The sequence below is a fragment of the Python bivittatus genome, unplaced genomic scaffold, assembly GCF_059951505.1.
Source record: "Python bivittatus isolate LINGU-HERP-01145 unplaced genomic scaffold, Pbiv_v1 ctg000410_np1212, whole genome shotgun sequence".
In the NCBI taxonomy this organism is placed as follows: domain Eukaryota; kingdom Metazoa; phylum Chordata; class Lepidosauria; order Squamata; family Pythonidae; genus Python; species Python bivittatus.
Genome location: NW_028277067.1, coordinates 15,651,317 through 15,723,405, shown reverse-complemented (window position 1 = coordinate 15,723,405; position 72,089 = coordinate 15,651,317). Strand labels below are relative to the sequence as shown.

At 42.6% G+C, this 72,089-nt stretch overlaps 2 protein-coding genes across 6 annotated transcripts; one reads left to right on the top strand and one right to left on the bottom strand.

Moving 5' to 3' along the window:
• Window positions 1–3,016: 3,016 nt before the first annotated feature.
• On the bottom strand, window positions 3,017–16,226 carry ZBTB45 (zinc finger and BTB domain containing 45). Of its 5 annotated transcripts, none has more exons than XM_088143586.1 (3): window positions 16,149–16,226; window positions 12,416–14,041; window positions 3,017–11,168 (listed from the first exon to the last, which is right to left on the bottom strand). In XM_088143586.1, exons 2-3 carry the CDS (start codon window positions 13,935–13,937, stop codon window positions 10,606–10,608), a joined length of 2,085 nt encoding a protein of 694 aa, XP_087999712.1. In that variant the 5' UTR covers window positions 13,938–14,041; window positions 16,149–16,226; the 3' UTR covers window positions 3,017–10,605. The 5 variants fall into 5 exon arrangements, with proteins under 5 accessions (XP_087999712.1, XP_087999714.1, XP_087999710.1 ...); XM_088143588.1 differs by lacking the exon at window positions 16,149–16,226 and adding an exon at window positions 16,046–16,092; XM_088143584.1 differs by lacking the exon at window positions 16,149–16,226 and adding an exon at window positions 15,553–16,039.
• Window positions 16,227–36,426: 20,200 nt separating this feature from the next.
• Window positions 36,427–67,179, top strand: LOC103067724 (long-chain fatty acid transport protein 2-like). The gene is made up of 10 exons (XM_007440176.4): window positions 36,427–36,982; window positions 45,024–45,233; window positions 46,056–46,214; window positions 48,048–48,172; window positions 49,260–49,454; window positions 55,720–55,810; window positions 60,318–60,516; window positions 61,534–61,631; window positions 65,037–65,167; window positions 66,258–67,179. Exons 1-10 carry the CDS (start codon window positions 36,505–36,507, stop codon window positions 66,432–66,434), a joined length of 1,863 nt encoding a protein of 620 aa, XP_007440238.1. The 5' UTR covers window positions 36,427–36,504; the 3' UTR covers window positions 66,435–67,179.
• Window positions 67,180–72,089: the final 4,910 nt, after the last annotated feature.

The window sequence follows — 72,089 nt, the reverse complement described above, 5'->3', positions numbered from 1 at the left end:
GTTCTCTCTCTTCATACTGTACTGTACTGTACTTTGTTTCATATTTTTGTGGTTTAAAAAAAATGCATATGGTTCAGAACGGATTAACTGTATTTACATTGAACCTTATGGGAAAATTTGATTCGGTTCGCGACCAATTCGGTTCGCAACCAGAGTCGTGGAACGAATTAAGTTCGTGAACTGAGGTACCACTGTATTAGCTAACCCATGACTTTTATTTTCCCACAGTGGTTGTGTTCAGAGGACATGTTGACCCACAAATTAGCCAGCCATGTTCTAGCTTAGTGTGTTGGGCCAACCCAGCCTGTTATGCAAAATTGGGCTATTGAGTAAACTATGGTCAGGTATGGGTAGCCGCATCATGGGAACATCTTTTGTTTCCCAGCCTGTACTATCCTTTTGCAAATCACTTTACTTTTTGCATCTTATCACAAAGAGAAATGCCACATCCTGCAAAACCACATTTGGAGATGGCTAGAGGGGAGTTCCACTGCCAACAATTCATGGCCCTTTTTTCTCTTGCCAGCCTCCATCAGAAAATCTTCCCAAAGGGGAAATGATAATGCAGAGAATTGAGGTTGATGAGCTCTAATTGTTACGACTTGCTCAGGGACTAATTAAAAAGATGTCTCCAGCCATTTCTCAGCCTGGAGTGTAAATAAGCTCCAAGGGAAGATTTTTCGTACAGGCTTCCCCTCCTACCGGAGTAACACTTGGCTAATTAACCAAACTTGGATGCTGTTAAAAGTTACCACTTTCTGTTGACAGTAATAAACCTATCAGGTGCGACCCTGGAGAGTCAGAGGCAGCTGGCATTCAAGACGTTGGAGAGTTGCCATTGTGGTTCCTCCTTTTTGCAATTAGTACAGCTTTCAAAGCAAAAGCATTGTGCATTGTCGAGGCATGAGCACATGAGCTGAGGCCCGCTGGCAAGCTCCTAATCAAGGCGAAGCCAGTACCCAATTTTCTCAATTGAAAAAAGAAGTGCAAGAAGCTGAGAAAATCTAAAATCATCAATGGCTGTAAAGGAATTTAGAGATGATCTTGGGGGGAAGGTATGAAAGAACCCTTAAGGAGCACCATTCAGGAAAGATTACACAGCCCAGAGATTGAATGAGGACAGGCAGAAACTCAGAGAGGCTTTCAAGATTGATCTCAGCCCTTTAAGGTAGTCCACGTCAAGAGACAGACACTGCAGGGATTCCAGGAATGCTATTTTTATTATTGTAGGGCACTGTTTCTCAACCCTGGCAACTTTAAAATGTGTGGACTTCAACTCCCAGAATTCCCCAGCCAGCAATTCCAAGATCCACACAACTTAAAGTTGCCAAGGTTGAGAAACACTGTTCTAGGGTATAATAAGAGAATCTGGAAAGTCTGTTCAAATTCCTGCCTGTCCAATCTTATACTAAACCAAATCAAGGCAAGGTTATTTTTAAGTTTCTTTCTCACACTTGCTTCAACCTCTGGGTTGTATAATAATAATAATAGTAGTAGTTATTTGTTTGTTTGGGCAATGACCAACAAAAATGTGAAAAAAAATACAACACCAAAGAAAAATCGAATAGATGAGATAAAATATTAGCATAACAAAGATAAAATCACACATAAAAATGTGATATTCACTCCTATAATGTTGCATTATTTATTTGTGCAAGTGGAAATCTAAAATCTTACAGACTATGAAGTAAAATATATGTCACCTAAAACAAGATAGCTAGTAAGTGTAAAATCGAAAGTGATAAATAAAACAGAAGTGATTATTTCCGTAACCAGTTATGCCTTATTTTCATTGCGGCAATACAAAATTTGGCTACTGCACAGGTGATAAATGGTTTCAAGTCTTCTAGAAGATGGTTCACATAAAAATTGTCTGATCTCCCTGGAAATTTACATATTGGGGGCTGAATATAAGCAGACCTGATATCCCTGTAGAGTTTACAATGTAGTAATACATGCAAAATGGTTTTGTTCTCCTTGTCGCCATATTCTCTGTAACTCTCCCTTAAGGGTTCTTTCATATCTTCTCCAAAGTAATTTCTAAATTCCTTTACAGTGGCCAAAATCTGCCCTTGGAACATAGAGTTACCAACAACTCAAACTCTCCTTCAAGTCACATTCAATGCCTGATATCTACATGGACACAATCACATTTTTTTTTGACAAAATTATAATTATAGTTATTGTTCCAGGACTTTTTTTTAAATTTCCCAGTCTAGCCTAAAGTCCTTGGCTTTCTTATTGGTACCCCATCCAAATACTAACCAGGTGCTGCCTAACTCAGTTTTTTGAGATCAAGCTCAGTTAGGTGCAATTACCTAGCAGACAGTGATTCTAATTTGGAGAGCCAGTCTGATCTAGTGGTGAAGGCACCAGGGTCGTAACCAGGAGCTGGTGAGTTCTAGTCCCACCTTAGGCCTGAAGGCTGGCTGGGTGGCTTTGGGCCAGTCCCTCTGTCTCAGCTCTACTCACCTCACAGGGTGGTGGTTGTGGGGAAAATAGGAGGAGGAAGGAGTATGAGGTATGTTCACCGCCTTGAGTTATTTATGAAAAATAATAAAGGCGGGATCAAAAAATCTAAAAAAAATATGTACAACAGTATTTCCAGGGAATTTCAAAATATGGGGGAGATTAGTCAGTCACACTGCAATAAATATAACTGAGCAGGATAAAAGGTATAGTCAGTTTAAGGGAAAAATCATAGTTCGTGAAGTATAAATAGGTTGTGCAGGGTTTTGAATTAGATTCCAAAGTGATTATCTTGGAGTTTGCAGGCATGTGTAGCAATTCTTTAAAGCAGCCGCAGCAGGCAAGTATACAATGCAGGAAATGAAGTGGATGCTTTAAAGAGCTGCAGACAGACATTATATTCATATTCCTGCACAGTCCAAAGCACTTTTTCTTTATTATTTCTGAATTCTCGCAGCCTAGTTACCAATTAAACATGGCATTAAACTTATTTATTTATTTGTTTGTTTGTTTGTTTATTTGGTAAATTTATATAGCCACTCATCTTACATGCATGACTTTGAGTGGCGTACAAAGTTAAAAACACAAGAAACAATTCAACAAAATAGCCAAAAACGTAACAACAAAAATCATTTAAAAATATTAAAAACAATAAAAACCATTTTTAACGAGTGTGCAGAAGGGTGCACTCAATTTCCCTAGGAATACAGCCACTTTGGAGGCTCCATATCCCCGTTACTGGATCCCCAGACCAGATGCCAAAGCCATGTTTTCAGGCCCTTCTGGAAGGCCAGCAAGGTTGGGGCCAATCTGACCTCAGAAAGAATGATGTTCCAAAGGGCAGATGCCATGACAGAAAAGGCTATCCTCCTGGAATTGACATTCCTTCATGGACAGGAGCCACAACATGCCCTTCCAGAAGGACCTGATGGGATAGGAAAATGTGACTGGGGACAGGCGATCCTTCAGATAACCTGGCCCCTATATAGGTCATTATCAGCACCTTGAACTGAACCTGGAAGCAAACTGGTAACCAATGTAGCTTGTGGAACAGAGGTGTAACTTGCACTGTTCTAGATGTGCACATAACCGCCTGTGCTACCACATTTTGTACCAGCTGAAGCTTCAGGATACTCTTCAAGCGCAGCTCCTATAGAGCACATTACAGTAATCCATGAGGGAGGTGACCAGGCATGAGTGATTGAGTCTAAGGCCACCTGGTTCAGGAATGGGCGCAACTGACACACAAGCTGAAGTTGTGCAAAGGCCCTCCTAGCCACAACTGCCACCTGCTCATTGAGCAGGAGTCATGAGTCCAGAAGGACACCCAGATTGTGCTCCGGGTCTGTCTGGGGCAATGCCACTCCATCCAGAACTAAAGATAGTAAACTCTCAGATCCTGGTGGCCCCAAAACTGAAAGCTACTGAATTTTGCCAGGGTTGAGCTGAAGCCTTTGTTCCCCATCCAGATCCCAATAGCCTCCAGGTACCAAGACAGGACATCAACAGCATCTCTTACTTCACCAGGAGGTGGAGATATATAGCTGGGTGCCATCAACATACTGATACCATACCCCATGGCTATGGATGACCTCACCCAATGGATTCATGTAGATGTTAAACAGGAGTTGAGAAAGTACCAAACCTTGCGGCACCCCCACAATGTAGAGACCAAGGGCGAGACTCTCGCTCCTGATCAACACTGATTGGAACTGGCTGTGAAGGAAGGAGAACCAGCACAATCCAGTGCCACTGAACCGCAACCCTCGTAGCCAGTCCATAAAGATACCATAGTTGATGGTATCAAAGGCTGCTATGAGGTCAAGTAGAGCAAGGTTGGTTGAACTACCCCCATCCTGCTTCCACCAGAGGTCATCTAAAACCTTGACCAATGCTGTTTCAGTCCATTACCCAGGCCTGAAAACTGACTGAAAGGGTTCCAGAGAATCTGTTTCATTCAGGATCCTCTGAAGCTGCTGCATGACCACCTTCTGGATGAAAATTATCCAGTATAGTTGGGTCTAGTGATGGCTTCTTGAGGAGGGGTCAGACCAACACCTCTTTAAGGGGTAGAAGAACCACCCCTTCTCTCAAAGAATAATTTACCACTGCTAAAACCCACCCACGTGTCACCTCCTGGGAAGCCTTCACCAGCCAGGAGGGACATGGGTCTAATAAGCAGGTGGCTGCACTCACAGTCATTAGGGCCCTGTCCACTTCCTCAGGTCCAACAGGTTCAAACTCCTCCCAGATAACATGGCTGGACGGCATCCCCAGGCACCTCCACAGGAGCTGGGGGTTGTTCCTGATGGTTTCCTTCATGGTCTGATGGAGGCCTTGATCATTGCCTGGAATAAGGTGGTGGTGTAGGCCTTGGATAGGATTACGCCCATGCAGCTTCTCTCGTCTCGTGGATCCCGTCACTCTCCATGGTTTATGGAAGAACATGCACGCAAGCGTGAAAGCAAATTTTGCTTTTGTGTGTATTTTATATCATGCTCTCTTTTTACTCCACTGGAATCCACTTTTAAGGAATTGCACTGGCAGAAGAGAAAACTCCAAAAAATGCCTCCTACTGTAAATGGAGGGAAATGCCAGGCACCTCTCTTAAGTTATGCTGTTGACAACTTTCTATTGACACCTTCAAGTAGAGAGAGACAATACTGCTGCAATGTTCGCAGGAGTGAATAGACTAAAACTCACACCAGCTCATTAGACAGATAGCTCCAACTTGCTGCCTGCCAGATGCGTTAAACTTCAGTTTCCACAATCTTCAGCCAGTGATGATTCTGCACAAGATGAAGAAGCTGCTCTATTGAAAGAGATCAATCCAGGCTATAGCAGTAGTATGCTCCTCCAGTTAGTTTTTCCAGGAAAAAAAGAGAAAGAGAGAGAGAGAAATCTGCAACATATTCTGCAGATCACTCTTGCTGCTTTTAGATCAGTGTTTCTCAACCTTGGCAACTGGACTTCAACTCCCAGAATTCCTCAGCCAGAAAAGGCTGGCTGTGGAATCCTGGGAGTTGAAGTCCATTCATCTTAAAGTGGCCAAGGTTGAAAAACACTATAGATTATGACAGCAGACTTGAATATACACTGCTCTCTGGCTTTAGATTATTGTAACAGACATGAAAATACAACTTCTAGGATAGTGTCTAAAACTAAGGATGCCATGCAAGCATGTGAACAGGCATATATCAGTTCACAAAGGAATACAGGTTAATAACCTTTGAAGTAATTGCAAGTAACAAAAGGGATGAGCAGTTCATCATCCCAGAATTGCATGCAACCCCCACATTTTTCAATGACCTCTGAACTATGGCTGTTTAAAATCTACAGAGCAATTTCCTGCCACTTTGATGTGGAAAATCTACAAAAAATGAAGTATTGAGCCTCCACATTTTAAAATCAAACCAAAAGCACCCCGCTGCAAATATTGAAAAAAAGCAAAATCTCAACCTGCTTATACAGCAGTGTGTGCCTCCCCACTCTGCCCTCTGCAGACTTCAAATCCTCTGAAAATGAAGTCTGCATTCTCTAGACATCAAAAGTTTGCCTACTCATGGAATAGATCAAGGGTTAGCCAATCTTAGTTCGAAATGCTGCTTCTACAGGTGTAGCTCAATCATCCTCAGGGCTCACAAAGAAAGCATGAATTCTGATGCCCATTGTCTCTTGCTCCCCAGTGTATGGAACTGGTAGGCACTTTCTCCCTGCAGATGGAGTTTCCTTGGTGGCTGCTGACAGATACTCTATGCGTTCATTCAACTGCCCTTTAAAGCCACCTGAGTCACTGGTCATCACTATTGTAACAAGCCAGCAGGATCCATAAGCAAGCATGGGCTGGAATTGCTATCACCCAATATTTGAAATGGATCAGAGGTATTTGATGGTGGTAAAACCTCTGTTTTATCTCTACTTTGCTGATTGCAACCACAGCTCAGTGTGATACATGAACTGAAATCATGTAGCTTGTTTGTACTTTCCTGAGCTTGTCTTTGGGCCCTGCCCAAGCCAAACCAGAATTGCAAAGCCCAAACATCTATATGTAAATAAATCAGAAACTGGTCAAACAAAGTAATTAAAAGATAATGTAAGAGTTTTGTTGGACATTATAGAATATCTACAATATCATAATGAATGTTAGACGGCTCTTATTTTTTTTGGATGCAGAGAAAGCCTCTGCTAATTTGAATTGGATGTTTATGTTCAAAGTTTTGGAGAGTATGAACTTTGGAGAACATTTTATACCGGAAATTAAGTCAATTTATACACCTCAGGCGGCTAGCATTATTGTGAATGAAGAGCTAACTGAACCATGTCATATACAAAAAGGAACAAGACAAGGATGCCCTTTGTCACCGTTGCTCTTTATTTTGGTATTGGAAGTTTTTAACAGAGATATTAGAAGAGATGAACAAATAAAGGGCTTAAAGATCAAACAAGATGTTTTTAAATTGAGGGCTTTTGCCAGTGATTTAGTTTTGATAACAGGACCTTTGGAATCTGTTGAGCATCTGATGAAGAAACTGAAGGAATTTCGGTCATTGGCAGGTCTTAAAGTAAATAAACAAAAAACAAAAATGTTAATTAAAAATATGACCCTGCCTGATCAAGATTTGTTGATGGGTAAGACAGGCTTCAGGATTGAAAAAAAGGTGAGATATCTGGGGGTGATTTTGTCAACTAAAAATAGTATGTTGTTTCAGAATAACTATGGCAAAATTTGGAATGAGGTCAAAAAAGATTTGGTAAGATGGGAAAAATTACAATTCTCTCTCATTGGGAGAATTTCGGTGATTAAAATGAATGTTTTGCCTAGGATGTTGTTTCTTTTTCAGACTATACCAATTTTGTCTACAGATATACTGTTTAAACAGTGGCAGAGAGATATTTTGAAGTTTATTTGGCAAGGCAAAAACCCAAGAATTAAATATAAATTGTTACAAGATGCCAAGGAACGAGGTCTGGGTCTGCCTAATTTAAAATTGTATTTTGATGCCTGCTGTTTGCTTTGGATAAAGGATTGGATAACTTTGGAAAATAAAAAATTATTACAACTTGAAGGCCTTGAACTCAGGTGCCATGCCTATTTGTGATATGATAAAGTTGAGGTTAATAAGGATTTTAAAAACCACTATATCAGGAATGCTATACTGCGGATCTGGAATAAATACAAGGTAAGATTGTCTTCTAATGTACCTCTATGGTTATCACCTCAGGAAGCATTTGCTAGAAGAGAAAAGGTGGGAGAAATGAAGTGGTTAAAATACAAAGATTTGTTAAATTTTAAGGAGGGTGAACCAAATTTTAAAACAAGAGAACAGTGAGAGTTAGAAGGCTTTACATGTCATTGGTTTACTCATATGCAATTGAACATTTCAAGTTGGACAAAAAGAACTACAGATTTGCTAATGAAACAACTTATTTTGAAATTCAACTTTGTACAAATGATTAACATGTTATTGCTAAGATGTATGAGATGTTACAGATAAATCTAGAAGATGAGCAAGTCAAGGAATGTATGATTAAATGGGCTAAAAACTTTGGATACAATATTACGTTGGAACAGTGGGAAAATATGTGGATTAAAGGTTTGAAATTTACGCTGAATTATAATTTAAAAGAAAACTTTTATAAAATGATGCATCGTTGGTATCTAACTCCTGATAAGTTATCAAAAATGTATACTAGTGTAACAAATGTTTGTTGGAAATGCTTGCAGGGTGAAGGAATCTTTTATCATCTTTGGTGGACCTGTGAAAAGGCTAAAAAATTTTGGGATCAGATATGTATTATTATTCAAAAGATTCTTAAAGTGAATATCCAAAAAAACCCCCAGAACTGTTCTTATTGGGTTTGCTGGAGAAAGAATTGGAGAAACATGGAATTCTGTTTTTGTATATGATCACAGCTGCAAGATTATTATATGCACGAAGATGGAAACATCCACAAATACCTACAGTGGAAGAATGGATCATTAAATTAATGGATTTGGCTCAAATGGCGAAGTTAACAGCTTTAATAAGAGATAACACTGTTTCTAAATTTGTCTCCTTATGGCAACCTCTTTTAGATTATGTGCTTGTGCGGGAAAAAAATGAGGCTTTAATTGTGGGTTTTAATGATTAGATGGCTTGTGTTGATAGAAATAATGTGAACTTGCATTAATTAGTGGTAAGAGATTATTATTTTTTTTCAATTTGTATTGATTTCAATTTTTTCAAACTGTTTCAATTTTCTATCTATTTTCACTATTATAGTTTTTGTCTTTTTTCTTTTAGTTCTATTTTCTATTTTTGCTGTACTCTTTGTTTTGCATTTTAACTGTACTTTGAAACATAATAAAGTTCTTATTAAAAAAAAGAAACTGGTCAAACAAACTATGATTATTTTGCTTCTCCACAAGACTGCTTGATCAACAAATTAGGGTTATAGCAAACCATGGTTAGTAGGATGTATGAACCAGGCCATTTTAAATTAATTTGGCTAGTGGTTGAAGAATCCTGAGTTGCAATGTAGGGGAAAGCTGGTCTGTAAAATATTACTTCATGTTCCACTAACATTTTCTTACTGATACACTGCCTGACATACAAATGTTCTGGTAATGGAGGAGATACTCAGTATGTTTATTTTACAATTATAATTGCTTGTACATAATCAAATCATGCCTCCATTTGTTGAGTGCAGGCAATGAGACGAAGGGCACATCCTTCTCTCCCCCCTCAATCTATTTTTTCTATAACTAGCACTGAACCTGAAATTAAAAAAACCACCACCAATCTCTCCCTGTGATGAACCAAAGAGCGGCAAGCAGATGGTGATATGACTGGCAGAACCAACCACTATTTACTTGGACAAACAAGTTACATTTTTCCAGCTGTACAGCAGGACTGATTCCTTAGAAAGAAGCTCTCCAACTCTCCTGTCAAGTGAATGAGGTTTGATTCCACAGATATGCAAACACAAGACATTACTTAATGTTGATTAACATGTAAAATATTTGTGGTCCTCCCAATGTCACTGCATTCCCAGCAACACGAGCCAGCACGGCTCATGATGTGGAATGTTGAGATCTGCAGTTTAACACATAAATGGTCAGAGAACTTCTATCACTGATATAGTCCAAACACAATATATTATCACTGCCTTCCAGGATCTCAGGTGCAGACTTTCCCAAACTCTGCTCTTTGATATTCCATTACCCGGAAATATAAAAACTGAACCTTTTACATGCAGTATGTGGGCTCAACCAACCACTATTTTAGAGTCCCTCTGCAATAATTTCATCAAAGTCCTACTGCTCTGAAATTCAGAGAGATTCGCACACTGTTTTATTCCTCGACAGAAAAAGAATGGAAAGGTGTTGACAGCTTTTTTAACAGAAGAAAACCAAGCTGGCTTGAAAATACAAGCCAGTAATACCATTAGCTGCAAACATATCCAAGTGTGTTCCCCACTTTAATATATATACAAAGCAACAGAGAATATTGTGCTTCTTATTTGTCATTAAGTATGACAAATACTTAATGTATGAGGTGCCCTGTTGGAACAGGCCAAGGGTTCATCTAGCATCCCATGTGTAGCCAGATGTTTCTGGGAGATTACATCCCGCTCCAGCACTTGGTACTCAAGTGACTTATTGCCTTGTATGCAAAGTTTTAGCAACCATTTCCCAACATTGGGCTATTACATTGCCGTAGTCTAGGTCACCCTATTGGCCCAACAAAATTAATACGATCCATTCTTCCTGGCAAATGCAGTTTTGGATTCCAGTCAAAGGGCATTCCCAGTCCTGCTGCCTTATCATTTTTAAGTGATAAAGCCAGGGATCCAATTTATGACTCCCAGCATGCAAAGCATGTGTTGTGCCACTGCAGGCAGAGGACACAATCTCCATTTGTGTCCTCTGACCGCAGACTGCATGGTCTGCCCACAGTGGCGCTTTTTATTCCCCCTTGTAGAATCTACAGCGGTAGCCCCAAAGATTTTGCCTTTTGGTAAGCAACTTTCCAGTTTGCAAGATACTACAGCAGATATTTTTCCAGATTAAATGATTCAAGGTAAGCCTTAATGCCACCCTATCTCCATAAGCCATAAGGGATGGATCAAGCACCAAAAAAAGGCCCAGATGTTCTAGACTGTATGAGGCTGCATGGATGTGTCCGAAGTAGGATCCCCTTTCCAGGCTGTAACTGAGTTTTCCCCGGCAGCTTCTCCCTTCCAGGCTGCCAGACGGCTTTCTGCGGGGCTTGGATCTCCTGTCTTCCAACCACTGATGGTGCTCTCAGCAGATGGCTCCCCTGCTTTCCAGGCCACAGGAGCAGGACCAATGCTCGCCTCTGCAGCAGGAGCAGCAGTAGTGGCAACATTTGATTTCTCCTTCCAGTCAGCCGGGGAGGACGAGGTTACGAGGGCCCCAGGGGCATCAGACGGCCCACCCTTCCAGGCAGTGTGGGTGGTCATGTGGCGCTCAAGCAGAGTGCGGTGAGAGAAATACTTGTTGCAGATGCAGCACTGGAAGCGTTCAGGGCGGTGGGTGCGCATGTGCACGTTGAGGGAGCTCTTCTGGGTGAAGCGCTTACAGCAGATGGAGCACTGGAAGGCGCGCACGCCGGTGTGGGTCACCATGTGCTTGAGCAGATAGTCCCGTAGTGAGAAGGAGCGCCAGCAAATGCTGCACTGATGGGGCTTCTCACCTGGAAAGGGGAATAACACAGCAGACCACTTGAGAGGGCTGAATTCTCGACTCTGAACAAAAACGTTGCTCTGCAGTGGGGGGAGAAATCCACAGGCAGCTCCCCCCCTTTTACAATCCCAAAGCATCCCCCAATAGTGGGGGGAGGCCTGTTAAGCCTTCATTAGGTTTATCGCATCTATTTTTCATCTTAATCCCACTCCAAAAGAAACACAAAAAGACAAATGTGTTCATCCCAGGAACTTCACTGAAATCACTGCACTACCTCTGCACCCCTTGGGGGCAAAGAAAAACAAAGGTTTTCCCCACGGCTATAAAAAGATGCCTTGCCTGCTTCACAATGCAGAGAATTCCTTTCTTTGAATATAATACAAAGGTAGGCACAGTAGATATCTCTAAGATACTTATCATCACATATACTGTATATTGCCCTCAAGTCTATTTTGACCAGTGTTTCTCAAACTTGGGGACTTTAAGATGTGTGGACTTCAACTCCCAGAATTCCCCAGCCAGCATGGCTGGCAGGGAATTCTGGGAGTTGAAGTCCACACATCTTAAAGTTTCCAAGGTTGAGAAACACTGCTCTTGACACTTGGCTATTACCTGGACTACCCCCTGCAGTTTTCTTGGCAAGATTTCAGAAGTGGTTTGCCCTTGCCTCCTTCCAAAGGCTGGGAGAGACTGACTATCCAAAATCATCCAGCTGGCTTCATGCCTAAGGCAGGTTTCCTCGCTCCTAACTCAGTGCCTTAACCATTAGACCAAATGGGCACTCTAATTATTAGGACTATATAATTATCTGGATTAAAGGCAAAAAGATTCTTCAGAGAATATGGAGGTGTGACCTGTCTGCAACTCAAAGCAGCTACGTCCTAATGACTGTAATGGTATATTTGCAGCACCCTGTGGCTAGGTTCATTTGCATGGCTTGTTGTAACCATGATTGTTTGAACTAGTCATAGTGGCTTATCCTAAAACCAAACACACCCCATCAACAGCAGTCCCCAAAAGTTTGCTTAGTTTAAAATTAAACCGAATAACTACATTTAACTAAAATTGAAATTTCTTTGCAGCTACTCTCTAGTGTCAGCTCCCTTGGGCCTGCCTTCATTTATCAATCTCTCAAAACAGTGGGAAAAAGTGATGTTGTTCAACTGTTAACAGTGACATATTTGGAGGCCTAGCCTTACTCTTCCCCAGCACTGACAACCCACTTCCCAGGACTATTAGCCTCAACAGCCCCATTACCTGAATGGATGAACATATGCTTGGTGTAGTTCTTCCGAGAGCTGAAAGTTTTCTGGCAGTGGCTGCATTGATAGGAAGGCTCCAAGCAGCGGGAGGTTCCAGGTTGTTGGTTCTGCTGTTCCCCACCATGAAGGGTACCAGTGACCATTGTGCTGGGGCTGAGCTGCACCATGTTGCTGGCACCTGTGTCCTGCTGCTGCTGCTGCTGCTGCTGAATGCTGTAGAAGGTCTGGGCTACGCCACCAGGCTGGGGCAGATGGAACTGGAAGATGCTGGTGTTGCTGGTGACCGTGCTGGTATTGCTGACTTCTGCCTTGAGCTCCCGCTGGATGCCTAGTGAGGAGACAAAGGTTAAGCCCTCAGCCCCACCACTGCTGCTCCGGGGCGGGAACCCAGAAGAGCCGCCACTTAAGTCTTGCTTGAATTCTCCTGTTAAGCTCCTCAGATTGGAAGCCTCCACGTTGCAATCAGGATGGAATTTCTCTCTGTCTCGCGAGGTGGAAACCGTAGCCTCTTCTCCACTTTCTTCTCCCTGCCAGGATGGGATGAAGGACTCTGAAAAGACATCCTGGTTTCCAAAGAAATCCTGACCTTCTGCGGTGACATAATCCAAGTGGAGGCCCTCCTTTCTGTCAGCCCCATTGCTACCCCCAGAATCCTTTGCCTGGTCACTGAAGCCAGAGGCAAAGGGGCCACTCCCACTGCACTCAGCAAAGCAGCCCAGTTTGGCCTCTCTTTCTGCCTCTGACCCCTCTGGGCCTTCTCCACTGCCCTCCTCTTCATCTTTGATGATGACTGGCATCGTCTCAGACAACTGAAGCCTAACTGGCTGGCGCTGCTTGCGGCTGTGGCAGCTGGGGGTGGACTCAGTAGAGTGCAGGTAGGACCCTCCTGTGTCTCCATCACTTATGGTCTCCTCGCAGGTAGCTGTCCGAGCTTCTCTGTGCTGGGAGGACAGCAGGTCTCGCAGCTTATAACGCACCTCCGAGGGGCAGAGCAGCTTTGGAGGTTCAAGGTGGGCAGCCTCGAGGTCGCCTGGCCGTGAAAGGCTACCAATGACCTCTTTGGATTGTTGCTCTTGGGGCTTGGTGGGCAGAACTCTGGGAAGGGAGAGGGGTACTGCTGGAGGGGCAGTGGGGGGTTTGGGGCTGCGACTCTGAGAGATGATCTGGGTGCATTCGTCAATGACAGTCTTGATTTGCAAGATGGAGGCAGCGGTGAGGATCTGCAGAGCTTCAGACTGGGCTACGACCAGAGATCCACTATACATAAACTCCACCAGCTGGCGCACCACCTGGCTGGGGACCACAGGGGGCACCTCAATCTCCGAGTAGCCCAACAGCAGCTTATCGTGGAAAAAGGGGCTGCCAGCAGCCAGCACACACCGATGAGCCCGCAGGGTGGCCTCCTGGATGTGCACCGTCACATCACAGAAATGTCCACCTAGGCGTTGCCCGTTCAACGTCTCCAGAAGGGATTTGCTGAAGTTCTGCAAATGGATATAATGGACAGCTTCGGCCATCCTGTCTTGTGTCCCACGCTGGGACCTTTACGGTCCTAGAGCCTTCAAAATATAGTCTGCATCACAAATAAGGATATCAGGCAAGAGAAGCTCTAGTAGAAATCCTGCAACACAACATCGGAGGGAAAGAAATGAGCAAAGATGCCTCAGAAGCGAACATTAGATTGTTGAGCATAAATCAAGGGTAGGAAACTGGTAGTGCTTCGGATATAATTGAACAATAGCTTCCAGCAGCCTCAGCCAGCATGGCCAGTGGAAAGGACAGCTGAAAGCTTTATTTCAGCAACATCCAAGGGTCATGGATTTTCCATCTCTGATATAATTTCTTGGTACAATACAGTTTTACACGCAGGCCTTAAAGACCAGTTACTGCCAGTGCAGCAGGATCATGTTGTGTAACACTGGGCACAGTTCAATAGTAACTTAATGCCTGACTGGCCTTGTGTAATTTGGAAAAGCTCAGCAAGGGTGGATCTGATTAGTACTTGGATAGCAGAGAATCCCAGGACCAGAGACTGGATGGAGAAGTCAAAATAACATTCCAGAAAAAGGCAATAGCAAGCCATTTCTGTACTCCTGCTAAGGCAACTACATCAACATGTGCATGAAGCCATCAGTAGTTATTTGACTTGAAGGAGACTTTATTAATATTAACAGAGAGAAATACCTCAGTGGCTAGTTTGGTCACGCATCCCCCTCACTGAGATTCTGCTGGAGTAACCCCTACATTTTCATTTGGGGGGGATCCATGACTCAGTGCATGAGCACATGCTTTGCAATGCATGGAGAAAGTCCCACTTCCAACTTCAGCATCTCCAAATAAAAGAGACCAGGTAGGAGATAATGGGAAAGTTGTCCTGCCAGTCATGAACAAAAATTCCAATCTGTCTTATGGCAATTTCCTTTATTCCAATTCTAGTTTCGCTTTGATGGGGATTTGCCAGGCTGCCCTCTCACTAATGAGGCTTTGCAGAGAGGAAAGAAAGACATCAGATCTTGCCATAACCTGGAATATTAAAATATTGTATAAGTTTTCTTTTTGAAGACATGCTGCTCCTTTGAGGGTGCAAGTCTAATAAACACATTAGCATATGTAAAAGTCATAAGTATTGTACAATCCTTACCCCACCCAAAAGCCACGTAGCAATAAAAATCTAAGAAATCAACAAACATTCATATAAATATGGATGAAAAGTGGGGCAAACATTGCAAAATAGTTGTAGTAAATAAAGAATACAAACCTGCCTTCTCCAGCTTGCTATCCCTAGCTGTGTTAAGGCAATGCAACTATAAGAAAGTCTAGGTATTGTATTCCCAATGCATATGGAGGGCACCCAGGCAAAACTGCAAGTATACAATCACTGTTTGTTTAAAAATGCAAGCAACAGGACAATTACAGATAGAATTCTTTCACCAAATTAAATGTGCCAGAGTTAACTGACAACTTACCAAGAGGCAAAACCATTAAGCTAATTAGAGAGGATATTATGAGGCGATTTCAAGCCCTGAAAAGAGCGGAGCAGTCTTAGTGTAAAATGCAGAAAATCTTGTGTTGGCAACTGCAGCAAAATGAGGAATACTTCGCTCCCTATTCAAAAAGAAATTGATACTCTACCTAATCTTGTCTGCAGAAGAGAAGAGACACCCAACCAGGCTCTACGCGTGGGCTGCCACTCGACCGTGACAGAACTAGGGATTAAAGGAAGGCCAGCAGGGAATGCATGCGAAATGCTGGGTCTAATTCGAAAGTCCTGACTTCCTTTTTTACGCCCAGAAAGTTTCTGGAAGCTGCATTCGGGCCCTGCCACCCTGCTCTAGCAAAGAATCATTCTCACTGCCGCAAAATGGTACGGAATCTCGGAGCAGCTCCTTAGCGAGTATTTCACGATAACGGGAGGAAGGACTGGATTTCAAGTTCGGTTAGTGAAATACACTCTACGTAGGCTCGGAGCTATGTGCTTCCTTCTCATGACTGCACGAGTTCCGGGGCTGCGCCCTGCCGCCACGTCCACCCCGGGGCTCCAACCACAACACTCGGCGGCGCTCTGCAGCCCTACCGCGCCTACGCCAAGGCAAACCAACCGCCCGGGCTCCCGATCCCTCAGTACCTGGGAACGGAACCGGCATGGGGCTTTGGGAACAAAGGGGAGGGGCGAGGGCCGTGTGGGCGGGGCTTATGCCCGAGCTGGGGGTGGAGCCCTGCACACCTACCTCCTCGGTCTGCAGCGCGGACCGTCCACTCCGCCAGCCTCTCTGCTGTGACCTCCTTCCGCGTACTGTACGTCGCCGCCCTCCTGGCACTTCCGCACTGTGCCGAGTGTTGGCGGGCCGCTTACCCATAGAGACAAAAAGGTTAGAGTAGCCTCCCCAATCTAACAGCCTCCAGCCGTGTAGTCCAGCGTTGACTACAGTTCCCAGCATCCGTCAGCACACTGGTTGGAATCCGAGGTAGTCCTGGAAGGGAAGATAAGGCTGGCGCGGTTTTAGGGTGGGCTGAAATGGCGCGGATTCTGCTTCCGTGTTAGCAAGGAGGGGAAGAATGCGCAGAAAGGCAGGGAGCATTTTCCTTCGTCGGAAACCTTCATATGCCATCACAGTTTGCAGCAACAGTACTTGTCGGAGGGCATTGTCAGCCCGTTCATCGAACCTTTGGTTTGAGCAGGGCTGCCCCATACCAGCCTTCCGGAACCTGGTGCCCTCCAAATGTGTCGGACTACAGTTCCCATGATGAACTCGCCCATGCTAGTGGGCAGCGGCAGGAACTGTAAACTAACACCTCTGATGGACATAACGTTGTGGAAGGGTGAAAATAGACCAACTCGCTAGACGGGTTTGTTTCTCTCTCTTTCTCCGAGTTTGTGGAATTTCTTGGGCAAACTCCAAACAGCTGGAAGGAAAAAAAAAATAACTAGGGGTTTTGGGACATGTTTGTTTTGTGATATGTTAAAATACCTATTTCCCAACCTTGATCGTAGGGCAGAGAATGCTGCCCTGTTCAGTATTTAGCTAAAGGCGCTCCTGAGGCCGGTTCTTCTAATAGCTTTAAGGCAGTGTTGTCCAAACTTGGCCACTTTAAGATGAGTGGACTTCAACTCCCAGAATTCCCCAGAGTGGACTTCAACTCCCAGAATTCCCCAGCCAGCCATGCTGGCTGGGGAATTCTGGGAGTTGAAGTCCACTCATCTTAAAGTGGCCAAGTTTGGGCAACACTGCTTTAAGGGAATGTCCATGCAGTTTCTTAACAATTGTACGAAAGAAGGTTCTCCCGGGATATTTTGTCGTATTCCTAATCCATTCTCCAGCTCTGACATTTTTCTAGTGGATTCCCATTCAAGGAATAAACACACCTGATCCTGGTTAGCTTTTTCAGGGTCACGTGAATGCTAGATGGCATTCCAGGTTTGTTTGAAGGCGCGCTCCGTTTCCGCCCCGGATCTCCGCGATTAACAAGAGACTACGTCACGAATTCGTCATAAACGAATCCCATCCCCGCCCCCATGCCGCCTCTGCAGTTTACAGTACAGTATTCGAAAGGGGCGAGTTATTCCCTTCGCGCTGCGTTCCCTTCCCATTTTACAATATGGGATCACCTTAAGCCATATTGTAAGATTAGCTGATACATTCTACCCTATTTTCCCAGGCTGGCGGGGGAATTCTGGGAGTTCAAGTCTGCACATCTTAAAGTGGCCAAGTTAGCAAAACATTGTCTGAAAGCATATGTTCGTTTGCTGCTGGCTGTCTTGGAGGTTTGTTATGCAAAGTACGCTTTTGCTCACTCGATTTTTTTTTTTTTTAGTCTAGGAACCTCCTGACAGAATTTCTCCGTTGTAGCAAGGAAAACCATGTTTGCAGACATTATAGGAGGAGAGCTGTGTTGGTCTATCGTGGCAAAAAATTAGAAGTGTGATAGTACTTTTTCTAACACCTTTTATTAAAATGCATAAGCTTCATTGGCAATCTCGTTTGTTCCTTATTAGTCTATGCAAATTGTAACAAAAATACGGAGAGAAGGATTTTACTGTGTTTATGGATGATTGTATCAGAGTACACCATTTTTAAATACCTTCTCCAACAGCAGGAAAAAAGCCACCTTCTCCCCCAGAAACAAAAGCTGTAAGGAAGGGGAAACGTGTTTGATTTTTACATTTCAAGCTACCAAATTGGATGAAATATAAATTTGAAATGTTAAATAGTTTAAGCCGTTTCACAACTTAATATAAATTCCAAAATTATTGTGTACTCCCATGTTAAATTGGGGAAAACTGAAACTGAAGCACTGATGCCTACAACAGTTATTTGTGCTGATAGTATAGCTTGGAAATCAGGCCAGGACTATATTTATTCATTACTCCTGTTTGCTCCAGGGCTCACAGTGGCTTGCACAGGGATCTCTCTTTTTATCCCCAAGCGGCAACCCTATCAGATAATTTGGGCTGAGAGAGAGAGGGAAACCATGCCATTCACCCAATGAGTTATAAGACTAACTTGATAGTCTCCCTGGTCCTAGTTCAACACCTTCACCACTCCATCAGAAATGATTTTCAACAACCATGCAGTGAAGCCCAGGGTTAATATGGCACCCTGGGGAAACAGGGTGCAATTTAGTGAGTAGCTCCCACCGCTTTTATAAGTCAGTGCACTGTTAATATCATATGTGATATGATCTACTTGTCTTTGAAGACAGTGTTCCCCCACCCCCCAAGAAAATATCCCCAGCCAAATTGTACAGCTCAGTTAGAGGAGACGCTTCATCTCTACTGATTTGCAAGCAGTCATTACCTTCCCACGGGAACATAACATTAATAAAAAATTAAAAAGTCACAAACAAAATAAACCCTAAAAGGCAGAGAAACTCCCCCCCCTTTTTGTTTTTGTTTTCTTGCTTTGTTTTGGCTGGTCACCTTGTATTTTGAGCTTTCTCCCTTTTCTTGCAAGGTGGAGTGAGTGGTATCCAGCTACTCTGAAAGCTACACTGGTTCCCTGTGGCCTTCTGGGTGGAAGTCAAAAGGCTGGTTATCACCTGTAAAGCCCTACGTGGCCCAGAGCTCAGTTATTTGCAGGACTGCCTCTCCGTAATGGTACCTGCCCATCCTACACTTCGTAACAGGGTGGACACGCTTTGGGTTCCTTCCTTGAAACAATGCCTACCCAATCATGCAGTTTACCCTGACCCTGTTGGCGTTCAGAAAGGTGCTAAAAAGTTGGCTTTCCCTCTGGACGTTGGGGCTGGGATGACTGGAGTTGAAGATGTGTCTCTGCCTGCCCATTAAAGTTTGCTGATTTTAATTGGAACTGTTTGTTTTGGTTCTCTTTTTGTTTTATCATACTCTGCCAAGTTGCAGTCTTCGCACTGGACAGCCATGTAAATTCTTTAAACAAATACATTACAATTAAACTAAATTTCAGTAACTTAAATGGACAGCTCGGTCATGGGAGAGAAAGAATGACAATTCTATTAAGCCTTCATGAACTCAGTAGAAAAAAAGGAGATGAGCAGGGAAGTCTTGAAAATTAGAAATAAATACTCTAAAATACAAGACTGAGGATCAAATGGGGTGGGGGGAATAGTAATAAAAGCATAGATATTAAAAGCTTCTTCCCCATCTCTTTTATAATAGATAGATTCCTCAAAGGGAGGTTAAGGGATAGAATTTGAGAAGGAGAACAGAGTATGGAGAAATAGAGCAATAATTCAGCTGATGTTATCTTGGCTTGAAAGCTACGCAAGGTGGGCCTTGGTAGTATTTGGGTGGGAGATCACCAAGAAATCTTTAAAATATAAGCTAGATTGGAAAATTGAAAAAAGACCCAGAAGAAGTCAGTGGCAAACCTGTTGCAAGGGAAATGGTACAGGTGCCCATGAAATTACCATAAGTCAAGCTCAGATTTTACTTTTTACCAGATATATGGAGGTTAAATCATCTGCTTTACATTTTTTACACAAAATAAAAGATGGAAGCTCTCCTTTTGGAAGTGGGGTGGGGAGAAAGGACTAGGGGAGTGGGTTGCTGCCAAATCATAACTACAGCAAAAATTTCAGGTTTCAACCTTGTTTCCTACAGAAAGCTTTAAATTTCTTACCAAGCATCCGGAATTTTGATACTATGAGAGAAAGTTTCATAGCAATTCTTGGACACTAAGAAAAGAGGTGAGGAAGCAAACAGAAAGAAAAACTACCCATCCATTTAATATTTTATATCAAAAGGGAGGGAGAATTCTGTTTTTGAATATGAGAGAGAAACAGATACAGCATATGAATACATTCTGAATTAAATAATAATACATTAAGATGTTAAACTGCTTATAGCTGTTGGACCCAAAACGGGTTCTTGCCTGGAGATGACTGCCAATAACTTCACTGGACACAAGAAACCTTTAGAAGTTTCTTTTATTGTTGCGCAGCAGTAAAGGGGCCACCTCTCTCAAAAGAGGCACCCTGAACACAAAGAAATTGGGTTTTTATACATTACGTTCAAGAAAACAGAGTGAAAAGGAAGGATAATGATTGGTTAGGAGCCTCGTTTATGACCTTGCGCATCACACCGGTGCAAACTTAGGTTATTGTTGGAATAAAATGCTTGCTTATCAGAAACTTGATTCAGGCTTCTGCAGTGTGGCCAGGCCAGTGGCCGACACACGAACCAGAAACCTAGGATGAGGGAAGGTACCAGATAATAAAAGCACCTAAAAGCACAATAAGGCGATCACTGCTTGAGAAATACCTGATGCCACGTAAGCAAGTAGGGAAACGTATAACCATGACAGGCTATACAGGAAACATAGAATAAACCAATAGTGTTGCTTAAAGCTGTTGCATGACTATAAAAGGCTATATGCCCCCACCACCTGCCCCCACCACCTGCTTCCTGACTTGTAATACCCAATAAAAGAGTAGTTCAGAACACGCTCTGGGCTCACTCACCTCGAGGAAAACCTGCGTGTTTGTCTTCACTCTCGCCTGTCGAGACCCCATGAGTGGCCCACCCTGATGCGGACAGCAAAACCGCATTGTGGTGACCCCGACGTGATCGCGTGATTTCACGAGGTGCGTCTCGGACCGTCCTTACTTATTCGCTCGAGGGGAGCTGTGCACTCGTCCCGTCTGAAACACGGCTGGATATTCGTAAGTATGGGCGGAAAATTCTCTCAACAACAGACAGCGCATCTGAAGGAATTGAGGGAATTAACCGAATCTTCCTCTAAAATTTCTTCAAACGGAGGCAAAACCCTCCCCCGTTTGAAAAACAAAGAATTAATTGGCCTTTTGTCTTACATTTGGCAACAATGTCCATCATACCCTGAAAAAGGGTCACTGAAAATATCCACATGGACAAAATTGGGGGAATACTTCCACGCGGCCCCTAGGGCCCCGGTCCAAATTCTGACCTCATGGCGTGTGGTCATGGAATGCTTAATGATTCACCATAAATTCGACAACCAAATGCCGGCAGAACCCATACCACCCCCGTATGATTCTGTTAAAAATTCTCCGGCCACTTTACTTCCCATGTCAGCAGGTTCTGGGTGCCTTGATCCAGCCAATGGTCCCACGGCTCCCATGGCTCCAAGTCCCCCCCTTACTATAAAACCTCAAAGGGGGGGTCACATAATCAGAGCTATGCAGACTGCTCAGCAGTCAGGTCAACTCTCTGCTGAGGATCTTGAAGCGTGTGCAATGTTTCCGGTGACCTGGGTGGTGCCCGCCGGAGCTGCTGCGGGCGCTCCCGGCCAGCCGGTGCATACGCACATAGATTACAAACAAATCAAAGAGATTAAAAGTGCTGTTAGAGATTATGGCCTGCAGTCGCGTTATGTTATGGGCTTGCTTACTTCGCTTTCTATTGCTGCTGTGGAAATGCTGCTTGCAGATTGGCAGTCGCTTTTTGGCATGATTTTAACCCCTGCTTAATATGTAATTTGGAATTCGGAGTACGGCAAACAGGCTGCCGTTGCCATAAATGCTGGACTCCCTCAAAATGTTACTGCTGACGATGTCCTGGGGACTGGCACCATCAGCACTATTGCACAACAGCAAAACTCCGATAGAGCTGCTTTTCCTATTATTAAAAATTGTGCCTTAGCGGCCTTACGAAAGGTTGCTGACAATCAGGGCAAACCTTTGCAAACCTTTTCTAAAATAATTCAATCGCCTACAGAAGACTATTCTTCCTTTATTAGTCGCCTTCAAGTTGCATTAGAACGCCAAATTGACAACGTAGATGCTAGAGGTGAACTGTGTATGAAATTGGCTTATGAAAACGCTAATTCGGACTGTCAAAAGGTGCTCCAGCCCATAGCTAACAAACCTGGCATCACCCTGGCTGATTTTCTCCAAGCATGTCGTATTGTCGGAACCACCAGCCACAAAATGGCTGCGCTGGCCTCCGCCATTACCACAACCTTGCTTCCGCCTTCTTCTTCCTCCCTCACGCCACAAGACGCACGTCCTGTGTCACGCCCTGCCGGACCCAAATTATTTCCTCCATTTATCAAGCCTACTTATCCCCCTCTATCGAACCAACTCTTCTATCTTTGTTTCTGTCCTTACAACACCTCATTTCTCAAAGGACTCATTCTTTCCCTGTTGCACACATTCGTAGCCACCAACCGTTCCCTGGTATCCTCCAGGAAGGGAATGGCGTGGCCGACGCTGCGGCCGCAGCTGCATCCTCCTCCCCACTCATTTTTGCCTTTTCCTCTCCCACTCCGTGGGAAAGTCATTCCTATTTCCACCAGAATAAAAAGGCGCTCATTAAGCAGTTCAAAATTTCTGCTACAGAGGCCACTGCAATTTTACAGCAATGCCCCACCTGTAGCAAACAAGCGCACTCTGTGCCCATGGGAGTTAACCCCAGGGGGACAGAGTGCAACCAAATTTGGCAAATGGATGTTACCCAATATGCTTCTTTTTCCCCATGGAAGTACTTACACGTTTCCATTGACACTTACTCGGGGTTCATCATGGCCACCCCTCAAAGGGGCGAAGCCTCTAAACACATTATTAATCATTGTATTCGAACCTTTGCAACGCTGGGACGCCCAAAAGAACTTAAAACAGACAATGGGCCTGGCTATACAGGCAGTGCTTTTGCCGCCTTTTGCCAGAAATGGGGAATCACACACAAATTCGGCATACCATACAACAGCAAAGGTCAAGCCATAATTGAAAGAGCAAATCAGACCTTAAAACATGCTCTTGACAGATATATAGAAACAAAGGGGAAAGGGCCCCCTAGCCTCCCAGCGGTGCAAGACATTCTCAGCCTTTGCCTCTATACTCTTAACTTTCTCAACTTGACCGGACTACCTGCCACTTCTGCTGCTTGTCGTCACTTTGCCTCACAACCTGCCGCTGACCACCAACGACCACTTGTCTACTATCGTTGCCTGCGAGACCCCGCCTGGAGAGGGCCTGCGCAACTCATCACCTGGGGTCGAGGTTACGCGGCCATTCAGCTTCCCGATAAGGTTCTGTGGGTCCCTGGTCGCTGCGTCCGTCCTTGTCGTCTCCCGCTTTCGCCGGACGCCCAAGACGCCCCTCCTCCTCCCCACATAAGAGGCCTTACTGGTGTCACTCCGGAAGCTGACCCTCAACGTACGGCCGAGGAAGAGGACAGCAGGGACAACAGAAGGTAGACCAAGGGAAGGGCCTCAGTCAAAATGTCACATCTGCCTCAATTGGGAAGAATACTGTGGTTCCCGGTTGCCCTTCAGCTACTGAGCGTTGCCCTCTGCGCACCTAACTATGCGCAGCACAATCCCCATCAACCCCAGAACCTAACGTGGGCGGTATTGGACGCACACGCAGACATCCTGAACTCCACTTCATCTATGGCGGTGCCGGGGTCCTGGTTTCCTGACCTGTACTTTGACTTTGGTGTGATGATGGACACCACCACTTCTCCCAACAGACCGGGTATGGTTAGCCACAGATGGATCAAGAGATGGCCCCTTTATGTCTGCCCCGGCCATGTCAGGGCAACAACATACCGGAAGAAGTGTGGTGGGGAAAACGATTACTTTTGTGCGGACTGGAGCTGCGTCTCCACGGGAGAAATAACATGGAACCCCCCTTTCAGAGGTGATCTTATTACGCTCAGACGGACTGGTGAGAACGTACGATGTGAGCAAAACCAATTTGGAACATATGTTAATTGTAATCCGGTTAAAATCTCTTTCACCGCTGAGGGAAAACGACACACGGGGTGGCAGTCAGGGGTCACTTGGGGAGGCCGAGTTCATGATAAAACCGGGGAGCCAGGGAATATTTTTACTATACGCCTAACACAAACCCCCATAGAACCCCCAGTACCGGTGGGCCCCAAGACAATACCAGCCAACCGCAGGGAGCCACCCCCACAACCCACCCCCACTCCCGGGAAAAGTTCGCCTACTTCCATCGGTTATTCTTTTTCCCCTTCACAGAGCCGCCCTGGGAACCCTCTTTGGGACATTGTCACAGCCACCTATCACATGGTCAATGACACCAATCCCAACCTTACTACAGCCTGCTGGTTTTGCTACGATGTTCGACCCCCATATTATGAGGCTGTAGGGCTTGTTTCTCCATACAACACTTCCTCGAATGACAAGGCATGCAGATGGAAACATGGCTCACAAACATTGCAGTCAATCTCAGGCAAGGGAACCTGCCTTGGACAGGTTCCCACACAGTATAAACAATACTGCAACACAACACATAGTGAGGTTGATACAACGCTCTTTTACATACCACCCACAGATGGATGGTGGGCTTGCTCTACAGGCCTCACGGCCTGTGCCCATGGTCATGTAATAAGCACCAAAGGTTTTTGCATCCTTGTCCAGGTCATGCCACGCATATACTACCACACAGAAGAAGAAGTTTACAACATTCACTCAGGGTCAGAACTCACAAGACACAAGCGTGAACCCATTTCCACCCTCACAGTAGCTCTCTTGGTAGGACTTGGCCTAACAGGAGCAGGAACTGGGATAGCATCCTTTGCAAATCAGTATGTCCAATACCACCACCTTAGGGCAGCCATCGATGAAGACTTAGAGAGAATAGAAACTTCGATCTCTCACTTACAAAAATCCCTAACCTCCCTCTCAGAAATGGTCTTGCAGAACAGAAGAGGCCTTGATTTACTTTTTCTAAAAGAGGGGGTTATGTGTGGCTTTAAGAGAAGAATGTTGCTTCTATGCAGATCACTCTGGCATAGTGCAGGACTCCATGACCAAACTCAGGGAGGGCCTGGATAAACGTAAAAAGGAGAGGGAGGGTCAGCAAGGATGGTCTCAATCCTGGTTCAACTTTTCCCCATGGTTGACCACCCTGATAGGTACCATAGCAGGACCACTGATATTGCTACTCCTTGCATGTACATTTGGCCCCTGCATTCTATCTCGCCTAACAAAATTTGTGGAAACTAAAATAGGTGCCTTGGAAAATATGGTACTGGAACGCCACCATTACCAACCAATACGGTCTGGAGAAAATATGGAAAAAGCATCCCTCCGCATATTAGACTCTGACGAAGAGTTGGAATCCACCAGTTTTACTTTTAAAACAAAAACGGAGGAGATGTTGGAATAAAATGCTTGCTTATCAGAAACTTGATTCAGGCTTCTGCAGTGTGGCCAGGCCAGTGGCCGACACACGAACCAGAAACCTAGGATGAGGGAAGGTACCAGATAATAAAAGCACCTAAAAGCACAATAAGGCGATCACTGCTTGAGAAATACCTGATGCTACATAAGCAAGTAGGGAAACGTATAACCATGACAGGCTATACAGGAAACATAGAATAAACCAATAGTGTTGCTTAAAGCTGTTGCATGACTATAAAAGGCTATATGCCCCCACAACCTGCCCCCACCACCTGCTTCCTGACTTGTAATACCCAATAAAAGAGTAGTTCAGAACACGCTCTGGGCTCACTCACCTCGAGGAAAACCTGCGTGTTTGTCTTCACTCTCGCCTGTCGAGACCCCATGAGTGGCCCACCCTGATGTGGACAGCAAAACCGCAGTTATTATGATGAATGACTGTTGGTTGACATCTCGTTATCATAAAGAGACAATATGCCTATAAGGGACAGTATACAATACTAGGAAGTCTGGTATCATAAAGAGATAATATCCAGGGAAGGGTCACCAAGTTAGTTTGCATTTGTGTATCTCTACCATCAGGAAGGGGTACCAAAAGGAAGGGGAAATTACAGGCTAATTCCTCTGTGCCTTGGGAGGTTTCAGATATGGGTTACTACAGTACATCCTTACCCTAAAGAAGGGTCACTAAGGTTAACTAGGTTAACTGGTTAACCATTATAAGTTAAGGCTGGGAGGGATCAACTACAGATTCTTGCTTTCCCACAGGAATCACATGTACAGTATTTCTCCATTTCGTGCCCCTCACAGCAGTGGAGAAATCATGACTAACATAAATCCTTTGGATTTCAATGGGGCTGCTCAAGCAATGATTATATGGATCTAACTCCTTAAATACTCTGCGACGCCTTCCATCTCCCAATATTTCTCAGTTTTAAAAGTTTTCTGTGATTGAATCACACTATTTTACCATTTCTTGATTTATCAAGGCACCATATCATGTTTACTTCTTTGGATATCTAGAGTTCACAAAGGAACATCAAACAGTAACTGTTTTTTAGCTAACAGCTGAGAACAAAGAAGAATCTGCTAATGGGTACCCAGACTACTCTTTTAAGTTGGCAATTTTTGTTGTTGTTCGTGTATGCATCTGTGTATTTCTCAGATTTCTATTCATGCTGTTCAGCTTAAATATCAGTGCTCTGGGGAACAGTTCTGTAAGAGCCAGTTTGGTATAGTGGTCAAGGCATCAGGCTAGAAACTGGGAGACCATGAGTTCTAGTTCTGCCTTAGGCACAAAGCCAGCTGGGTGACCTTGGGCCAGTCACTCTCTTTCAGCCCTAGGAAGGAGGAGGCAAGGGCAAACCACCTCTGAAAACTGGAGGGCCTAGCCTAGTCGCCTGGAGTTAAAAAAACAAAAACTGACTCAAAGGCACACAGAAAAGTTCCTTGCAACTGAGTTTTAGGCACAAGTCTTTCATCATTCCTACCTCTAGGTATTTTATGGGAAATATTTAACCTAGTAAATAGTCCCAAACAAAATGATACTCTTTGGAAAAATCTGCACTGCTGGGCACCCAATTTAAGGTTTTAAAAAAATCAATTCTGCCTTAAAAAAGAATTTAAGCCACTTCTTCCCCAATGGAATGTCTCTGTTCCCAAGACCCTTGGAGATTCCAAAAGACTTCAGCCTTTCCAAGGTAGAGAAGTCTGGCTTCTTTTTTGCCTGACCCCACTGAATATAAGCTGTTGGGGGAATAACCAGATACATCTCTGCAGCATACCTGACCTCCATTCCCAAGTGGGGGATATTGGTTTCTAAGCCAAACCCCTAAATAATAACAAAACAGAGCAAAAACTAGAGCATTAAGATGTAACCAAGTTAATATGGATAAGCAAAGACAAAGGAGATACATAGCTTCCAACCTGCCAGGATTTGGCAGAAGGCAGGTGCATAATACTACTTTCTCCTGCTTTTTAAGTATACAGTGATAAAAGCCAGGTGTAACAAATGTTCCAGTTTCAAGAGCCACCACAGCTGGATTGCTTCAGACAGCCTTACCTAATTCTCTTGGAAACAAGGGAGAAGAAGGGACATTTAATTTTTTAATATGTTCGAGAAGGACGTTATCATAGAAGTTAATTAAAGGTTGACTAACACAGCAGGTGACTGGTAGACCCAATTGCCTAGAGTCACTTGTATAGTGAGATGGGTGGCATATATAAATTTGAAAAAATAAAATAAAATAAAATAAAATAAAATAAAATAAAATATGGGAAGTGCAGACATAGTACCAGCCCTACAGCAACTAATATTGAGATGGTCTAATGTTTCTGATCAAATAGTTTTTGAAGCACTGCAGAAAATATCAAAAAATGCATTTATAGGTGAATGGTAAAGATACAACATTTAAGAGGGACAAAGGCCATTACTGTTTGCCCTTCCAATTCTGAGGTGAGCAATTCAGATAAAAATCAGGAAAGAGTGATTTCTCTTTTGAAAGAGACATGGTTAAAGACTTAGGTGAAAGCATCTTGGTTATCACCAGTTGTGCAACTATACTGTAATAAGTCTGTTCAAATACTTATCTGAGTAAGGTTAAAGGGGAACATAGATCAATAGACGGGTTCAAATAATTTTATAATCCAATTGGTTCATTTCCAAAGTCCCTTTCTATTATAAGGAGTGGCTACAACATGTTACCCTTTTTCAGTGCTAGGGCAAACATCTTCAGGTCATGGGAAAAATAGTATGGAGGAAAACAGATTTGTATCAAAGAAACAAGTGTATTGCCATTGAAGTAAGGCTCTTACACTCCTACACTAACCTGGTTAGCCTTTACCCATCTAACACCAACTTGAAAGTAGATATTTATTGTAGCTGATATTAGTCCTTCAAAGTAGGCCACACCAAGAAAGAGATGCTGGAAGGATTCCAGGAACGCTACTTTAATTTGCTTGCTTATTAAGAGAATTTTGAAGCCTGGCTAAGTTTCTGTTTGTCCCATCTTATACTAAACAAAATCAAGGTGTGGTGTTTTTTTGAGTTTCTGTCTCACGCTTGCTTCAATCTCTGGACTGTGTAATTGCTTCTCCAAGTTCCTCCTTATGGCTGTTTCATATCTTACTCAAGGTCATCTTCAAATTTCTTTATAATCATGCACACAAATCTACATTCTTCTCAAAGTAAAGCCATGGCAGGCTCAAACATCTTCTGGTACTTTCAAAGCCACCAGAATCTTTTTCCTCCTTCTGGCACGCCACCATCTGGTTGCACTACTGGTGAGAACATCAGAAATGTCTCCATGGGCAGAGGTGGGATTTCTCCTATGCGTGGTAAGTATCATTAGAAGGTGGGGGTAGGCAAGGAAGCTACTGTATATAGTGGGAAATTCAGAACAGGTCAAAGAAAGTCCTCCTTAGCACACCAAATGTGTTTTGCGACCTTGAGACGTTATGACGGCGGCCATCAATTTGGGTGACTTTAAAATAGAATTAGTCAAATGCAGAGAGCGGTTAATGCTAATGATGAACGCTGCCATGCAAGCTGAAAAATCCATATTTAAAATCAGAGGCTCCACCAGCACTCTCACGTAGCAAAAACAAAGCAAAGTGGACACATTGCAAATTATCAAAAACCAGATGCCCACAGAATCAGGTTCTTTTAGATCTCACCACCAGAAGCAACATGTCTTCTATGCATTATCCCCAACCTTTGTTTTCCAGTTGAAAGGCCAACTTTCCACAATACTTCATCTTCCTGCAAACACTGGAAAGCAATTTTCAAACTCTTCCAAGGTGGGTAGACAAGGCAGTTTTGCTATCACTGAGTTGGGTTATGAAATATCAACTATTAGTCATGAGAACAGACATTGAAGCCAATCCTGGATTCAAGCGCCAACTCTCCCTGGGCTTTGCCAAGCAGACTCTCTTCTAGCGCCTGTAGAATTTATTCTCCTCACGTCCACTGCTAACCCTTCCACCAACAGGAGGAACTCTAAGGGGAAATTTATCTTTTTCCTGGGCAATCAAATCAGAAAAAGAATATCACCTCTAATTTGTGAGCTTTGTTCAATTTTTATCATTAGGAAACAACACACAAGCACATGAATAGGATACACACTTGAGCAGTAGGAACTTTTAAGCTACTGAATGAATGGCCTGGGAATTAACCAATTCTCCTCCACTACCCTTCCAAAATGTCTCTGCCAAACTTGCTGTAGCTTCCAATCTACTTTCCTCTTCTTTCTTCTTCTAGCATCTTTCTCCTTTTGGGTCTGATCTCCAAACTGCTTCTCAGCTTCCTGTCCCAAGTGAACTTCCAGCTCTTCATAGCATATTGATTCAGGAACATACGGAAGAGCCCAACTTTGTATAGAGGAAAAGGAGAGAAAAATGGGGAGATGGGGGAGATAAGTGGAAAGGAAGAACAAGAAACTGCCCTGGTATGCTTTTCCCAAGGGTTTCCCTCTTGCTAATTAATTGTATTTTTATGGTGGGGTGTGTGTGTTCCCTGCTACTTCCAAGTACTCTTCCTTTCTCCCTCCCTTTCTCAACTTGTCTTCCCCATATTTCCCCTTTCCTCTCATTTCTTTCCCCTCACCCCAAATTGGGGTCCTACATATGTTTCTGTAATGGTATATGGGAAAGATTTTGGGAGACTGGGCAAAGAGAGTCCGCCAAGGGAATGGTCAGATAAGAGACAGCATAGCCTGCAACTAAAAAGTGGGCAGGGCAAGAAGCTCAGAAGAGACCCTCCCTAGTTTCTTGGGCTGTAAAGGAGACCGGGGGCGGGGGGGGGAGTACTGTACTTTCAGACTTGCAAGATTCTGTCAATGTAGCTTTACAATAAAGTAGAATTAGCTCATCTGGTTGTGATTCCTATCCGGTTTATCCTGAGAGACCAACAGATTCTAAGCTAGCTTTCTCTATCTGCCCCCCTCAAAATAACTTCCTTTCCTCCATTCTATTCCCCCTCACATCTCCTGACTTTTAGGGCTGGACCTGCTCAGACTATAAGCCTGGTATCAGCTTTCATGAAAGAAAGGAGGATAAACATTTAAAAGGACACATTATTAGACAAAGTTTTATAAAAGCATGGTATTCTACATAGGGAATAATAAGCCCAACAATTTCACTTTTAGCTTCTCCCTTACATGCTTTTCAGGTTGGAGACAATTATAGCAAGAAAAATGTAATTACACATGCAGATAAGGGTCACTCAGACTTTACAAATGGATTAAAAACACAGCAAGCACAGTCAGTGGGGAAAGCAGCAAAGAAGGTTGCACGTTGCTCAGGTAAATCTCCCCCACCTATACACCCTCCCCCAGCTCCTCTGTGCTCATGCCATGCCCCTCTGGCCACCTGCATACCCTCACGTACCCTCCCCAAGCCTTGCTGCCCTCACACCACTCCTCCCTGGCCACTTGCGCACTCTCCTGCACTCTCCCCTGCTCAGCAGCAGCCACCCCAAGCCCCACTGCACTTGCACCACATCTTCCCCGCAACCCGCACGCCTTCACACACCCTCCCCGAGCCTCACTGAGCTCACTCTGTCTCCCCAGCCACGTGCACATCCTTCCCCACCCAACAGCAGCCATCCTAAGCTTCACTGTGCTCGCGCTGCACCTCCCCACCCCCCATGCCTCCCTGGCCACTTGCACACCTTCCCCAGCCACTTGCTCACCCTCGTGCACCCTCTCCCACCCAGCAGCAGCCACCTCAAGCCCTGCTGGGCTCACACTGTGCCTTGCTGGCCACTCACACACACTCCTTGCTCCCTCTCCCACCTGACAGCAGCCAATTACCTACCTGCTGGCCTGCTTGCAAGCCACCTGGGACTTGCAACTTCCTGCTGGCTTCCCCACTGACTTTGACTGTTGGAAGCCGGCAAGAAGTTGCAAGGAGGCGCTCACTTAATGACTCACAATATGTCACGTTCAGCCGAAAGAACTCCACAAGACAGTACAGATACAGTTCTGTTGCGTTTATTAGCTTCCACCTCCAAGACAGAATCTCTCCAGACTGAATCTAAACTTCCCAAGCCAGCAAGCCAAAACACCGTGAATTCCTTAGGGTGGTGCCAGTCTCATCATCTTAACCTTCCCACGCTCCTGCTGGGGGCTAAGGAAATGCTTATCTCCTCGAGCGCAGCCTTCATCAAACCATTCCATCACACAATACTAGCTTAATGATGGCAATGGGGACTGCAGGGATTGCTGTCACTAAGCAATGTAATCACATGACATTCATTTTACAACCGCAGCACTTAGCAATGAAAATTCCAGTCCCAATTGTCATCATAACTTGAGGGCTACCTGTAGCCGGAAGGATAAAAGCAGATCTCAAGATGGAAGGAGGGTTATTAAGAATAAAGAATTTGAAATGCTCATACGGTCAACATAATCTATTAGGGCATATATATATATATATATATATATATATATATATATATATAAACTTAGATGTGATACAAAGGCAGAAGAAACAAAAAATTGTATGATAAAATGGATGCAAAACTTTAAAGAAACAGTTACAATACAACAATGGGAAGAATTATGGATTAAATCTATAAAATCACACCAAGTTATAACCTAAAGGAAAACTGGTACAAAATGTTTTACAGATAGTATGCAGCTCCAGCAATAATACCTAAAATAGACAAATCATACAGTAATAAACCTTGGAAATGCCATGAAACGGAATATTTTATCAGATGTGGACATGTAAAAAATTCCAAAAGTACTGGAAAAATATACATAGTACAATGCAGAAAGTTTTGGAATTTAAATTTGAAAAGAAACCACAACTTTTCTTACTAGATATCATCTCAGAAAAAATCAACAAGAAACAACTTTAGAGAGAGAGGTTAAAATATATTTGTACTTATAACTGCTGTGAAGAATATCGGAAGCCACTTCTTTATATCTTTTTACTTTCTTTTCTATTTTCTTCTATTTTTTTTTCTTTTCTTGCACTTTTTGATTTTTTCTTTCTTTTTCTTTTTTTCCTTAATATTAGTTTGTGCTGGTTTTTATTTTCTTGTTTAAAAGTTTCAATAAAAATTGTGTGTGTGTGTGTGTGTGTGTGTGTGTGTATTTATTTATTTATTTATTTATTTATATGAAAAAATCAGTAAGAAACATCATAATTTAATGAGATATATGCTATAGCAGCAAGAATAAATTTTGCTCAGCACTGGAAGAACTACATAACTCCAACAATATTTGATTGGGAACTTAAACTTGGAGAATATGCAGCAATGGAAAAACTAACAGGATACATACACAAGAGAAGTTTAACCAAATTTAAGCAAGAGTGATCCCCATACATGCAATATATCACACAGCATAGCAAATATAATCATTTACAGACTGGCTTCTAAGGGGCTTATATATCTACAATATGGCAAATTAGCAGATGTATAAAAAGGGGGAAGTTACAAATCCAATAGTTCTTTTTTTTCTTTTTTTTTCTTTCATTTTGTTTTGAAATTTTATTTTTTATTAAATACGATCTGCTTACCTATTTTTTTCCTTTTTCCCCTTTTATTAACATGTAAAACAATATTAAGCAATCAGTTCAAGACCAAAACTTACACTGTATAACAACCATTCTGAGGTAATCTGCAGCAGTTTCTTCTCTCTAATGCTATACTCAATTTTGTATGAAAAAGTCAAATAATGTTATGCTTGTAATACCAATATTCTAAATTGTAACTATGGGTAGTCCTTGTTTGGCAACTGCTTTAGACAGCGACTGTCTGCAGTTATGACGGTGATGAAAAAATAACTTTGCGACCTATGCCCTCATTTACAACCTTCTCTCTCTCTCTCTTTCTCTCTCTCTCACTCACTCACTCACTCACTCATTCACATGTTCACCATTAGTGTCCCTTAGTATGGTATTGTATTGTCCTGTGTCTGACCTGCTTTTTTCCTTTTTTGCCCCCTGGCAAGGCAGAGAGATTGCTTAAACAAGCAATCTCTTCCTGAGCTGCTTTTCTCCCAGCACAAGTGTCCCTAAAAAGTGCTAACTACAAGTTAACAAGCTCAGCTTTGTGACCTTAATTAGTTGATTTGAACCCTCTGGCTGGCTGGCACTGCTACCTGACACTGACAAGACCCTAATCAGTTTCACACCTTCCCCTTTTGTTTGCTCCCTAAGCAATTTAGGGCTGGGAGCCAGGAGTGTGCTAGGCAAACAGCTGGCACTAGTGCATTCCTTTCAAGGTGTAGTCCCCACTGTGTGCCTGCTTACTCTCTTGGAATTCCTTCCTCTCCAACAAATGTAAATACAAACATTAATTCTGTTTTTGCTAATTATCCCAGGACCGGGGTGGGAGAACCATTCAGAAGAGCAGGGGAGTGAGGAAAAGGGCCATAAGATTTACCCTTTTTACCCAGCTTCCTCATGAGTTGAGTTACAAAAACCTTCCCTGCCTTTGGGCTCACCTGGTTGTTTGGGGTTATATCCTTCTGATACTGTAAAGCAAAGGAAAGCTGAAGTAAAATCCTAAGCACTGTTGTGGTGACATGATTTTCACTTGGCGACCATTTTGCTTAAGGACCGAGTCACCAGAACGAATTGTGGTTGCTTAACGAGGACTACCTGTAATATTGATGGAATATATCTTTCTTTTTTCTCTATTTCCAATACTCCAAGTTATCTAAACATTAGGATGGTGATAACTTTAATTAAAACTGTACACATTTCATTGTTTTGAAACAATATAATGTATCAAGATTTGTAACAATATAATAAAAAGGAAAAAAAAACATGTCTGGCAGGAAATATTCCTAAAATCTCTACCTCTGTTTACCTGCTTATTTTAGAAGAGTCCTGCAATCTCACTATATAGTGTGGGGAAGAATTACACCTTTAGGCTTTTGGTATTAGACTTGGAGAAAGCAAGCTCTGAATAAAATAAAGTACATTCCTGAATAGAGCAAGTTACTCACCCCAATCTGTATAGAGAGAGAAACACCAGTTAGCCCCAAGGGTGCAAACTTACTGTCTAGATCACAACACCAGCTAGATCTAGCTGAGTAGGGAGGCTATGCAGGCAGCAGTCTCTGATAAGAAATGCCCAAATTACTCAAATATATGCATGTCCTAAAGGTAAACTGCTAAATCGTGTATGTTAAACTATATTTTAACCAGCTAATGAATATCCATTTGGAAATGATAAATACTTATCCTTTTTTGTTTAGGACAATTTCTCCATTAGGAAAGTGCCTCAGTGATCATTGAGCAATAAAGTTTTGTTCCACCCTTGGCTACTCTGGGAAAAACAATATATTCATCAGATAATGATTACTGTCCTTGTATAGTTTGAGCCATTTTAGATGAGTCTAGCTTCTTCCTAGGAGAAGCATCCATAGGAGAGAAAATGTATTTATAAATCTATATCTGACTCACAGAATACATGGCTAGCTAAATAACAGTGTTTCTCAACCTTGACAGCTTTAAGCTGTGTGGACTTCAACTCCCAGAATTCCCCAGCCAGCCTTTCTGGGAGTTGAAGTCCACACTGCTTAAAGCTGCCAAGGTTGAGAAACACGGATCTATAAAATGAAAATTAAAAAGTGCCATTTTCCTTCTAGTGACTTACAGTGTCTTCTTGGCATCAATCAGACAATGTTGAAGTAATATAAAGTCTGCACTCACTGCTGTTAATATGGCATGACAATTGTTGGATCGCTTTACAATATGCTCATAAGGAAATTTCACTATGTCCTGGGTACTGGTTGTGACCTCTCCTGGACTCGGAGGTGTTGCATATGGTCATATGTGCCCTTGTCATCTCACAAATTGCAATTTGTTCTACATGTGGCTGCCTTTGAATATTATCTAGAAGCTTAAACCGGTGCAGCGTGCAGCAACCTGAACAGTGATGAGGACATCTAGATTTGTCTATGTAACTCTCCTACTCCAGGAGCTGCACTGACTGCCTGTCAGCTTCTGGGTGAAATTCAAGAGGCTGATTATTACTGTTACAGCCTTGCATGGCTCAGGTCCTGATTATCTCCAAGACCACCTCCTCTGAAACGAGTCTGCCTGTCCTGTAAGATCTGTAAGAGAGGTCCTGCTATGGAGTTTCATCTTCAGGGACCCCATAGTTTGGTTTTCTCAGTGGTGTCACTCCTTCTGTGGAATACCTTGCCCCTGGGTATATGGACCACCAGTTCCCTAATGAGCTTCCATAAACAGATGAAAACCTGCTTTCGGAGACCACATATAGGGGATGTTAAATTTGGGGTTTGTCCCTGTGCACCGTGCCATTATAGTGTAGACATTACTTGTTCTGTTGTTTTCCATCTTTCTTCCATGTGCCACTCAGAGCTGTTTGGAATGGTGTGACACAAATGTCAGTAATAAATAACTAAAGCAATATTTTAATCTTAAAACAGGCTTAAAATTATAGCCTAAAGATTTCAGCAATAGAAGACTATATAAAGCACATAGACAATATTTTATCTTAAAGATCAAATGTATTTTACAAAACAAATACTTTGAACTAGCAGTAACAAATGCTAGACAGCAAAACCCGTTGGAACCACATTTTCAATGTTTGTCATGTGGAGAAGGAACCTGAGGAACTTTCTTGCAGATGTTATACTTGAAAGAAAGGTAAATGTGTTCAAGGTTTTTGGAGAGATGAGGACATGGAAGGCTATTATGAATGTGAGTTGTTTAAAACCTTCCTTAATTACTCAGGGCACTTTCATTTTACTCAGATGAGTAGTCCCACACCATTCTCAGCACTGGGCAATGGTAGACAAGAATCCAAGAAAGTATCTCATGAGGGTTAACATTTACTGGCAGGCACTCAAGGACATTCCTACAAGGGAGGAGGAGAGGGAGGAGCAAAGGTTCTCCCTCGTTCAATGTTGCTTGCTTCCATTCTACACAACGCCAGGGTGTCTGCCTGTTGCTTCTAGAGTACTGGGTCTCTGGCCATTGTGTAGTCATGCCTGACTTTTATACAATTCTGCTGGGGGTCTTGATCCTTCTCCCTCTGCTGGCCAATATTTTCTTCCCCTATCTTTGGCTGGACCTGGGCTTCTTCTTCTCTTCCCTGTGGAAAGGATACAAGTACGAAAAGTGTATGCAACGTAGTACACCTTTCACCCTCCTGGATGTTTTCTTAGCCAAGGTCCTGAAACACCCGGAGAAGCCTTTAATTCTCTTTGAAGAGGAAATTTATTCCTATCGGGACATCGACAGACGTAGCAATCAAATGGCCAGAGTGCTGAAGGACCACATGAGGCTGAAAGAAGGGGAAACGGTGGCTGTTTTCTTGAAGAACATCCCTGCCTATATCTGGGTCTGGATGGGCTTGGAGAAGATTGGCTGTGCCATGGCATGCATCAATTACAATATCCGATTAAAGTCTCTGTTGCATGTCTTAAGATCCTGCAGCGCCAAAGTGCTCCTGACAACTCCAGGTGAGCTGGACCAAACAGTTACTGTACATCCACGGGTCAGGAAATATATATTTGAACCATGAGTCTGAGCCTGTTTGATTACAGCTCTCTCAAGGGGAGGGCATCTTAGTGAACTTTTTGCCCTTCCTGCTGGCTTTACTGAGCCCTGTGAATTATTTCATGTATCTCTGACACAGCACTCTCACTGGCGTCCTGTGAGATTGTGAAAAAAGATTATGTAACTGCCTCCAAGCAGAGGCATGGTCAAAGGTCTGCAGTTCTGTTTCAGCTAGTCCAAAAGGCAGCGCTTCTAGAAATTGGATTCTACTTAAGGTCAGAGTTAGTTCATCTTGCCTAAAATACACCCCACCCCAAATCTCAGTTTTCTGCTAAACTGTAGAAAAGATAGCAGATCAAGTGCATGTTTTCCTAAGTTCTCTGTTTTACCCTGGTTTGGAATGATCTCATCAGCTGCCTGTTTGCTTCCAAGTTTAATGCACCGTGCTGCTGCTATGAATTCAAACCCTAATAAGCTAACAAAATACTTGCTCTTTTTAAAAGAATGATTCACTAACTTAAAGAACTTGTCTTCTTTCCCCTTGTTTCATAGTTTTTACTTCACGGGGAAAAAACAAAAACGAGTGAGGTTCCTGGAAAGAGGAAGAAAAAAAATATTGAGAAAGCCATTTAGAAAACATTTTAGCCTGAAAAGAAAAGAGAGCAATTATATTTTGGATCTGAATGCCAAAAGACAGTGGGAGTGGATGTAGCAGAAAGAAAGAACCCTCAGAATGTTTTGCAAACCCCATCTTGACAGATCATTACCACATCAATGGGCGTGTGGTTACTTGCACCGAACCATAGTTCAAACATGTCCTGGCAACATTTTTCTGCTGTGTGAAATTCCTCTCATCTCCCACTTGAGGGGGAGACAGAAAGCTCTTATGGTGCTATCATATGCAATCTTTGCATCAGTGTGGACCCTTGTCAGCTGAATTCATGTATTTATGGTTGAGCAGGGAGATATCTCAAACTCCAGTTGACGCAATTGTTCTTTTGAGACAGGGACATTTGGAAAGCTTATGGATGGGTCAGTTTCCCAATGGTGAGGGAACAACTCACCCCACTCCCAGGCTTCTGGACTGATGCACATATACACTAGAGAGATGGAGCAATTAATCTTGTTAGGGTGTGTGAGTTTCTGTTTTTGTTTTGCTTTAATAAAAAAGGGAATTATACTTGCAGGGACAAAATGCAAATCTGATTAGGCTTACACACATTGGTTTAAAAAACAATTTACCTATGTTCATAAGGGGATATTCTAGTCCTCCACTACTTCCTATAATTATTGTTGCAAGGTCTATTTACATACCACACTTTGTATCCCTCTTCCTGTAATCTGAACTGCTCTTAAACTTAATTTCCAGAGAAATCTTTTTTTTTAAAAAAAACAAGAAGTGCAAATTACTCTGCTCTCTTTTTATTTTTGACAAGCGAATTTCCCTGATGTAAGCTTTTAAATGCTTTTAAAAGTTCTTTTCAACAGATAACTACCACATCACATACAATTATTTAGAATTAGGTCTGTTCCTCATGGTCATTTTAGCATTCGTTCCTCCAGTCCTTGAGTCAGCAGATAAGTGATGGTGATGCTATCCGTTCAATTGTGTCCAATTCTCAGTGATTCTATGGAGCAGCATTCTCCACATTTTCCAATTTTGTACGGCTTCTTTCAGTTATTTTATGCTGTGGTTGGTGTCAGCTTTGATGGTGTCTAGTCACCGTGATTTTGGGTGGCCTCGTTTCCTTTTACCGCTGACCATTCCAAGCATAACAGCCTTTTCCAGTGAGTTTGATCACATGACATGGCTGAAATAAGTAAGGTGGGATTTTGTGATTTTGCCTTCCAGTGATATGTCTGGTTTTATATGTTCCAAAACTTGCTTGTTTGTCACCTTTGCTGTCCAAGGAATTCGCAGGAGCCTCCTCTAACACCACAGCTCAAACAAGTCAATTTTCCTCCTGTCTAGTTTTTTCATGGTCCAACTTTTACAACCATAGGTAGCTATGGGAAACACAATGGTGCAGACTAATCTGCATCAGGCTGATGTCCTTGGTTTTCCAGATTCAATTCATGTTCATCATTGCTGTGTGATCTAGTGCAATTCGACACTTTATTTCTGAACTCCATTCACTGCTTTGATCAATCTGTGATCCTAGGAAAGTGAATTCTTGCACACATTTGATCTCTTCACCCTGAATTACTATTTTGACATTTCCATTCCTCACAGTGGTCATGAGCTTGGACTTTCTGATGTTCAAAAAGAGGCCAATTTTCTTTTTTAATCTTTCTTCTTTAATCCTTTTGATCAGATGTTTTAGGCCTTCTTTGGTTTCTGAGAAGAGAGTTATGTTGTCAGCATATCAGAGATTGTTGATGTTCCTTCCTCCAATCTTTACTCTGACTGTTGATTCTTCAAGTTCCAGTTTCCTCATGATCACTTTGGCATACTGGTTGAATAAAAAAGGTGAAAGAATGCAACTTCACCACACTTCTCTCTCTATCTTGAACTAATCAATGTCTCCATATGGTGTTTGCACAGTGGCTTCCTTATTTGTGCACAGTAACTGCACCAACTTGACCAGATGTGTTGGCACCCCAAGGTCTTCTAGGGCTCTCCACAGCTTGTCATGCTTGACATAATCGAAGGCTTTCTTGTAATCAATAAAGCAGATCTAGATGTTCTTTTGATATTCTTGAGACTTTTCCATGATCCAACGTAGATTTGCAATATGGTCATGAGTGCCATGACCCCTTATGAAGCCAGCTTGAACATCTGGTAATTCCCTTTTGAAGGCTGGTGCCAAATGTTGATTTTCTTGAGAAGAATCTTGCTAGTGTGAGGGATGAGGGCAATTGTGTGGTAATTGGAGCAGTCCTTGGAGCCGCCCTTTTTTGGCAATGGAATGAACACTGATTGTTTCCAATCCTGTGTTTGTTTCCCAAATTTTCATAAGGCTGCAATGGTTGTGGGTGGTACAGGCCTCAACAATTCTGCAGGGATGGTATCAACACCTGGGGCCTTGTTATCTGGCAGTTGGCTCATTGCCCACACGACTTCTTTCTGAAGGAAAAGGATGGCTGGTTCTATTTCTGCTACCCTTTCCTCACATCCTGAGAAGGCTGGGCCTCTTTGCTGCTGGCATATAGCTCTTCTGTATATTCTTGCCATCTGTTCTTGACACCTTGTTGCTCAGACAGTTCTTTCCCTTGCTTGTTTTTGATGATGCTTTTATGAGCAGTAAATGGTGTTCAGATCCTTCTGACTTGAGCAAATGCAGTCCTGATGTGGCCCTTTATGCAGTCTTCTTTCAGCTCTTTGCAATGCTGGTCCCAGTAATCTTCAGTGTCTTTCCTTGCTGCTCTTTGGAAATCCGCATCCAACCTCCTTGCTTCCTCCCATTTGCCTGCTGTTTTGGCTGCTTTTCTTCACTTGGCTGTTTTGGTGGTTTCATCTGGGAGCCATTTGTGCTTTTCCTCTGCCTTCTTCCATGGTAGGTGTTCAACTGCTGTTTCAGTGATGGTTGATTTAATTTCCTGCCACAGTTAATCAGACAGCTTCTCAGCAATCTCCAGCAGTTCAAACCCATTTTTCACCTCAACTGCATACGTGGAAGGGATTTTGGTGATGTCAAACTTCTTTGGTGGTGGTGTCTTTTTGGTGTAGCACAATTGGACTCTGATCTTAGCCACCAGCAATTCATGATCTGAAGCACAATCAGCCCCTGGATATGTCTTGACACTGAGGACTGAACTGGTCCATCGATGGCTGCATAGGACTTAGCCAATCTGATTACAGTGCAGTTTATTTGGTGAGGTCCAAGTATATAAGCAACACTTGTGCTGTTTGAACCAGGTATTCATGATTCAAAATCAATTTTCATGGCAAGATTGTACCAAACGATCGCCTGCGTCATTCCTCTCCCCAAGTCCAAAGCTGCCAGTGATGCCTATTTCTGTTTGGCTGCCAACTTTTGCATTAAAATCACCCAGTATGTAAACAATGACTTTTTTGACATTTGCTCCAAAATGTTTTGCTGGTAGCCTAGAAACCCTCTATTTCAAGCTCCGTTGCATCAGTCGTTGGAGCATAGACTTGGACAACTGTGATTTTAAAGGGCTTGGCACAGATTCAGATGGTCATAATGCTATTGTTTACCATTGAGAAGCTTCCCACTGCTTGGGCAATCTTCTTGCTTGGGATAAATGCCACTCCATTTGTTTTTCTGGTGTCATGTCCTGAGTAATAGATAGTGAATTCCTCGGATTGGAAATAGATGTTGTCTATCCAGTCTACCTCACTGACACCAAGGAGGCCTGATTTTGAGCCTGGCCATCTCGCATTTCATGATATCCAATTTACCCTGGTTAATTCCCCAGATATTCCATATTGCCATCCGATGTGTCTCCGTGCAGCGCAGAGCCTTGTTTTCACCAATGGCTGTATCAGCAGCTGGGATTCCTGCTGCATTTGCCCCAGGCATGTCATTAATGCCTTGACTGCTCACTGTAGGTCCTTGTTCTTCCCCAGTAGCTTGTTGGGTACCTTCTGGCCTGGGGGTCATACCATTGGGCACCGTATCTGAATCATTTGAGAACCTTTCCATAACATTTTCTTGCCAAGGTTTTTACAAGGTAGGTCGCCAGGTACTTTGTCAACCCTCCCCATTTACTCGGGCTTGGGATTGGCATGCAGATACGTATGCTAACATAAATGGTGCTGCCCTGATGGCTCAGCTCTGGAGCATCCCCAGGCACCAACAACATCAAAGTAGTGAGTGTGACTAAGGTGACTGCAGCCTGACTCCTTTTTAAGTCCATGCGATGTATGTTAAAAAGGGACAGAGGTTTGATCACCCCATCACACCTGCTGTTTTAATGTTGTGGGCCCTTTCTGCAGATGCCCATCTCTGAGCCCTATTCTGCCTCAATGATGAGCCCAGCAACTTGCACTGTTTTTCAAGCCTTAATCTGGAATAATCCAAAGAGAGCAATTGGTCAATTCCCCTACTGCATTTCCCTTCCATCCTGCTTTACCTGCCAGTGGGAAAAACAACCAACAATCATTTGATGAATTTATTTGAATGGTCTTGAATGGCTTTGGACCAGTGCTTTGGGCTCCTCTTAGCTTTCTCCCTTGGTATTATCTGCAATGCTTCCAATTGGGCAGCTTTGAAATGGCCCAAAGCAAACACCAGAGCCCCCCAGCCTGAAAAAATGTCCCCATGCAAGTCTTTGGGTGAGCAGTCTGTAGTAAGTGAGTAGCACCTTCTCTGCAGATTGTGCTCACCTCCTTTGGTAAGTACTGAAGAGGATGCACCACATGGCTCCTCTTGAGGAGCAATAGTCCTTGCTGTGATTATATAAGTTCCTGCCACTATAATATCATGTCGACCCAACTTTCATGTCTATGATATGTACTTTCTGGCTAATTAAATGTGTTGTACTCATAGGTCAGAAAATGAATATTCTGAAGATGATGGGCTGTGAAGAGCAGTCTTCGGAAAATATGTTGCTGCTTTAAGGGGTTGCAGTCCAATGCTTGGACTTAGTCAAACTTACTGACAAGAAGTCAGCAGACCTTTCCAGATTCTTGATTTGGTCTGGCTTGACAAGGCTTGGGCTCAGACGCAGCCTTAGCCTCTCAGGCAGAAAACATGGCATGGCTAGATAACAGTCTTTACAGAATAATGAGGTAGAGCCACTTAAAACAGTTGATTGCCCTCAGTCAGCATCTCCCTTCTTATACTCTATTCTGACACTTTTTTTTCCCACTCTTCCTGCAGTTTGGCAGACTTCTTGTCTTGCACTTTTCATCCTTGAAGCTGGGCTACTGTTGGTTGTTGTCAAACCTAACATCTCTGTCTTGCGAAAGTATGGCTCTCAATTTCTCCACAGATCCATTCATGCTCCCACACACGCTTCCCACACTCCAAAGTAGTCTCCAAAGTGTGACACAGCCTTAAGGTTTGGTTGAGGAATGGCATATCCACTTTCATCTTCCTCTAAGTACAAGTTGTCTCAACTTCACTGGGTGCGGGAACATGCCAATGACAAACAAGTCTGGTCTGGTCACCTCCCTGCAAGTGTGTGGGTGGTGGTGATCATGGTGCTGTATTATAAAGTTCACATAGCAATAGAGTACACTGGAACTGTAGCAGATGAAGGAGGAAGGTTTGGTGTTTTCTGCAACATCTGGTTGCCTGTATCATTGCCTAAGGACTAGAGGGGGGTAAAATGGGTGGGCCAGGCCTTCTGAGTGACAGTGTCAATATCTAATGGAGAAAAGCTCTGATAGTCCCCTAATTTTGGAGGTCTTTTGAAATAATTCAAGATATAGCAACATAAAGTAAAAATTGAACTGTGTAACACTTTTGATGTAAAATTCATCTGGTAGCAGAAAATGCTTTGGAGGAACATCCTCTATACTTTGCTATCTCTTAGAGTTATCCCTGAATCTCAGGTACTGGGAAATTCTGTGCAACTAGACTGACCAGAGACTGTGGGTTGACTGAAATGATAGAATTATATTTCTAGAATATTGCAATAAAGCCTAACATTGTAAAAAATGTAATGCACTTCCATTAATATAGAACGGGAAGTATGGCATAATCACTCCTGCTGCAGTGGACAAGGTTTACTATCATTCATTCTGGTGGAATGGGAGGGCAACCAGGGAGTGTGTCAGAGAGTGAATGGCTGAGTTCAGACAACATGCTAGACTAAGAGAAAATGGAGTTCTGTACAGTAGTTTGTTGTTCCATATGTTGTTGAGCCTTATAATGTTTTCTAAACCATAATTAGATTTTGTTTGTTGAGCACAGTATGTTATGTGAACACAGCAATTGTGTTATGTTGAGATGGGTATAGGAATTAACCTAACCAGTATGAAGACATTTAAGCACGTGTGTGTCGTGCAGAGTGATCATCACAAACACTCCTGTTTGTGCAGAGCGCAGCAAAAACTCCAGGAAAATATTAGCCATGAAAGCAAACCCATCAACAGCTATTCACAATGCAATGTCCATTTCTTGTTTCCCAAAGAAATTCAGTCAGAAAATATATACTAACTGGTGTTTATTGATAAAAATGCAAAAACTCCATAAAATGCAAATATCATACAAAATATAAAGAAAAACACATCTTCTCATTATATTGTAGCATCCAAGACTTATTAGCAACACAAGCTTAACAAAAACTCTAGCTACAAACTCTTAGAGAAGAGGTACACTATTTGGTACTTTGTTACAACTACATAGCCCATAAAACCTACATAGTGGCTAACACTAAAACAACTAACAACTACTCTGAGAGGCTGAACATTTTCCTCTCCTTGTATTATAGCTCTATGCCACCCCCACTGGGTAACTAGCATACACACGCCAATAGGTGGCAATAAATAGCACAATACACAACACACAATAACAGGTGTTTTTCACATGATCTCTATAGCCAAAATATTATTTGTTATTGTTGTAAAGATAACGGGATGAATCCTTTCCCATGAGAATGAAAATCCCAACAGTGTGTGTGTGCATGACTGGGAGAGGGAGGAAGGGAGTAAGGAGTTAAGCTAGCCTGCATGGAACAGAATCAAATAAATCAATAGATTTGATAACATCCTTAGAAAGTTTTGAATCTTGATTCTAATTCAGTGAAAGACTTCAGGAAACTTATGTGGAAAGCAGGCCTGGATCTCTTAACTCATAAAACTGCAAGAGTAATTCTGTCAAGAGGCAACTAGATATTTTAATAACTGCTGTTGTATACTTCATCTCTAGAAAAGCAATTCAGAAAGATCTGAACTGACTTACCTGTAACCAAGAAAGCAACATGAATCTGCCCGTGACTCATTCATGGGCCATGAAGTAAACAGCACTCAAGCTCAACTCAAAGGAAATTTTAATTTACTATTGCTTGCCTATATGCAGAATAATGCAATCAGCAAAATAAGGGTAGGAAATAAGATCCAGTCAAAGCTCTCTGTCTTCTTCTTTTCAGATTTCAAACATGCCATTGAAGATGTTCTGCCTACTTTAAAGGATGAAGGGATGCAAGTTTTCTATTTGAGTGATGATTCCCCATCTGAGGGCGTGGAAGCACTGCTTGGACAGATTAAATTGAGCTCAGCTGAGCCTGTGCCCACTTCCTACAGAGCCAATGTAACAGCTAAATCTACAGCTCTGTATATTTTTACCTCTGGGACCACAGGTGAGGAGAAACAATTTTGGGGCGTATGTCTGAAGGGGTAAAGAGGAAGTCTGGGAATCTCTGAATATCTCTGTTTGAAGAGTGACAGATGCACACTGAAGAAAAACTTTTAGTGAAAGAATAATGAAGCAGTTGTGCATTATGTCAAGCTAAAAATTGCCTTACCTTAATTTAGGGTATGGCAACCTGCAGCCCAGGGCCATATCTGGAACTCTCTCTTGCAACCTTTGAAACAATCTCTACCTACATGTTTTCTGCCATTTTGAGGTAGGAAACATTCAAAAATATAGTGCATGACTTCAAATAGGCTCAATGTAATTTTTTTTTTTAATCCATCTGAAAAAAAACTCAGAAAATTCTGTGCAAAAAACAGTCCCTCCCCTCAAAACAAGGGGGGGGGGGAATCAAAAAACCACAAAGCCTACTTTGTATTATCATCATCAATACACTGTGGCCTTCATTTACCCACAAATGTTAAATGTGGCCCTAATCCTTGCTGTTGCACAATGCTGATACCATTCAAATGACTGTATATTTCAGGAAGTTAATTAAAGTTTACGCATTACAAAGTCTCCTTTGAGTTTAGCTTGACTCCTGGTGATTATATGGACGCATCCCTTAGCAGCTTACAGAAATAATTCACCAGTGCCGCCTTCTAGGATATTTTTCTCACATACCAAGATTAGCTTACAGCCCTGGTGGTCTCCCATTCAGTTAGTAACTAGGACTGATGCTCTTTAGCTTTTATGAAAGACGTCAAGGTTGGCTAGGTGCTGCTCCATAGCTAGGGTGTTCATTATGCTCCCTTCCCTTTGACTCAAGGATTACCAAAAGCTGCTGTCATCAACCAGAGGAAGGTGCTCATGGTGTCCCTCATATTCTCCTTGTGTGAAATCAATGCCAAGGACATCATTTATACGCCGCTCCCACTGTATCATTCAGCTGCACTTCTTATTGGAATTGCAGGATGCTTGGAGGTTGGTATGTACCACATATCCATCAACAAATATATAAGAGCTGTGAGACTGAAATACAGTAATAGTACATTGGTGAAGAAACAGATAAATGTAGTGAGAGAGATGTTCATATTGAAGCGGAATGTATGTATGTATTAGATTTTGGTCCAAAATTTGAGGTTTGAGTTGACTGAGCCTATATATATGTGTATGTGTGTATGTGTGTGTGTGTGCATGCACGCATGCGCCTTCAGCATTGACTCCTGGTGATTGCCAGGACAAGTCCCTGCAGTTTTCTTGGCAAGATTTCAGCAGCGGTTTGCCATTGCCTGCTTCCTAGGGCTGAGAGAGAGTGACTGGCCCAAGGTCATCTAGCTGAATTTGTGCCTAAGGCAGGACTAGAACTCTCCCGGTCGCCTGGTTTCTAACCTGCTACCTTAACCACTGCACCAAATTGGCGCTCTTTGATTGAGCCTACAACTTATTTATTTATTTGGTGTGCCATATAAAGTGACTGATGGAAAACCCTGAATTCTTCTACAATTCCTGTTATTTTCTCTTTGTTTTTAACAAAAACTTTAGGTATCTGACTCTTTTAATCTTAGCTCTGGAATCACTTTAAGTACTAGAAATATTTAATCAAGTTCTGAAATGAGATGGAGGGAGGGGGAGAGAAGGGAAGAGAGAGTTAGAATACATGAATAGTTGTTTAATTTGTTTCTTAAAAAGCTGTTTTATAGCAGAATCCTCCCAGAGAGACACTGTAAAGAAATCCTTCCGATAGTACATAGCAGATAAATAGTGATAGAAAGGGATGAGATGTCACAAATTCTGGATTAGGGGAATTACTCCCACCCCCACCCCACAGCCCCAACCATTGAAGAATAGCCAAAAACAAAAAGGTCAGTTTACACAGTGAGCATTTCAGAACCCTGAGCCATTTGTTCTTCTTTCCTTTCTTGATCCATACTTGGAGTCAACCAGTCAAATTAATGGGTCTACTCTAGATATGATGTAAACCTCATTTATTTCAACAGAGCTACATTTTTTAAAACATTCTTTCTATTTCTGTTTTGCTTCTAATTGACATCTTAGAAATCCCTAGTTACTGAGTTGTTTAAAATGGATAATGGAAAAGAAAGAAATATGATATACGTATACTTTATTCTAAACTCTATGTCCTAATGCAAAATTCTTGGTGTATACCATTTTGCATACCTAAATATGGAGTTAACAAGCAAATATACTCCAAACAGGAAGAAATGTCAAAAGCAGCACCAAACAGAAAGGATGCCATTCACAATCAGCCCTCCCCAGTCTGGTTCCTTCCAGATGTATTGGGACTACAGATTCTCAGAATTTGCAGACAGAATGTCCAATCCCAGCATCTTGAGAAAAGAGAGGGAGGGAGAGAATTTTAATATGACTAAAATGTGCCTTCAAGGAAACATCATGAATCATTTGTTCAAAGCAATCAAAAGACGAAACTACACAGTTTGGTTTTTCGAAACGGTTCTTTAGTGGCCACATTTTATTTGGAAGAAAAGGCAGCTGTCAGATCTGCAACATGCTGGTGACCCCACGGCCCCACACTGATTTTCTGCTGAAAGCAATCTTCCGCCTGTAATTCATTCTCCAAGATACTGGTTGCAGCAATCAGTCAAGGAGGTGGTAGCTTTCAACATGCCTGAAATATAGGAAGAACTCCAAATCTCATACCTGAGCCTGAGTTTGGTGTGATGGTATTCAAGCCCATTATTCCATTAGTGACACTCGTTGATTTGAACGCATTTTTCTGCTGCTTCATTGAACAATAACATCTGTCCTTAAGTAACCTTCTTTATCTGTTTTTCACAAGGAGCTACCTGTGTCTTAGGGCCAAAGTTCTCTGTTTCCAATTTCTGGAACAACTGCAGGCGATATAATGTTTCTGTGATCCAATATGTGGGAGAAACAATGCGCTATCTATGTAATGCACCAAAGGTAATCAAAAGAGGATATGGATATGGATATGGATATGGATATGGATATGGATATGGATATGGATATGGATGTATGTGTATATGTATATGTATATGTATATGTATATGTATATGTATATGTATATGTATATGTATAACATTTTGGTGGGCAGGGGGAGATGAATATTGCAAAGAATGAAAATGAATTATTCTGCTGTTTCCCTTGTACCTTAGCTATGTAACTTTGTTAAGCACGCATAACTACTTCATTTACACATTAACTTCTGCATTCATATATTCCTGAAAACCCTGTCCTTTCCACTCACAGACTTGGAAATTAGGCTTTAAATCACCTCCAATGACCTCAGTAGAGATTATTTTGAAGCCCCCTTGAGGGAAGAATCTTTCAGCCTCCATTACCACCTTTGTTCAAAAATGCCCCTCCAGCTATCTTGAGGCTTTAAAATATCTCCCTTAATATCAGTGGAGTCTATTTTAAAATATCATTATACTTTACCACTGCATTTTTTGGGTTGGGGGGTTTAGCACTGAGGAGGGGAGAGGGACCTATGCATTTATGAGCTCAATGGAGTATATTTTGTGATTTTGCCTAAGAAAATTTCTTCTTTCCAGTCAGCTGCTGATCAGAAAGAAGAGCTATTCTCTTTTGGCTCAGACAAAAATAGGGGCCAGGGAGAAGGGGCAAGGTCTAAAGAGATGGTTGGAGCTTGGCAGGAACCTGGTAGAAAGCATGGAATTTTTCATAGGTCGGTATTCAGACTGCAGGCTAGAAATTTTCTGGTCTCGATTTATGTCCAGCCTAGATCACTACAACCATTTCAGCCTTTTTAGAATTAGGGTGTGCAATCTGCCTGTGCAAAAAGTGCAGCTATCAAAGTCATTTAGTATAGTGTATGTTTTTCCTAAGCAAGCTTACCTACTGTAATGTAGTAATCTAGTCAAGATGTTTTCAGAATAAAATGAATAACTTTTGGTAAGGGATCTGAATCTGGTTGGAATTGACTCTTATTCATCTTAGATGATCAGGAAACCATGTATTTATAAATGTTATTGAATATTGTAGATTCTCTTACTAAGTTACTTTGCAGAAGGACAATGACCGTGATCACAGCGTGAGACTGGCCATAGGCAACGGCATGAGGAAAGAGGTCTGGAAAGAATTTCTCTCCCGATTTGGATGCCTTAAGATCTATGAGTTCTACGGAGCTACAGAAGGGAATATTGGCTTTGTTAACTACACTGGAAAAGTTGGGGCTGTAGGAAGGACTCATTTCCTCCATAAGGTAATATGTTCCAGACATCTTGATCAAGAAGATCTAGCAAGCTGATTGGTGGAAACATAATCCCAGTTACCATTACAGCATCTTCACTTTAGTACTATTGCTTGAACTTCAATACCTATTATTCCCACTCTGCTTGGAGATTATAGGAATTGTTTTGCCCAGAGAAGTGATACGTTAATTCTCTGACATTAGAGGTCTAGCCTCAAATTAGAAAATTATTTAGCCACCTTCTCTCTCTTTCTCTCTCTCTCCTTGAATAATAAAAGAACTACTTAGTTTTAAATGGACAAACTATTGTGTGAAATGCCATTCATGTGAGATACGTGTTGGGAAAGCAAATCTGCCTTGGCATCTTTAGGGTTCCCAGTACGGGACCATCTTACTAGATGACAAGAGAGCACTGCTGAGCAATATCAGAGTTGCTGTCGCATTTATATAAACTAAATATAACTAAAATGAATATAAATGCCTTCTGTTTAAATACCTCCCCTTTTCCAGTTATCTCACCTCAGATTTTTGGTGGGATTATGTCAGTTTAACCTCTATAAATAACAGTGATTCCTAACTATCCTTTTGTTTACACACCATTATTTCAATTTCATAGACTGAAGGCACATTTGGAGTGCAACTAATCACTGGAATAATGTGTTATTAGTATACCTCATAATAATATTTAACATTTGTTTACACCGAAACATTTTACGTTAGCTCTCTGTAACCACTAAAACGATCCTGTAAAGGAAGCAATATTATTATTTCAGATGGATAGAGAACATGAGGAAGGAAGATGAGATTTGAATCAATCACCTTGTGATTAGTAGCTTGAGCTCTTTTAGATAATACTATAGATCAGTGTTTCTCAGCCTTGGTAATTTTAAGATGTGAGGACTTCAACTCCCAGAATTCCCCAGCCAGCATGGCTGGCAGGGGAATTCTGGGAGTTGAAGTCCACACATCTTAAAGTTGCCAAGGTTGAGAAACACTGATCCATCAATGATGATCTCCCTCCTGCATTCCCTTCATGCCAGATCTTTGCTTCCTCTTGCTTTAGTTAAGTGATTTGGGGCACATGTGACAGGAGAAGTGGGACCTCGCACAATTACAACCACACCAATAATAGGGCCATGAAAATGTAGAGAAGGCATCTTTTCCCATTCATGGAGCTACATCCCCAATTTAGAAGAGCCCCTAGTCTTTTTAGCTGTCCTATTATGCCACTTCACAAGTCATAATACAAATGACACGGGATGAACTTCTTTTTAAATCTGTTTTGCCTGAGGATGGGATTATTTATTTAAATCCATGATCTGAACAAATGTTGTACTTCTAATATGTAATAAAGCCCACCCTTCCAATGAGGCAAGATGAGACTTCACACATCTTTGATACATTGCTTCTTCTAGCGCGACCCCCCAAAAAGCATTAGCCATTATAGTAGCTACCTTACATTTCTGGGTGATGTACAGTTTATTGTTAATTATCACAACCAAGTCCTTTTCTGGGGTACTGCTTCCAAGCTATGAATTTCCTATCTTGCTCCTTAAATGTAAAGTTTCCCTGTTGAAGGACATCTTGTTCCTCTTACCCCAGTTTTTCAACCTGTGCAGATTAAACTGCAGTCTCATTTTATCACTCTGGGTGTTGGTCACACCTTCCAGTTTTGTGTTATCTGCAAATTTGATAAGCAGCTCATCAATTTTGTTATTCAGGTCATTAATAAAAAGATTGACTAATACTAGCCCTAAGACAGAATCCCACCAGACCCCACTGCTCTCTGCTCTCCAACGTGATGTAGAGCCATTAGTGCTGACTCTCTGAAGTTAGATAGCCAATTATGGATCCACCTTACTAGAGTGCCATTGAAACCAGAACCACACTTTAACAGCTTACCAGTGAGAATGTCATGTAGCAAACTTGTCAAGAACTTTGCTGAAATTGAGGTGTGTGTGTGTGTGTGTATGTGTATGTGTATGTGTGTATATGTCTGTGTCTGTCTGCCTGCCTGCCTGCCTGCCTGCCTGCCTGCCTGCCTGCCTGCCTGCCTATCTATCTATCTATCTATCTATCTATCTATCTATCTATCTATCTATCTATCTATCTATCTATCTCATTCCCCTTATCTACTACAGTAATTGTTTAGTCAAAGGAGACAAGATTTGTTTCATGTGACCTATTCTGGACAATGCCATGCTGACTCTTAGCAATTATGACATTGTGTTTAAGATGGTTACAAATGACCTGTTTTATCATGTATTCTAACAATTTTCCAGATACTGATCTTAGGTTCATTAGTTGATAATTACTGGAATCCTTTTTTTTTTCCTTAAGAGGGGGACTACAGTCCTCCAGCACTTTTGCAGTTCCACATTTTTTTGAAATGGTTTGTCATTGGTTTTCTCCTAGGCCTGTGAGAGAATGATTGGTCCAAAGTTATCCAGTTGATTTCCATGCCTAAGGCAGGATTAAAACTCAGGTTTGCTTATTCCTAGTCTTGCACCTTAACCAGTAGGTCAATTATTAAAATCTCCCTCCCTCCCTCCCTCCCTCTCTAAAATCCATGGCATGTGTTTGACTGTTTTTTTAACCAGTTTTTTTTAAAAAAAATATTAAAATCAAGAACTCTAACAATGGGTTAATTGCACTCAGAGTCCTCAGCACTTTAATATTATCAGTCACCTCCTTCCTGTTAGTAAGGACCATCTCTAAAGTAGTAGATTTCCTGAGGCCCACTTAAACCTTTTGAAAGAAAAAATGTCAAGAATTGTCCTGACACCTTGTATTTGGCAGAATTAATCTTCCAACAGATGTCTGAGGAGTTTAAAGTTTCTATCATAACCAATTCATTTTTTTAGGCTTCAGTTATCTGCTTTGATAAATCTTCATTTGCTCTTGTGATTGGTTTGGTTGTCTATAGCAGATTCCTAGCAAGACACTCCTTCTGTTAGCTTGCCCTTTTATCTTAATCCAGATGTTACCATCAGGAAGTGTACTCATCAAACCCAATGTCCTACCAGTGGGATTCATCCCACCATGTTTCTGTGATCCCTATTATATCATACTTGATTTTGTTCCTCATTACATTCAGCTCATCCATACTTCATTCTTTAGTGTAGAGACATTTCAGATAATGGGATAGACTCCCTATGTTCAATCTCCTTTTTCCTTTATGTCTGAATTTCCTTTTTTTTTCTATTAAACTTAAACTTCCTGATGTGTTCAGTCTATTACGTGCCAATGTGTTACTCATCCATGACCTTACAACTCCTTTCCCCTTGTATTTTAGTTTTAACCCCTCCTGATCAGGTTAGTCAGTTCTTTTCTAAAGATGTAGTTTCCCACTTAGTGAGATGAAGTCTATGTCTGCAAAGCCATCCTTCTTTCCACAAGTTTGCACTACTGTTGAAATCCCAAACTTGGACCAACATTGCCAGTGGAAGTTCACTAGAAAAACTTCTTTTCATTTTTCTGGCTTTTGCTTTCAATGGGAAGTACTAATGATAAGCCCACTTGTACCCCAAGGTCCTTCACCCTCTTCCCCAAAGCCATAAAGTCACTAGTGATACACTGGAGGTAACGCTTTGTAGTATCATTTGTGCTCGCATGAATAAGTAAGAAAGATCTGACAAGGCTCATTAGACCTGCTGAGGCTTGTCAGTCTTTCCATCACATCTTGGATTCAAGCACCTGAGAGACAACATACTGTACATGTCAAGATGAAAGATCTGGATGACAAATGGAAACTTCACTCTCTTGTGCCTCTCAAGAGAGAGTTACCTACAATTCTTCTCTTCTTCTTGGTAACTGGTGATGGATTACTGGCACTTGGATCAAGCTGTAGGAGGATTTTTTTTTTTTTAGCTCGTTCATGTTTGTAGAAGCTTCCTTGGAGGCTAGAGGTTGGAAATGATAGTCCAAGTCTAGAAAAATGGTCTGCTTTGTAGTTGTTTCACTTCTGATGGTAGTATGTTGCAAGCTGCCTTCATTCTTATCCTTTCATGAAATTGTAAGTTTCACACTGCTTTCCTGCTTGTGATGCCCACATGGATGAGTAATGGATCCACACTATTATTGAAGAAGTCTTCATCTTGAATGAATTAGGGGTTAGCATGATACTCTGGTCTCCAGTCAGCATACTAAACCTAGCTAAACTTTGTTACTTATTACCTCTTTAAATAAATTATTGGGTTTCAACTTATTTTAGGGTTCATTGTAGAGGGAACAATAGAAAAGATAAATTATTTGAATCTTCTGTATGAATGTTATTAGGCAGTCTCTCCGCTTCTTCTGTTTTCTTGAGTAGTATCCTAGTTTCACAGAATGTAGGAGACAATGTAAACCCAGCTTTTTGGGAAAACTCTTGCTTTGCTTAGTCAAGGAAAATGCTCCATCTCTGATGTCCTAGGTTTAGCCAACGTATCAAAAATTGCCTATTCTCTGAACCCACCTTCCTTAAAGATCTGGTGGGAGAATGATAAAAGCAGTCTGATTTTTGTCAGTTATGGCTTTGTCTAAAAAGTTTATATAGGAGTTGCTTTTTGGGGAAGCAAACACTGAATTCTGTTTAGGCATTTCAGCAAAAGGTTAATGTATTAGATGCTCTAGGGGGCACTGTGGTGCCATACTAGGTTTGTCACACATATAAGCCCTATGACTAAAAGAATATCAAAGCCCATTAATTCTAAGGAGAGGCTTTTTTGAATTTTGGCGAGGGTTTTATTTTATTTTTTTAAATTCTGGCATGGGGGAAAGAGAAATCAACTGAATAAGCAATTGAGACTTTGATGTCTCTGAAGGATGGACATGATATGAGAACTTACAGAGTCATGCAAAAACTTAGAGGGGAGAAAGTAAACATGCCTCTAGAAAAATATCATAACAGACTGTCACTAAAGAACTGAAGAAGAGATGGGGAATGTTTGGATGTTCAAGTAGTCAAAGGGCTGGGCAAGTTTATGAGGAAAAAAAAATCTGCAGCAGGGAAAGATATGGTGGAAGAGCATATACAAATTGGACTACGTACTGAATAGTAGTGGCATTATCTAGGCAACCTGTAAATGGGGTGTGTATGAAATATTCTGCTGGCGTGGTAAAATGGTTGTCTCAAAGGTCCTTGAGAGTCTGCTCTCACCCATAATGAAATGTGTAAAAAAAGAGAAAAGTCCTCGAATTTATTGATCAGGAGCAGGGAGTATTAACTTGTTTTGATCTTTGATCCTTGCACATTAGAAAACCAAACAATGATTTTTCACCACTGCAAAATTGCACACCAGCTCTCATTCCAGGTCATGTTTGATTTGAGTTCAGATGTAGTTATACAATGCTTCAGGCCAACTAGAGCTCCAGGCGCTCTCTCCCCAAAGCTTTGGAAAGTGTGTCTGAAGGTCCAATTGGTCTGAACTGCCAGGAGTGATGATGTGACAGGCACTATATCTCAGGCCTCTTCATGCTCCTGTAAATTGCCATAGGAATCAAGGAACCATTGCAGCCCCTCCCACATCATCCATTGGACCCCTGAATTTATTTGTTATTGTGCTTACAGACTGCATACTACATGTTCAACTATATCAGAAACTAAGATATACCAGTGAGAGCAAGAGGAGGCAAGCTGCTATCTTCCAGATTTCTGAAATTTCTGTTCAGCGCCAGTCAGGGTGGGTGATGGCAAGGGTGGATAGATGTTATCCAAAACTTCTGAAGAGCACCAAGTTGCTAGTCTTGGAAGTAGAGCTCTGTCTTAAAAGTGGAAACCTTGATTTAGATCTTGGATCAGCTACAAAGCTTATTGGGTATGCTCAGACCATTCATCCAGCCCAACCTGCCCCCAAGAGTGATTCAGATAAGGAGGGGAGGGGGCTACATATTCTACCTTGATGCCATTGGAGGGAGGGCAGGTTTATTGTTATAAACCGTACATTTGGGGATGCTGAATCAGTACTCTGAAGGGGGAATGACAGAGATGCAATTTATATCACTCAATAGATTGAGATCAGACCACCTCCTCGTTTTCACCCTTTCAGGGGTTTCTGTTTTAAAAAGAAAAAGTAAAAACACCCGAGAATCATAGTCTACCTATATTAATTCTAATTTCTGAATAAAAGTACAGAATGCCATTATTACATTATTTAGCAGTTAGTCACCAAATTGGGGGCATTCATTCAAGGGGCACAGAAAAAGTTCTTGTGGGACTTTGTGGCCTATAAACTGCTGGAGTTGCTTAGAATTTCTACTTTGTGGCTCTTTCCAATTTCTGTCTGTTCTACTTCAGAAACTGGCAAAGTTTGAATTAATTAAATACGATATTGACCAGGATGAGGTTGTGAGGAATGAAAACGGATACTGCCTCCCGGTGGCCCCAGGTATGTTCATAAAATTTCTGTTTGGACACGGATTGGGCTTTGAGTTATAGGCTGCTTCCAGGGATGAAACAGGTCCTCCCCTCACTGCCAATGGTCAGATGTTGCTGTGGTCAGTCACAGACCTTAAAGGTTAAGTCCTGGGTTGTCTCAGTGCCAGCTATGAGTTTTCCACTGAACAGGGAAAACTTGGTCACAGCAGTGAATGAGTTGCAAGTTCAGTTGCATGGGGAGGGTTACATGAGATACCTGGAGAAATCTGATTCATCCCTCCTCCCAGCTCTTGGGATCCCAATATGAAGGCTGCACTTCATGTTTGAGTAAAGGGATTAAAATATGGTACTCTGAAGATAACAGATGACAAGCCTAGAAAAGTCAGCAGTTTAGCCTTTTCCTGTTTTATGGAGGAAGAAAAGTGTTTATGTATTTGGTGTAAACCTGAGCAGTGGGGAGACACCCTTGCTGTGAGCCAGGAAATGATTGGCTGATACCTGACTGTGCTCAGGCATTGACTTAGAGGAGGGTGTGTGTGTGTGCGCTAATTGGCCATAAGTTCTCTGCAGGCATTGCAATTATATAAACAAGTCTGTGCACATCCAGTCGCTTTCTAATGGCTACAGCAATCAAAACAGCTCAGATCAGTACCATATCTCTTTTTTCCATGTGAAGTAGATGACTTGATATTGTAGGAGGAGGGTGTGTTAGTCTATGGTAGCAAAGAATCAGAAGGAAACTAAACTGACATCTTAGTTTATTGCAGAGTTTGGTTTTACTTTGCCCCCACATTTATATTTACACTAACAGGATCATCACAGACTCCAACAAATGCACACACAAGATTAAAGCTGCCTTCACATACGCTTCTTCTAATGTGGCATATGTCATCATCTGCTAGCAATGACCCCATGGATTCTACATAGGACAAACAGGACAAGCTTTGTGCCAATTAATTAATGGACACAAATCTGATATTGAGACTCAAAACAAAGACAAAGTAATATCAGAGCATTTTAACTTCCCAGGATGCTCTGTGCATCTGATGAAGTGATCTAAGCTTGCAAAAGCTTATGCCTTTTTAATAAAACTTGTTGGAAAAGGTGCTACCAGATAGATGACTTGAGTGACAGAAAGGCTGGTTATCCAGCAACACCTTAGCCTCTTTTTAGAGATGTGTTTGGGACTCGCGTTACTCTTGAGCCTGGGTTTTTCAGGACAAAGGCCCCAGGCCATTTATGCACATTAGAGATTATTCTAATTTTTTTCCAGCCTCCTGTCTACTATATAGCACTCTTGTTCACTTATGGCCATGTATCTGGAGGGCAGACTTGCAGCCTCAGGCCTTCTAATTCTAAATATAGAATTATTAAATGTATTGGTAATAAGGGTGTTAATCAAAAGTGAATTGTCAAATATTGTTTTCATCTTGGTCCCAACCACTCAAAGGTCAAGTGTAGCTCAGCCCCCCTGCACCAACTGTACACTATTCATTCATTAACCTGAAACATAGTGATGGCTACTCACCTGGATGGGTTTAAAAAAGGACTGAATAAATTTATGAAGGACAGATCTATCAACAGCTATTCATCTTGAGATTTGATGCTACCTCCATGTTGGAGGCAGCATGTCTCCGAATACCAGCTGCAGGGGATCAACAGCAAGAAAGAGAGATCTCTCTATCTCTTGCTTGTGAACACCCCAGAGCCATCTGGTTGGTCTTTTAGGAAAACAAAATGCTGGATTAAGATGGCCATGGCTATTCTTATGTTTTTATGATTTTGCCCCCATTATATACTGATAGTAGATTCATTCAGCAAGTGCCATTTCTATAGAATGATCCAAGGAAGAAGATACCCACAGAAAACCTTGATGGGCAGAACCAAACAGCCAGATAGAGCAAGCTCAGAGGCCACCAGTGTTGATACTGGCATCCTACCTGTTTCTGTAGCAGATGGAAGTGGTGCCACTCTACAACTTCCATTCTATTCCAGTACCAGGGAAAGTGCTAGTAGTTACAGTAATTCTTCCTCCCCATGTTTCCATCGCCCCCTTTCCCTAAAAGATGGGGCACAGCTATTAGCCTCAGATTGCTGAGTGATGCCAAGGGGAAACAAAAAATCACAGTGGGTTGAGGGGTGAGAGTATTCTGAGAAGAAACATGGCTAGTTGGCTAATGTAAAGAGTAAGAAAGATGACCTTGATGGAAATAATGCAGGAACCAGTATCTAGGAAAAAGGGGCTGAACCCTTTTCTTAAATGCAGAAATATGAGATAACATTCAGAAGCAGCTGAGACAGACACGTGCTTAATTCAGTAGGGTATAAGAAGGGGGAGGACGTAAAGCACAATGAGACTTGCAAGATTCTATTATTATAGCCAATCTCAATCAAAGTAGTTTTAGCATTCTGATGGGGTTGATTTCCTGGTCTGGTCTATGCAATGGGGCTGATAGCTAGAACCCTGCTGAATCCTCCAATTGGCACCATGCTATTGCAAGTGCCATTTGTTAAATATAAAATAAAATTATACTTCATCATAAACAATTATGTACCAATAATAAAAAAATTCCCACACACCTTGTAAATATACCAAACCAGCTTCCTAACTTGGGGCTTCCAGGTAAACTGGGGGCTACAATTCCTAGAAATCCCAACCAGCATGGCCAGGTGAAGAAAGTCTGTTCTAAACCAACTTAAACATTACAGTTATATATTTTAAAAACAAACTGTCCAATTTGCTTGACACCAAGATTGTTCTATATGTTAATAATAAGATAAAAAAGGGGCAACCATTTCTGGGCTGTAAGTGACAAGGTCTCTTTGCTCCCTTCTAGTGGTTATCTGGCATTTTGCAACCAGATCTGGGAGCCCTTGGATCAAAGCCCATTCTCAGTCAGAATAAAGAATCCTGTGTTTAAGGATGAACATATTCCTTTCAATGGTTGAACAGTAATGCTTAGCTGGTAATCCAATGCTGCCTATCAGTGGCACCCCATAATAATGACGACCGCCTTCCTCCAGACCGCAAAGGAGGATTTAAAGGAGATCTTAAAAATAATGATCAGTGGTAGGTAACTTAGACTTAGATTTAGCTCTAAATACAGAGTTGGACAACGTTAACTTAACTCTCCTCAGACCTACTGTGGGCACCGCTGGCATTGGCTTTAAAACTAACCCTTACTTACTGTACCTTTTCTAACATTGAGATGCAGTCATAGTCTACCAAAAACAGGACCTTTCTAGGCACTTTGTCTCTATTGCTCTTTCATTTTTCACATCTGTAGCCACACAGAGGAAGGGAGTGAAAAATGAATGCCGTTATGGGTTTTTTCCCCCACTATGGTTGGGGTGGTGGGGAGGAAAACACAGGGGAAGTGGACCACAAAGTGGCAGCCCCTTGCCTCCTTTGTGATGGCTGAGTGGACAAAACAGAGCCAGCCATCCCTAATTATGTCTACTGACTACTATTCAAGTCATGGGAACTGGGCCCTGGTGATGTGTAGACTGTCTGAATATGATTGACCTTTTGGGGGGGGAGGAAAGAGCCTGTTTCTCCATTGTTAGATTTTCTTTGTTAATTCTTTCTGAAAGGTGGTTACATATTCATAGTCTACTAGTAAGAGATGCAAAAGCAGAACAAGTTGCACTAATAAAAATTTCCTTTTGCACAACTCTTAAAGGTGCAAGAATGTTACCCACTTTTGCATCTGGCTTTCCTGACTTAAATCATATTCTTGGGACAGCATAGGTTTGTTAGATTTCCCCTCCAAAGTCTAGACTGGAGCTCCAACCTCAAATGGAGAAATCCAACAATTTCCTTCTTTTATCATGGTGGTGGTTGTTTTTCCCTGAGATTGGGGAACCCCAACATTGGAGAGCTCCTAAAGGAGGTGTGACCAATGTTGGGCGATTTATAGAAAAGCTAGTCTAATTTTTCTCTCAAGCTGAAGTCAAGGATAGACTTGCCTGCCTCTGATAATAGGATTTGTAGTAAACTGTTGATTCTGTTAACTATTACACTGATTTTATTTTAATAATTCTATTGAAGCATTTAGAAACCACTTTTAAGAGTCAAATCCATATTTGGTGATGCACAACTTTGTACAGATATATAGGACACCTGTTCATGAGGTTAAGGAAGGGAAACAAGTAAGGGCCACACTTTCAATAGAAAGGGATGCATCAATCAATTAGACAAAAGTTTCATAACTTTTGGGCTACCACTAAAAAGGCTGTATTAAGTTCACTTTTCTAAATCTGTGCTTTCCTCTAAATAAAAGCAACTATTTGAATGTAATTTACTACTTCTGAGAATTAGAAACATTTTTCACATACTGATATTGTACACAGAATTAATATGACATTTGCTTGATTAGCTTATCAAAATTAAATAAGAAAATCAATTTTTAATTATTGCTGGAAATGTTCTAGAATGTTTTCTGGAAAACCCAATAACCTGAGTTGAAAATAATGTCTTTGCCAGAGAATGAATATTAATTGATTCCAAATTGCAGGTGAAACAGGTTTACTAGTGTCCAAGATCACTGTGAGGACTCCATTCCATGGCTATGCAGGAGACCCTCAGAAAACAAAGAAAAAGATTCTCCAGGATGTCCTAGAGAAGGGAGACAGCTACTTCAACAGTGGTGACCTCTTGATGCAAGACCATGATGGCTTTATATATTTCCAGGACCGAGTGGGAGATACTTTCCGGTGAGTCCCACAGACATTAAGGGTTGATCTGAACTCCCTGCTTACTCTAGCACAGATATTGTACAGGCTATCTATCATTTTGGGAGGTCAGGAATAGATGACATCCTCAGCCCATTCCTAGGCTGCTGGGAAGAAGATCTCCATCTAAGTTCTCTAGCTCTAGGAGTACTTTCCCCCTCTTTTGGTGCAAACGGGACAGTCCAGTCTGCCTGCTTCTTTTCACTCAGTCCTACATAAATGCCTCCATTCCAGTTGGCCAGTGTGTCTTTTGCCTTGGGCAACCATTTTATACTGGGTTGCTGGGCTTCCTCTTTTCCTGGCATGGGTGGAAGGGGAAAAGGATGGTAGGAGTCCACCAACTGAGGGCTGTGTTAACTACCATCAAGGCAGCATACCTGGCCATTCCTGTGGGCACAGTGACAGAAGCAGCTGAAAGCCAGAAAAGGATTTCGTAAGCCAGCTTTATTTCTAGACAGTTCATGCCCAGGAGATAAGTGACTAAAGGCAGCAACGGATATCCTTTGGATTGCAGAATCTGCATTCAATATATCTGGGGATGATGTAATAATGCTAATTGGACAGAGTCACATTATGAACAATGGATTTCTTTCTTTCTGGGGGGAGCGGGGATTGGCTTTTATTTTCTTTTATGTGTACAGGGGTGTGTGTTAAACCAGTGCAGAATTTTGGTGATGAATAAAAAAGAAACTTCCAAAACTCAAACCTCAGCTGTTATGTGGTCTCTGGGCTGAGACAGACAGGTAGACAGACAGACAGATGTAGCAGGTTGAACATTTCAGAGAGCTACGGGGAAAGTAGATAAGGAGATAACTTGTGAACCAGGAAGTGTCCAGTCTGAATCTGCTATAAACCCAGGGCCACCATTAGGAGGGAATGCAGAAGGGCCTCAGCTGAGGTTTACAGCTACATAATAATAACAAACGAAGTCATTTTTGGCAAATCCAGTAATAAAAGTGAACAAATGGTGGTAATAACTTCTTTTTCACTGTACTATAGATGGAAAGGGGAGAATGTGGCTACTACAGAAGTTGAGACAATCCTTGCTATGCTGGAATTTATTCAAGAAGTCAATGTGTATGGAGTACCAGTGCCAGGTAGATCAAAATGTATTCTTTAAGAAACCTATCTTTAGTGGCTGTAAAAAAATGACATCCAGTATCTTACCAGGCATTGCATGACCTATCCGTTACAATCTTTAGGGATATTGATCACATTGCAAATATAAAGATAAGGTCTTATTTTTTTGAAGCATAATAGTCAACCCAAATATTTCTGAAAAGGTTTACAATACATGCAAGTAAAAGATGTGGTTTATTGTGAAATGCCAGTCTAATCTGATGTATGGGAGTAGGGCTGACTACTTAAAAATTGAAGATAAGAATTACAGCATTTTTTAATAAAATTAAACATAAAAGTAAAACATAATATTTAGGCAAACTATTTTTTGTGGTGGCACAGCAGCTGAATGATGCTGGAAGTTGCTGGCCAGAAATGGTCGACGCTTCAGTGGTTCGAGCCCAAGCTCCGCGTGGCGGGGTGAGCTCCCGTCTTGCGCCCTCAGCTCCTGCCCACCTAGCAGCTCGAAAGTGTAAGCGAGTAGATAAATAGATACTCTCACCCTGGTGGGAGGAAAAACGCTGGCGGCGCCCTGCAAGGGAAAACAGGAATCGGTTGCCAGTTGCTGGACGCAATGCAATGGAAGAGATTTGATTTCCGGTGACTGCCAGCTGGGCTCCACCCTAGGAAGGAGGCAATGGCAAACCACTTCCAAAAAAACCTTGCCAGGAAAACTACAGGGACTCGTTCAGGCAGTCTCCATAGAATCAGTCACGATTGAAAGCGGATTTAAAAAAAAAAATTTTTTAACCACCTGGACATAGCAGATTTTGGGAAGGTGGTTATGGTAGGATGGCTGTAGAATAGGTTTTCTAGGCATGGAAGAGACAGTTTTAAAGACAAAATTACTCAGGAAGGAGACAGTATGGATTTTAAGTTTTGGCAGAGTAATTATGGATGGTTACATGAACATTGAACATATATGTCTCTCTATGTGTGTATTTACATACACAAACAACTTAAGTAGTGTTTGCTCAAAGTTCCATGTTTTGGTTCTTGTTTTTGTTTTCAAAGGGGGACAGAAATAGAGGTTGCCAATTTAAGCACTGTTACAAATCTTCAAGTTTTTCTGTTGTTTTACATTTCACTATGATCCATATTAGTTGCAGGAAAATAAAAATTGCAGGGTTGTCTTTGGTGGCTAGATTTTAGAGAACACTAGACAAACTGTGACCTGCTGGGTCATCGTTTCAGAGATATTTCCTTACCTAAACAGAGAAACAGAAAAAAAAGCAGTGGGAGTGTGAGCAACTTGCGACTTGCTGCTGGCTTCCCCATTGACTTTGCTTGTGGGAAGCTGGCAGGGAGCATCAGAAACCCTCCCTCCCTCCCTCCCTCCCTCCCATCCATCCATCAATCCATCCATCAATCCATCCATCCATCCTTGATGGAATGTATCTGCGAAGGGGAGGTGGTGTGATGGAATGCAGTAGAGATCCAGGTTCTCAGGAAAGAGGGAGCACATTCCAGGAAGGAAAAGGGGGAGACAAGAGGCAACACAGTCCAGAGCAGGATCATGGGAAGTAGAGATTTATGATAGCCACTCCCTAGATTCTCCCAGAGTATATGTCTTAGGTTAGCATAGTACAGATTTAGTCTGGCAAGATTCTGTCTATATGGCATAAGCAATAAAGAACTGAACTTGGCTGGATTGTTTCCCTGTTGCTCTTGGGCTGTGCCTCACACCTTCCTTCCTCCCTTTTCCTCCCTCCCTCCCTCCCTCCCTCCCTCCCTCCCTCCCTCCCTTTCCACATATAATATAGGCTTGAGCCATTTGCCCTCCCCTCAGAACCCTCAGGAGAGCCCCGGTGAAGCTTCCTTCTCCTTCTCAGCTGACCTGCAGAACTGCCTGCCACATTGCTGGGGTGGTCAGCTCAGGTCACATGGTGGAACAAAGGGAGCCCCAGACTGTGAGGAATACTGCACCTCTGTTCCCCATTCTGGTGTGTCCCCAAGGGCACCCTCTCTCAACGGAGGAAAAGGGCTCACCCATGGACCACCGGCACCTCCCAGCCAGCCCTACCTTGCCAGCAGGTATCTAAGTCACTCCCTCATCCTTCCTTCAACACCCACAGCCATTAAGAGATTTCAAATTTCTGCCTTGTTTCCAAAGGAGCCAATCGCTGCTCACTCATTGGGCCTTGCCACCAGCTGATTGGGCACAGAGGATAAAGGGAGGTGGGAAAGAGATCAGGGATGCGCCCATGATAATCATGTGACTTGAGCTGACCACCGTGGCACGGCAACACAATGGTGCCGGAGCAGCCACAAATTTCAATCCCATGGGAGTAACAGGTCCTGGATTTTGGACACATTCTGTAAGTTAGCCCATTTGAGGTACCTTGGTTCAAAAAACTGTTGCCCTATGATGCACCATTTTGCCCAGTTGAAGATTACAGACATGAGAGTTTTAGGAGTATATAGATTTAAGATGGAGATGGGTGGGTGTTCTTTTACATCCACGTTTGGTCTGAATGATCAGTTCAGAAGAGGTTCTTTCCAGTTGAATCAAAGCTAATAAAGAAAATATTTGAATCAGCTTTTACATGGCCAAATCAGTTAAATGTTAACTTTGGGTTCCTGATTATTGAAACATTTATGCCACCTTGAACTGTGTATCGATCCTTTCCCAGTGAAATGGGACATAGTAACTGGATGACAGGAGTTGTAATCCAGCACAGTTACAATTTTGGGAGAACACAATTTTTGGGGAAACTGTCTTAGAACAGGTGTATGAAATTCACGATCCATTGACCATATTTCAGTTTTAGCACCTCAGCTGCAACCTCCTAGAACACTGAGAACGTAAGTGCCAACATTATATAATTACAATTTCTGGTAGTGAGATTTTCCAGATTCCCCCCATCCCTGCCAATATGGCTGAGCATGGAAAGGGAGGCCTTCTGGGTGCAAACAGTCCCCTTTTCACTTTAGTCTCCTGCCTAGTTTCCACAAAATGCCCCAGAAGTACACTGGCAAAATAAGCTATTTGGGCAGTGATTTTTGCAGTGAGATTTCTGGTTGCTTTCTGAAGTCTGGATTTTTTAAGGATGGGCATGCCTCCCGAAGTTTTTTTTTTTTTTTTTTGCTCCTATTCACTTTTTTTTAAAAAAACCTGCTAAAGAGCATGAAAAAACCAAGCAAAAAATGAGCCCTGCCCTTTCTGGTGATATCAACACAATGCTGGAAGCTCTTCTGTGGTCCTCCAGCTCATCTGAGGAATCAGTGGTGGCCCTGGTACAGGGGAAGTTGCCCACTCTGGCTTAGAGAAGGCCAAAAATTTCTCTTGCTGTTCTTCCAGTATAAACCTTTTCATCCCAAAGCAATGTTGTGATATGTCTTTCTATCCTGAAAAGGCATTTGGGTTTTCTGGTATTTTCCAGGGCATGAAGGAAAGATTGGGATGGCAGCAATACAACTAAAGGAGGGAGAGTCCTTTGATGGAAAGCAGTTATATGCCCACACCAAGAATTACCTGCCAAACTATGCCATACCTCACTTTGTCCGCATCCGGGTGAGACTCCTTTCTGTTTCCTTGTTGCTTTACTGTGCTCTTGCCTAAATAAGGCCTGAGCAAGACAAGTTGATATAATGTGAATAAACTTTGGTGGGTTTGTTAAGAATTATAAATAGCACACTGTGCTTGGATAGATAGAAGTCATGAGTGAAAGGAGTTTTTGATCCTGCTATGGCCTTCATGGAATCAACCTTCTGGGTTGTCCTAATACAGTGTTTCTCAAATTTGGTGAGTTTAATATGGCTGGCTGGGGAATTCTGGGAGTTGAAGTCCACACATCTTAAAGTTCCCAAGTTTGAGAAATACTGGCCTAATATCTTCTTGGTTGGGGCAAAAAACAAGAGAGTGTCCCTTCCCATTCCAACAAGATAGAAGCTGATTTTTTTCTTAGCAACAGGACATCTTCCTGATGGTAGCAGGCTAATTTAGGGGCTTTGGATCAGGCCATGTGGCACATTACTGTTTTCTCCAGCAACTTCTTGCCACTTCCCACCTTCTGCCAACTAAGGCAACCTCTTGCTGTGCCTCTTTATAAAACTGATCCTTCTAGTTCTTCATCAAGGTGGGTGATGAAACTCAAGAACTTATCCCACCATTGAAACAAAAATTGCCTAACACTGAGCGAGGCAAACTATACATAATGTAGGAGACCTATAATCAAAGCAGCCATTGTAGGAAGGAGAATTTCTAATCTAAATCACCTTTCCAAGCTGCTGTTGGACCCCAATTGGAGAATAATGCCAGTGCTTGTGTTGTACTTATGGAGTTTTTTGATGATGATGATGATGATGATGATGATGATGATGATGATGATGATGATATGCTTGCAGCCTGCGCTCTAGTAAAGTGAACTTGTTCCATCTCATACAATATATATGAGTGCTATTTACCAATCTGGCGCAAATGAAAATTGCCACCTCATCCATTCCACCCTGCACCCCCCATCTTACTGTTGTGCATTCTGGAGAAACTGCAGCATGTACTTGAGAGTAATGGCTTCTTCTCCCAATGCTTGCAATCCTGCCATGTCTGGTGTGCTCTAGCAGTGCAGTGGAACGATGGGCTGATTTGCTGCTCTTCATTGCAGGAGACCCTAGAGATCACGGGGACCTTCAAGCTGTGCAAAAATCAGCTGGTGAGGGAAGAATTTGACCCTATCACCATCAGAGAACCCCTCTTTTTCCTGGACAACTCAGAAAAGAGCTACGTGCCACTGACTCCAGAGATCTACTGTTCCATCACAGAGAAGAAGCTGAAGCTCTAAAAAGAACTTCAAGAGATATCTTGCCATCATCTCTTGGTGGCATTGCAACCCAGGAACATAACAGCTTGATGCTTCTTGATTTGGAACTTGATTTGACTTGACTCGAGTCAAGGAGTGGAGCAATTACCTCAGATTTTTTTTTTAATTTGCCAGCCTGGGATATGTACGTAGCTTGCATACCAAGTTTGGGGACCTTTAGAAAAGTTAATTTCATTTTACTTCTTTTGCTTTCCCTTATAAAGAGCCCTTTTGTGCCCCCATGAGCTGTTTGCTCTGCAGTGGATGGATAACTATACAAGGAATGGGTGTATGCATTATAGGGTGTGTGAAACAGGCATCCTCTGCCTCAAAAGTGTGTCAGACAATGTGTTCCATTTGAGTGCTTCACTATGCCCAGCAAAGGCCATGCACTCTGCCTGTGAAGGGTAGCTGAAACCGCTGGCTTCACCTTAAAGGAAGATTCATGCACCTTCAATATGAAAGGACAACATAGACCTCCTGCTCCATTTGCTGCTTGTAATACACATGCATGCAAATATTAGTACCTATACAGGTGTTGAAAGTCTAATAGAGCCAAAGGCCAGGTGGGGAGCCTGGAATCTATTTTTAGAAACCAGAATTGATGTGATGTTTCTCATGGTCGGTTTTAAAAATTATTACAAGGAATCATGTCATGTCAGTTACAAACCTATATGTATATATGTTATCATTTAAATTCAGATAAACAGCTTCCAGCCTCAGAAAACATGCTTTGATTATTATTGCTTGAATCTCTAGTTCGTTGTACATGGAGGAAATACAGTATATTCTTTTAGCTTACCTATAGCCAGAGAATGCCATAAGTAGGCTAACAGAACCCCTGCATTTAGTAAGGCCTGTGAGCTCAGCCTCAGAATCTGATTCAAAAGCGCAGGTCCAGTGTGGCCAGACAGAGAACAAGAAGAGATGGCCCTGAAAAGCATGCTTACTTTCACAATAAGTAGCTGTGGCTACCGGGAAAAATATTACCATTTAAAGAAGTGCTTCCCGACTGTGTAGCCTCCTGATGTGTGGATCTCAGCTTCCAGAATTCCCCAGCCAGCATGGCATTGCTGAGAATCCTGGGAATTGAAGTCCACACATCTGAAAGTTACCATGATTGGAAACATTGACCTAAAAAAACTAGTTGTAAGCTCCATCTGCAGTTTTACATGCTGTTTCCACTTTCCAATCTCTAAAAAACGGTTCAAAGTTCTGGCGTGATATTCTTAATTTCTGCCAGAAACATTGAGAGTGCAAAGAATATCATTAGTTCAGTCCTGAATTAGCGTAAGCACCAGAATACTAAGAACCTCCTCATCCCCACTCAGCACAAAAGGGAAAGGAAGTACGTTGCTGTGCCCTTGTCCTTTTATATTGCTATGATGCGAAGCTATGACAGGAAAGGTAATTTGTAAACATCCAAGCCACATTACCACCATTCCTTTGCTGTATTTAAATGTGTCTGAAAGCAAAATGATAGGATGATAATATATCAGCAGAAGTGGGGAGATTGGGTAATAGGCTGCATCATGAGTTCCCACTATTGGGAAAACAGACTGCACACAACTTCACAAAGCCACCGCACTGCAGAGAAAATCCCAGCCCTGGTCTGGTCTTAAATAAACCACATCAGAGTAGGGGATGACAAGACTCAGTTGTCAAAACTGTCTGACATCATGTGATTGCACAGATCCAGAGCTGATTCCAACCCGGTGGAAGCCGCTGTGTGTTGTACCCCATGAAAGTGAATAGCAGAAGCCGATGTTGATGGGCTGAAGAGGGATATAAGGGGAAGGGCTTAGCAAGAATTTTCAGCAAGTGGTTAAATATCACCAAGGGTTGTTGCAAGACATGATGACATGGAAGAAGATCTGGTGCATGGATTTAGAAATGTAGAGCAGGGCAGAAGGCTGGATAAATTAGGATGGATGGATGTGCATAACAATATATTTGAGAAGATAAAGGCTATTAGCACAAGCGTGCAACATACAACAGGGGCTATAATGGGCTGTATCAGTTTTTGTTTGTAAAGAGCAACTTGGATGATCTCCCACCACTTTGTATAGTGCGGCACAGTAATGTTCAAGCCATGGAAGAATAAAATAATAACCTGACAAAAATTGACAAGACAAAATAAGGGGGAAAAACCTTATTTCATTCATTCATTCATTCATTCATTCATTCATTCATTCATTCATTCATTCATCATATTTATATGGCTCCCCATCTCACAAACAAGTGACTCCAGGTAGTGTACAACAAAGCTAAAAACAGTATATTCAAACAAGTATTAATGTTATTATTATTAAAAACTTAAAATTATAAAAGGCACAAAATTAAAAAAAAAATTGGGCAAAGAGCAGGTGTTAATTACACTGGAGCCATCTCAATATTTTACCAGTCCTCTGGGGTCCCCAGGCCTGATGATACAATCAGGTCTTGAGGGACTTCCAGAAAGTTAAAAGGGATGAAGCCAGCCTCACTTCAGGGGGAATTATGCTCCATAAAGTGGGAGCCACAGCAGAAAAGGCCCATTGCCTAAGACCCGCCAAGTGAAGGTCCCTAGCTGACGGAACCTGCAGCATGCCCTCTGTGCTGGATCTGGTGGGATAGGCAGATGTAATCAGGGAGAGGTGGTACTTCAAATAACCCAGTCCCATGCCATGTAGGGCTTTAAAGGTCAAAAACAGCACCTTGAATTGGACCTGGAAGCAAACTGGTAACCAATGCAGCTCACGGAGCAGAGGTGTAATGTGTGTTCTTCTAGAAATATGCATAATTGCCTGCCCCTCTGCATTCTGCACCAGCTAAAGCTTCCGGATACTCTTCAAGGGCAGCCTCATGTAGAGCACATTATGATAGTCCAACCAGAAGGTGATTAGGGCCTGAGTGACCATCAGTAGAGCCCCTCAATCTAGGAATGGGCACAACTGATGTGCAATATGAAGTTGAGCAAAGGCCTTCCTAGCCACAACTGCCACCTTCCCCTCAAGCAGGAGTTGTGAATCTAGGAGAACCCCCAGATTCCTCATGGGGTCTGTTTGGGGCAGTGCCACCCCATCCAGCACCAAAGATGATATAGTCCTAGAACTGGCAGACCTCAAAACCCAAAGCCACTCAGTCTTGCCAGGGTTCAGTTGAAGCCTGTTGTTTCCCAACCAGACCCTCACAGCCTCCAGGCACCTGGATAAGACACCACAGCATCGCTTAATTCATCAGGGCAGAGATGTATAAGGGTATCATCAGCGTGCTGATGATACCTCACCCCATGGCAACAGATGAACTCACCCAGCAGCCTCATGCAGATGTTGAATAGGAGCGGAGAGAGCACCAACCCCTGTGACACCTCTTGCAATAGGGGTTGAGGGCAGAATCTGTCCTCCCCATTCACCACCGACTGGAATCGACCCCGGAGAAAGGAGGTGAACCAGCACAGCACCATGCTGCCCACCCCCAATCCTTTGTGTCGATCTGGAAGATTACCATGGTCAGTGTCATGTAGGGCAAGGATGGATGCATAACCCCCATCCTGCCCATGCCAGAGATCATCCAAAAGTGTGACCAATGCTGTTTCATTCCCATACCCGGGTCTGAATCCTGACTGAAAAGGATCCAGATAATCCACTTCATCCAAGGTCCTCTGAAGCTGTTGCACAACCACCTTCTCAACCACTTTCCCCAGAAAGGGGAGGCTAGATACTGGATGAAAATTTTCTAGTATAGTGGGGTCCAGTGATGGCTTCTTGAGGAGGGGGGTGAACCAAGACCTCCTTAAGAGGTAATGGAACAACCCTCTCACTCAAAGAAGAATTTACCACCACTAGAACCTGCTCACATGACACCCCAGGCTTCATTAACCAGCCAGGAGGGGCATGGATCTAAAGAGCAGGTGGCTGAGCTCATCTACTTCATCAGGCCCAACAGGTTCAAACTGTTCCCAAATAACTGGGCAAGGCTGCTCCTCAGGCATCTTCTCTGGACCTGCAACAAGGCCAGCATCCAACTATTCAAGCAGCTTTGTCTGACAGATGCTGAACAGATTCTTCCACACACCCCTGCAAGGGGGTTCTCCAAGCCCTCTCTATCCAAGAGGGCAAGTGTTATCCAAAACAGGGCTGCAGGATGGCTATCCACAAATGCAATAAGGGCAGAGAAGTACTGATGCTTCGCTGCCCTTACTGCCACAAGGTAGACCTTAATAGCGGCTCTAACCCATGTCTGGTCAAGTTTGTCCCCTGTAGAACACCAGCAATGCTCTAGACTTCTCTTCTCTTGTTTCATCTCCCTTAACTCCTCCATGAATTGTGGGAAGGGCTGAGATCCACGAGAGGGGAGAAGTCACATAGGTGTGATCCAACCTAAAGCCTCAGCCTCCCTCTTATTCCAAACAGTGACCAAAGCTTCAGATGGACCTTGCAGCAGACCAGTAGGAGCAACTCCCAGCTCCCTCTGAAACCCATCTGGGTCCATCAGTCATCAGGAGTGGACCGATCTAATGGGTCCGGCCTCCCTGCAGTGGATGGCAGTGCCAGAGAATGCCAGGGTACTCAGGGTGTGATCTGACCATGACAAGGGGGGGACCAAAAGCTCCCCCAATTTCAAATCACATAGTCGCTACTCCAACAGGAACACCAGATCCTGTGTGAGACCACTGTCCTGTGTTGGGCTATGGATGACCTGGGATAGGCCCAAGGCCATCATGGTGGCCATGAACTCCTGAGCTGCCTTAGAACCCACTCCTGAAGAAGGCACATTGAAGTGTTCCAAGACCATAAGTCTGGGGAACTCCACTGCCAACCCAGAGATGATCAAGTTGCTCAGGTAGGGAGGTTGCTATGCAGCAGGGAGGCTGGTACAACAGTAACAATTCCAACTGATCCTTACTTAATAAACAGGGTCTCACATCCAGTGACCTGTGGTGCAGCACCCCTGAAGGCTGTAAGTGATTCCTCGATGACAATCGTCACACCTCCACCCCCGCCCCAGGGTTTCAGCTGGTGCCACACCCAAATCCCAGCTAGGCATGTTTTGGAAAGGGTCACTACCTCTTCCAGGCCCAGCCAGGTCTCGGTAATACATGCCAGGTCAGCCCTCTTATCAATGATTAAATTGCAGATGAGGGAGGCCTTATTGCAGACTGACCTGACCTTTAGAAGCAGCAGCCAAGAGCCAGGGGATCTGAAGGCCCGCTGACTGGGTATGAGGGCTGAGATCAAGAAGCTGGAATGCAAAACTGATATAAGACATCGGTCCCACATTCCCCAAGAACGGCCTGCTCCCCATCTCCCACCATATCTCCCCATGCCTGTCACCACCATAATCCTTTGGCCTATCCACATCCTCCCAAAGGCTGTACCATCCCCCAACCCAGGCCCCTCAATTCCCAAGGTCGGGGACCTCCCATAGCACACAATCTCATCCATCCCAGGGAGGGAGAGCCAGGCACCCCAAGGCACTTGAGCTTCATTGGCTCTCAGCACCATTTGGGTACCCAGTGCCCACCTCCCCCATTATACCCACAAACACAAAAACCCCTCCCTGCTGCTCTCACCCCCTGTTAGGGGTTCCTTCCCATGTACCCAACCCAACCAATCCCCATCTCTGGCTCTCACCTAGAGGAGGGAATCAGTACTC

Coding starts and splice junctions, on each gene's coding strand:
- ZBTB45 (XM_088143586.1), bottom strand. CDS start 13,937: ATGGCCGAAGCTGTCCATTATATCCATTTGCAGAACTTCAGCAAATCC. Junction 11,169..12,415: donor GCATATGTTCATCCATTCAG/GTAATGGGGCTG, acceptor TCCCCTTTCCAG/GTGAGAAGCCCCATCAGTGC.
- LOC103067724 (XM_007440176.4), top strand. CDS start 36,505: ATGCCTGACTTTTATACAATTCTGCTGGGGGTCTTGATCCTTCTCCCT. Junction 48,173..49,259: donor ATCTATGTAATGCACCAAAG/GTAATCAAAAGA, acceptor GTTACTTTGCAG/AAGGACAATGACCGTGATCA. Junction 61,632..65,036: donor GTATGGAGTACCAGTGCCAG/GTAGATCAAAAT, acceptor GGTATTTTCCAG/GGCATGAAGGAAAGATTGGG.